General features: G+C 37.4%; 1 long non-coding RNA gene across 2 annotated transcripts; it reads right to left on the bottom strand.

Annotated features, from left to right (window-relative positions):
- Nucleotides 1-24816: 24816 nt before the first annotated feature.
- LOC309856575 lies at nucleotides 24817-55720 on the bottom strand. 2 transcript variants are annotated; one of them, XR_014307290.1, is made up of 4 exons: nucleotides 55601-55720; nucleotides 43324-43483; nucleotides 35300-35444; nucleotides 24817-27582 (listed from the first exon to the last, which is right to left on the bottom strand). It is a non-coding gene; the product is annotated as an uncharacterized lncRNA (long non-coding RNA). The 2 variants fall into 2 exon arrangements; XR_014307291.1 differs by having other exon boundaries at nucleotides 24817-27534.
- Nucleotides 55721-72089: the final 16369 nt, after the last annotated feature.

Here is a 72089-nt window from a genome sequence, read left to right as displayed (position 1 = left end):
ACAATTTGAACCATGCCATCACATCTGATCTAATAGAAATACCACACTCAGTAGGGGTAAGGCACATATTTTTTTAAAACACAAAATTTATAAAAATTGGTCTGAAGAAAATTGGTCCATAAAACAAATATCAACATACCCGCAAAATCAGTATCATGCAAGTCCTGGTTTTTGAGCAAGTGTAGTTGAGCAGGAGTTCACGTCTCCTGTCACTAAGGAGGCCCCTCAGAAAGTGACCCTTCAACAGAGCACTAAAAGCTCAGGGCAAAATTGGGGGGGGGGGGGAAAGCCTACCAAAAAGCTCCAGAGAGTGAACCAAACCAGGTATATTTTGTATGGGATTAAAACTTGGAAGAAGGAAATAGCTTTAGGTTTTTCACTTCAAACTGGTTTTTAAAAACAGCAATGCACAAAAACTTGTTTTGGGCAATGGTCCTCACTTATTCATAGATACTTTGGGGGAAATCGATTAACTTAAAGCCAAGATTTGGTGACTATTTGGCAAATGTCTTTGTGTTATGGAAGTTTATGCCTAACTTTTCCCCATCCAAATAATACATATGGTAGCCACCCCCTTTACCCCCAATTTCTTCTCCATGCCTTCTAAAATCAATCTTGACCTATGATCCTACACCTTAGCCTGTCTGAACTCCTTGGACTCATTCTATCATGATTATTACACTGAAATTAAGTATTCTTCGCGTACTGGCTTACCTTTGAGAACTGAAAGCAAAAAGGTGCTTATTGACACAGACAATGTAGACAGATGACCTGAACTTTCATGATAAAAGATAAATTTGAAAACCTTTCATATTAGACATTTAAGGGTCCAGATTAAAACCACGGTTTAAGAAGTTGCTTTGGGAGGGAAGGCTCAAAGGAAATGAAAGTCTCGAAAAAAATGGAAATGTTTAACCACAGTTCCCCATTCTTGTTCCTCTGTTCACCTACTAATTAATGCTGGGGAACAATAACAATCAGGAAGGAAGACAAGGACTTTGTGTAGTGAGGGACAAGGGAGACAGGAGAACTATATGGGTATGGATTTGGGCTTCTTTTTGATAACCTACAGAAACAGGACTAAGGAGCATAATAAAATTGGACCTGGTGGTCTCAAGGCTAATAATCAGGTCCAAGACACAAGGAAGCCCTTTGATGAACAGTTTGTCTTTTTAGTCTCTCATCTTTTCCAGTAACTTGTGGGAGCTCATTTGTTTCTTCTATTCTTGGCCAGTACCGGCCCCATCGCACTACTTATTGGGAGCAATACTTTCTGTTCCTGAACTTTTCTGTGTAATGCACTGCTGTAAAGATTGTGGAAAGGTAGGGATTTTACACTGGAGGCTAACAATTTAGCCTGCTATAGTTTTATAGATGGTGGCAGAAAACACAAGACTCCTGAGCCAGAAAGAAAGAACTGTATTATTCCTGGCCTAGCAGGAAACAGTGTAGTTAGGATGCGAGAGCTGGCAAACCTGCTTTACCTTTTCCCCAAAAGGAGGCATTATCTTGAGTAACCTAGCAGAGAAATGTATCTGCCTCTACCCTGGAAAGAGACACTGACTCTTTCTTCTAAGGCTGTTTTCTGTATGAAACTTGGAAGTGACCGTTGAGAACAAAAGCTGTCAACAGCTCTTCATGAGATGTGTAGAGTCACGGAAGACCTGTAGAGGATTGTTTCCTCACCAGCTTCTTAGCTGATCGGCAACATTACAAGTGCCAAGACTTGCATGTTACCATTGAGATTTGTAATCCTGACTACTTTTCTCTTAGCCATCATGTCTTAATTTCTGACTGCTTCCCTGATTCTATGGAGCTTTTAAATCCAGGATTCTGTATGTTATTTTATAATAAAATTTAATTAAAATTATATTAAAATACAATTGACCTGCATCTTACAGAAATTTGATGAATTGTAAGTTCGACTCAGTCAAAGCTTCTTCTGTAATATTTTGGAGTAGAATATGTTTTATCTATTTTCTTGCCTTAAGGAAGGATTGTGAAAAGTAATTTATTTTAGTGTGTTAATAATTGATAATGGATTGAATTAATTACCCCTGCAAGGACATTTGTGTTTTAACAAGTGTATAGTCATAACAAAAGGAACTGTCATTATTTATACTAGGCATAATGGTTAATGGAAAAGCTATCTTTTCAGAAAGATAAAATGGATCTATGCATCTTATGGATAAGAGGGATAGATAGATCAGAGCCTTTTGTGACCTATCTATGGGACTCCATCTAAGTTAGAAAAAGATTTCATCATGTAAGTATAGTGTGTGACCTTAACAGGCTAAAGCAGGCCCCAATGACCCAGACCTGCTTTATCCAGAGCTGCTCTGCTTTCTTATGTGGTGGATCCCCACAAAAGATTTCTTTGAATTAAGAGCTTTCCAGATCACAAAAGGACAACAGCTACAGCAACAAAAAAACAAAAACAAAAACAAAAACAAAAAAAAAACATTTGAAGGTCACTGGCCTAATTTATTGATGATTTTGAGCTCTTTATAGCTGAGTTCTTGCCTTTTCTCTTTTAAACATCCGTGAGGTGAGGAGGCAGTATTTGGAACAGATTATTTCTACCTTTGTTTCCTATTAACCACAGGACTAAGTTTTCAAATCCAAACCTATCACATTAACATCTGGAAAAAATATATTAGTTCATGGTGATGCAGTAACTCTATATTCTAAAGAACAGATATTTGATAGAATGTGTAAAAACATTTAAAAATATTCAGATCACCTGGGGAAAACATGTCTTTCAATTTACTTAAGGGGCATTTACTGCTAATTTCTACTACACATATTCAAAGAAGACATATTTTCTTTCTGTTATATTTGGTGTGACGGAATGCAGTGTCCATGAGTACTGGAAACTTTGCAACAATCTAAGAATGTGACTTTTAGGTTGTAGAGTCGAGCCAAGTAGAATGTGCATAATTGGTGGATATTTGCCTTAGGTCTTTCTAGAAAAATTGGTTCTTCCTTCTATGACTATATTCCCAGAATACCCAATTATTTCAACTCAGTGAGGTATATACCAAAGGCTCTGTTCTAGTGACTCAATTGTTAAAATTGCATGACAGAAAGAAACTTGATTATAATATCCAGTAGAGTTAAAATTAAAATTAAAATTTAACAGATGTGCTTTCTTCAGCAGCACATATACACAGGACAAAAAATATTGTCATAAAATATTAAATAACAGATATTTATACCATTAAGTTTTCCAAATGTTTTACCTGCATTTGACTCTCTGGTTGTTGGCTTCCTACAAATTCAGTGGACAGTAAATCAACAGCAGAAATCCAAGACCTTGATCCCTTATGTTACTGTTGCCTTGACAATATTAAAAGAACACTTCAACTAACAGATGATTTATTTTAATTTTATTTTTATTTATTTATTTATTTTTAATTTTAAAATTAAAATTTAATTTTAATTCTCAGAATTAAAAAAATGTTGTTTTTTTTCCTTGAGCTATTACTTCTCTTATGGAAAAAAAAGCATTAAAAAAAGAACAGGCTTTCCTTTTTCTTTTTTTCTTTTTTTTGTGTATTTTTTAAATATAAATGTTACTACAGATTAAATGGGGATATTAAAAAAAAACACCAAAACTACATATTCACAGGAATTCTTATAGATGGGCTCTATTCTCTAAAAAGTAAATAGCATTTTGTCTTTTGTCTCATTGAGTTTTCTGATAATTTAGTCTGCAAATCTCTATGATTGCTCTTCAAACACTTGTAGTGAATTTATTTCAATTTTTTATTTCCTTTTATTGCCTGTATTTCAGCCTTATAGAGTATTGAAGTTATTAACTTCGCAACTCTTCACTCAGTTTTGGCATTTATATCTATCTAAAATTGTCTTTTATATCTATACTTTCAAATTTACTAGTTTAAAATTTATATATAAACATGTTAATTAAAATATAACTTCTCAATTTAGAACGTTGTTCAGCTGGGTTTCCTGTTTTTTTATCAGCACTTTGCCAAAGAGGTAATGTTTTTCTTTTTTTAAATAGATGTTATGGTTGATTACTTTTTTCTAGTTGATTAACATATTTCTGTTTTTGTTTTTTTTTTAATTTTGCACTAAATAATTAATTTTATTTTTTAAAGATTTTATTTATTTGACAGAGAGAGAGAAATCACAAGTAGGCAGAAAGGCAGGCAGAGAGGGAGAAAGGAGGAAGCAGGCTCACTGCAGAGCAGAGAGCACGACATGGGGATAGATCCCAGGACCCTGGGATCATGACCCGAGATGAAGGCAGAGGCTTTAACCCACTGAGCCACCCAGGTGCCCCAATAATTAATGTTAAAACTGTAAAATAATCCAGACTTGGAGGGAAAATTGTAGCTTTAAATTCCTATGTTAAAAAAAAATACTGGAATTAAGATATGTATTTTATAATAAAAGAAAGCAAACTAAAAAATTAAAGAAAATCAAAGATATAGATGGTGGTTAATGATACTGAAAACAAAAAAAAAAGAATGGACAAGTCAATTAAAAGACTGATTTTTCAAAATGACTAATTGAGAAAAATAGAACTAAAATCAAAATATTTAAAAGATATTGTACTACCTATCACACATACTTAAAGAATGAGAAAATATTATGAATAACTTCCTGCCAATAATTTTAAAAAGCCAGGCCATGTACCAAAAACTCCTAGGAAAATAAAGCTCATCAAAACTACATCAATAAAATTTGAAATCTAGGGGGGAGACAAGATGGTGGGGAAGTAGGAGGAGGCGCCATTTCAACCTGTACCCTAAAGTGAGCTGATTACCTACCAAAGAACTCCGATCATCCATGAAATCAGCCTGAGATCAGAATTATACACGTCTGGATCTCTCCAGGGGCAGAAGACGCCAGTGGGCAGGTAAACCGGAGTGGGAACGCCGGACTGATATGGGAAGATAAACAAAAGAGGGGGAGGGATCCACCAGAGGCCACCCATTGGAAAGTAATACCCCAGTACAAGAGAGAGCCCTGCGACTGGGGACCAGCATTAACTTGGAGTCTGGTTGAAAGCACTCAAAAAGAGCAAAGGATTACGGGGTGGAAATTGTGGGAATCGGGGCAGTTAGGGACAGGGGCTTAAGTCCCCGTACCCAGGACAGCCACCCCTGGCGCTGAGCCAGAGAGAGTGCAGTGGAGAAACCAGGTCTTGGTCCCTGAGCCACCAGCACACCTGAGAGCGCGTGGGGTCCCGTGAGGGCCTGGGAACCTCACCAGCCGGCAGAAGCACAGCCTTTTTGCAGTCTCCACGCGTGTGCTGCACCATGCTATCAGAGCCTGAGATGCGCACACCCCACACCCTCCCCTGAGAGAGGTGCGTGCAAGCCTAGCACTCTCGGTCCCAGAAAGACCAGGCACTCCCAGCCCGGGCCAGCGGAAAAACCTCAATGTGCGATCACTACTCGGGACCTCTCTGGTTGTCCGGAGCTGCCCAGACAGCCGCTGCTCTTGTGGTTTTGGGTACAAGCAGGAGTTCCTGCGTCCCCAGGGACCGTGACTCGGTACGTGCTCTGCCAGTGGCAGAGTGGGAACTTATGTGCTCTGCAGCATGCAGAGAGGAACAGACTGAGGCTTCTCTCTGAGAGGGAGGTCTGGGTTCAGTTTGCTTTCCTCTAAACCTCCAAAAACCATCAAAAGCTGTCAAGGCAAGAGAAAACTAACAAACATAAAAACCTCCAGAGAACAAAAGCCTGAAAAACTGGTTTCCTCAGAGCCCATCCCCTTGAGTGGGATGGAAGGACTTACCTCAGGGAACACTGACTGACAACCCATGTGGCAGGCCCCTCCCCCAGAAAACCAACCAGGAAAAAAAAGAAAAAAAAAAAAAAGACAACAAGGGAACAACCACCACTACTTCATAGATACAACTTTTATTTTTTAATTTGTTCCCACTATTCTGGTTCATTTTTTTATATATACATAATTTTTGTAACCTATTTACCATCACAGTGAGATGTCCAGTACATCAAATTCCATAATAACCTTTTAAACTGAAACTTTTGATACATATACCCATGCTTTTCTTTTGCTTTTCTATTTTTTAATTTTTTTAAATTTTAGTTTAGTTTTTTTATTTTTATTTTCTAATATTCATATAGAGTTAAACTTCAAGGTAATCCCCTTTCCCCAGTCAATGCTACCCCTATAGGTAAACCAATTTTTAATCCCCGTTTATCTTAGGAAAGTTGAGTCCTTTAACAAAGAGATCAAGATACATCCAGGAAGAATCAAAATAACCTTCCTCTCACACACTGAGAATGTATAACGACTCTCCATCTTTTTCTTCCACCAGTGTGGAAGAATGTATTTGTGTATTTGTGTTTGTCCTGATAGTATATAAATCTTATACTTGGGGTTCTTTTTGATGCGGTTCTTCTTTTTTTGCTTATATATATATTTTTTTCTCTCATCATATACTTTCATCAGTCTTTTTGTTTGTCTGTTTTTGCTTGTATACTTCATAAATCTTAACTTGGGGCCCATTTGGGCTGAGCCTTCTCTTTTATCTTCCCTTTTTTTCCTGTCTCTCTCTCTCTTTTTTTCTTTTTCTTTTCTTTTTTCTTTCGTTTGGGTGGGAACTCTTGATTGCTCAGAAGCATTCCAGGGTACACCTTGTCTGCACCACAGTTGATACATCCAGCTACATCCATTCAGCCATCTCTCACCAAAATGGCTAGGAGGAGGAATGCCCAACAGAATAAAAATACAGAGGATGGACCTTCTGCAACAGAGCTAATGGCTACCAACATAGATAGTATGTCAGAAAGGGAATTCAGGCTAACAATTATCCAGGCAATAGCTAGGTTGGAGAAAGCCACGGATGACCAAATGGAATTGATTAGGGAAGAACTGAAAGCCACCAGGATTGATGTTCAAAATGCTCTCAATGAGTTCCAATCTAATCTAAACTCTCTCAAAGCTAGGGTAACTGGGACAGAAGATAGAATTAGTGATCTGGGGGACAAACAGATAGAGAGAAAGGATCAGGAGGAGGCCTGGAACAAACAGCTTAGAAGCCATGAAAACAGAATCAGGGAAATAAATGATGCCATGAAACATTCCAACATCAGAATTATTGGAATCCCTGAAAGGGAGGAGAAAGAAAGAAGTCTAGAAGATATAGTGGAACAAGTTCGCCATGAAAATTTTCCCAATCTTGCAAATGGAACCAGTGTTCATGTACTAGAGGCAGAACAGTTTCCCCCCAAAATTATAGATTCTCAAAAGCCCTCGAGACACCTAATAGCAAGAATGAATAATTATAATTGTAGGCAGACCCTCTTGAAGGCAGCTAGGACAAAGAAGCTCCTTACATATAGAGGAATGCCCATCAGAATAACATCAGACCAGTCCACAGAAACCTGGCAAGCCAGAAAGGGCTGGCAAGATATATTCAGGGCACTAAATGAGAAGAACATGCAGCCAATAATACTATATCCAGCAAGACTGACACATAAAATGGTTGGAGAGATAAAGAGTTTCCAAGACCAGCAAGGCTTAAAAGAGTATGCGACCACCAATCCGACACTGCAGGAAATATTAAGGGGGGGGTTCTATAAAAGAGGAACAATCCTAAGAATATCATTGAACAGAAATATAGAGACAATCCACAGAAAGAAAGACTCCAAAGGTAACACGATGTCAATAAAAACGTATCTATCAATAATCACTCCCAATGTGAATGGCCTAAACGCACCCATAAAATGACACAGGGTTGTAGATTGGATAAAACGACAGGACCCATCCATATGTTGTCTACAAGAGACCCATTTTGAACCTAAGGATACACCCAGACTGAAAGTGAAGGGATGGAGAAGCATCTTTCATATCAATGGGCCTCAAAAGAAGGCCGGTGTAGTGATTCTCATATCAGATAAATTAGGTTTTAAACTAAAGACTGTAGTCAGAGATACAGAAGGACACTATGTAATTCCTAAAGGGACTATCCACCAAGATGATCTAACAATTGTAAATATCTATGCCCCCAATATGGGAGCAGCCAATTACATAAGAAAACTATTAATCAAGATAAAGAGTCATATTGATACAAATACATTAATAGTAGGAGATCTTAACATGCCTGTCTCAGGAATAGATCATCCAAGCAGAAAATCAATAAAGAAACAAGAGCATTGAATGACACATTGGACCAGATGGACCTCATAGATATATACAGAACATTCCACCCTAAAACAACAGAATTCTCATTCTTCTCAAGTGCACAAGGAACCTTCTCCAGAATAGACCACATACTGGGTCACAAATCAGGACTCAACCAATACCAAAAGACTGAGATTATTCCCTGCATATTCTCAGATCACAATGCTTTGAAACTGGAGCTCAGTCACAAGGAAAAGTTCCAAAGGAACTCAAACCCCTGGAAGCTAAAGGCCACCTTGCTTAAGAATGCTTGGATCAACCAGGAGATCAAAGAAGAACTGAGACAATTCATGGAAACCAAGGAGAATGAAGACACTTCAGTCCAAAACCTATGGGATACAGCAAAGGCGGCCCTAAGGGGGAAATACATAGCCATCCAAGCCTCCCTCAAAAAAAAAGGAAAAATCCAGAATACACCAGGTATCTCTATACCTTAAAGAACTGGAGAATCAACAACAAATCAAACCAACTCCACACGTAAGAAGGGGAATAATCAAGATTAGAGCAGAGATCAATGAGGTAGAAACCAGAGATACAGTAGAATTATCAATGAAACTAGAAGTTGTTTTTTTGAAAGAATCAATAAGATCGATAAACCATTGGCCACACTAATCCAAAAGAAAAGAGAGAAAGCTCAAATTAATAAAATTATGAATAAAAAGGGAGAGATCACAACTAACACCAAGGAAGTAGAAACAATCATCAGAAGTTATTATCAACAGTTATATGCCAATAAGCTTAGCAACCTAGATGAAATGGATGCATTCCTGGAAAATTATAAACTCCAAAAATTGAACCAGGAAGAAATTGATAACCTGAATAGACTGATATCTGGTAACGAGACTAAAGCCATGATCAAAAACCTCCCCAAAAACAAGAGCCTAGGACCTGACGGGTTCCCTGGGGAATTCTACCAAACTTTCAAAGAAGAAATAACACCTATTCTCCTGAAGCTGTTTCAAAAAATTGAAGCAGAAGGAAAACTTCCAGACTCTTTATGAAGCCAGCATTACCCTGATCCCCAAACCAGGCAAAGACCTCACCAAAAAGGAGAATTTCAGACCAATATCACTGATGAATATAGATGCTAAGATTCTTAACAAGATCCAAGCAAATAGGAGCCAACAGCACATTAAAATGATTATCCACCATGACCAGGTGGGATTCATCCATGGGATGCAAGGGTGGGTCAACATTCACAAATCAATCAATGTGATAGAACAAATCAATAAGAGAAGAGAGAAGAACCACATGGTCCTCTCAATTGATGCAGAAAAAACATTTGACAAGATATACCATCCGTTCCTGATTAAAACGCTTCTAAGTATACGGATCGAGGGAACATTCCTCAACTTCATAAAATCTATCAAAAAACCCCAAAGCGAATATCATCCTCAAAGGGGAAAAGCTGACAGCCTTTCCTTTGAGATCAGGCACACTCTTGCCACTCTTGTTCAACATAGTATTAGAAGTCCTAGCAACAGCAATCAGACTTTTTACCGTCTTCAGAGTTGATAAAAAAAAAAAAGTTCTTACTTCTACTATGATCCCTTAATGGTTAACACTTTTTGCATCCAGTACAGAAATGTTGATCTTCTCTAGTGTCATCAAAGTGCAACTTTTGTCTCTGAAATTTGCATTTCATGCATGCGTGATATATATTTAAAATACATGGTTTTGACCTCAGAGTTCACTATGTTGTCTTAACGTGCCTCGGTGCACAGTTTAGGAACTACAGAGTTAGTGCAAATTCATGTTTCTTCTGTCTCCATTAGCCAGTGTTACTTTGAAGGAGTTTGCTAAGAAATCAATTAGCAAGTAAAGATATTAATAATTACTTCATATGATCTCCTCTTCAGACCTGTCATCATATTCCCTATTTAATCTTGATATTCCCTATTTAATCTTTGTTATTTTTCCTTTGCATCTTTTATTTTTCTTGAACAAATGAATAAGGGGTTTATTTAGTTATTACATTGTACTATTTAAAAAGTAAGGTTTGTTTTGTTTAAATTTCATATTATACCTTTGTTTTTTAATTTAATTTCCTAAAAATACTCAGCCTTTTATTTTTACTATGTTCAATTATCCAACATATAGGACATCATTAGTTTTTGATACAGTGTTCAATGATTGATTAGTTACGTATAACACCCAGTCCTCAACACCACATGTGACTTTTAAAATTAGGACAAAAATTTTTAAATTTCTTACTTTTAGGAATCATAAGTGGATTTAGTCACTCTAGTATTTCTTACAACTTATTTTTCATTTCTGCAGTATGTTTTTCATTTATTAACTCTTTCCTACTTATTCTCACCTCATTTCTGAGATTTTCATTTTCAAATAGTAAATAATTGCTTTTATGTGCTTTATGACCATGAACCTAAGTCAGATTTTAATTGTGTGTAAGGTGTTACTTTGCTCTTTTCTCAGTGATAACTTCACGTGGTGTTTGACCTCTATGTTGAATTGTTCATTTTGATATGATATTAGTTGTCCGAAAGCCTTAAAAATGACACAGAAATTGGGATAATTTTTGTGAGTCAACAAAGTAGTTACTCATTTTTTATATTCTTGGAATTTTAGTGGTAAGATCTTTTTACATTCTCGCTATAGCAGTTTGTCTTCTCTTTTCTTTTCTTTGTATCTGTGTTCCCCTCTCTGTTCTGCTGTTACAAGTTGTTACAATTTTCTTGATTGTTTCAAAGGACAAACTTCTGAACTTTTGGCTTTGTTAATTTACTATTTATTTGCTACATCACTGATTCCTTACTGAATTATTTCCCTTCTTCTTCATCCTTGTCATTTAATTTGATCTTCTCTAGCTTTATAAGATGAACATTTAGATAATTGATCTTAGGTTTTTCCTATTTTCTATAATAAGAATGTAAAGCTATGTTTTTTTCTCTAAGCATAATAAATGCCTTCTGAAAATATTGGTATGTTATATGTTCATCATGATTTATTTAAAATCACTTGGAATTTTCTTTTTTTTTTTTAAATCACTTGGAATTTTCTTAATTGACCTGTAAATTCTTTTTTGACCTATGTGTTATTAAAAAGCAAGTTGTTGTTGTTATTTTTAAGTACTTAGGACTCTCTTAGGTATCTAATTCTACTGATTCTAATTTGCTTCTGCTTGTGTCAGAGGACATATTCTGAAAGAGTGTTCTCCTTTGAAATTTAGGGACATTTGTTTTCTGGCCCAGCTCAGTGTCTACACTGGTAAACGCTTCATGTGTTCCGGAGAAGAACTTGTATTGTCTAGCTATAGGATGTAGTTTTCTAGGAATACCATTTGGGATACAGTAATCAATAGTGATAGTCAGATCTTCCATATCTCTATTGATATTTCACCTAGGTGGTCTGTCAATTACTGAGTAGTGTTAGAGATTGCAAATATGATAATGGATTTGCCTGGTACTTTTGCCAAATCATACTTCAGCTATTTCGCAGTTCCATTATTTCCATTATTTGGGGGAATACTGTCGCAGCCGGCTTGACCAATCAACCAGAAAACGTGAGGATAAGAGGATGGTGAAAAGAAATTAAGAGACAGAGAGATGGGGGCAGGAGGAGCACTGAGGAGGATGTCCAACAGTGCCAATTTTATTCCACATCTTACAATCATTTATAAGGCAGACCACAATAGGAGGAGTAATACATCAGTATCTAGTCAAATGACCACAAGCTCCTATAACAAGTTTACATTAACTACAAGCAAACCCTGGGGATGCCAGGTAATCACTGCTAAAGCCATTAGCAAGACAATCAACCAGGCAGTGGTTATGGGAGGTACAGGAACAACGAGGACCAACTAAGAATTTATGACCCTGACCACATTGTTCCCTTCGGTAGGGAGAGGGTGTGGGAGGTCACGTACGCCAGCACACGACACATAGCCAGACCCTTTCTCAGTGTCACTCAACTTTCCCGTCCTTAACTCCTTGTCAAGGTGTCCGGACTTTCAAAGAAACACAAGTCAGGGCCTGGTTTGGTCCTCGACTCCAACCGTGCCGTGGCCTCCAACAGAATACATAGTTATAAATGTTAAGATTTTCTGATATATTGAGCCTGTAATCATTATGAGTTGTCGCTTCTGCCCTCTGGTAATATTCCTTGTCTCACTATCTGTTTGTTCTTGTATTTAGACAATTATTCTAGTCACTCTAGCTTTATTACGATTCAAGATGCATAGTATATAATTTTGCTTCTTTTTAGTTTCAGTGTCTTTGTGCTTTTCAATTTAACATGTATCTTTACTAAAAGCATATACTTGAGTATAGATTTTTCACCTAGCCTAAAAATCTCAGTCTTCTGAGAACTTAGTCTACTTGTACTGCAGTGATTTGAATGGTTGAATTTTTATTTATTACTATTTTTATGAATAGACCATATTTTTAGAGCAGGTTTTTTAAAAACATTTTACTTACTTATTTATTTATTTATTTATTTTTTTATTTGAAGAGAGCTGGGGAGGGACAGAGGAAGAAGAAAAAGAAGAGAGAGAGAATCACCAGCAGGCTCCATGCCCTGTGCATAGCCAGATGTGGGGCTCAATCTCACAACTCAGAGACCATGACCTGAGTCGTGGTCAAGAATGTCGATATCAAGAATCTGATACTTAACAGACTGAGCCACCCAGGCACCCCTAGACCAGTTTTAATTTCACCAAAAAAGGAGCTGGAAGTACAGAGAGTTCTGATGCATGTTTCTCATTGAAAACCTATTTTTTAATATATATTGTGAATTCATTACTATAAAACACATGATAACCTTGTATGTCAAACCTGAACAAAGCTTATCTAAAGCATGTGTTTTTTTTTTTTTTTTCCATAAGGCACATCACAGTTACTTTGTGCTTAGGAAAACTAGATGGAAAACCTGGGGGTCTCATTTGGTTAAATGACCAACTCTTGATTTCAGCTCAAGTCATGGCATTTACCTAGTTAAGTTGAAAACTTGCATACAGAACAAATTTGGAAGACAAATATCCACATAAAATCTTGCATAGGAATGTTTATAGCAGCTTCATTTATAATTGCCAAAAGGTGGAAGCAACCAAGATGCCCTTCAAAAGGTAAATAAACAAACCGACACAACCTATTTGATGGTTCTCTCACTGAGTATTATCTAGGACAGTTGGGCATCAGAATAATTAAAACCATCCTAATAGAGTGCCTGGGTGGCTCATTGGGTTAAAGCCTCGGCCTTCGGCTCAGGTCATGATCCCAGGGTCCTGGGATTGAGGCCGGCATAAGACTCTCTGCTCACCAGGGAGCCTGCTTCCTCTTCTCTCTCTCTCTCTCTCTCTCTCTCTCGCTCTCTGCCTGCTTCTCTGCTTACTTGTGATCTCTGTCTGTCAAATAAATAAATAAAATCTTTTAAAAAACTAAAAAGCAATCAGATTATACCCTTTCATAAAAAAGGAACTCATGAGTCTACACTGATACAAATACATAAGGGAGAAAAGAAAGCTCTTCTTTAATAAAATAACAAAATAAGGAAGTAATGCTAGGCATTAATAACTGGGAAAATAATGCTGGTGGCTGAAGCTTTGTTAAGGAACAACATGCTGGTGTAATACTGAAAAAGCACTCTTCACAATGACGATTTTACCACGGAGAAATCTGAGTCTGTATGAGGAAACATCCTCCAGACCCAGGTGAAGGATCCTTTTATAATGTGAAAACTTGCAAAAGTTCAAGACTGTTAAGAATATAAAAGGACAGATTAAGCAACTCTTTCAGACTGAAGATTTATGAAACATGAACATCACAAGCAACTGTTTCCTGGGCAAGTAGCTGGACTAGAAATGGAGAAGGTACATTCATGTGATGGCTGCCAAATTACAGTGAGGTCTCTGAATGGGAACATACGTTGTAGGAATGTTGGTTTCCTTGTGGAAGGGTGGCTTGTGTGATGGTGATGTAGAAGACTGTCCTGATTTTTAGAAGGTGTACACTAGAGTATGTGAACAGTAGTAGGGCATTATAATAGAAAAAGATGCTTTTTCTTTTCTTTTCTTCCTTTCTTTCTTTCTTCCTTCTATCTGTATATTTGTATCTATGTAATATATCTATATAATTTATAATAAAGAACAATATTTCTTAATCATTTCATTCAGGGGAAATTTTTGGAGTAATTTTAGGTTTAGCCACACAGGCAGTTATTATATTCACAGCTTTTAGTAACTTAATGAGGTCACTAATTTGTAGATATATTGTTATTATAGTAATTTTCACTGTTATTTTAAGTAGAGAATGGCATTTTCCTGTGGCTGTGCTTATTTTAGCCAATTCATTAGCTCACTCTCTGAGTAGTTTACTATCCCCATTGTAATTATCCCTCAGAATAATATACTACTTAAAATATAACTAATGAGATGTTGTACTGGTCACGCAAGCATGCTTCAAGATGACCTTGAGAAAGACCTGTAGTAGTAGCAGCAGGCCTCTGGTGGAGACGGTGATATATGTCCTTGAAGCGAGCTCACCATGGAACACCACCTGCTTCCCTTTTTCATTGTCTCCCCTGCCTCAGAGAAAGCCTCCTGCTAGAATAATCCCTTTAAGTGTACTTGCTCAACTACAAATTCCATGCTGCTTGACCAGGCACATCCTACTCTTTTTACTTGTAAGACTTATGATCAATGTATGACTCACATTCCTTCTTGTTTACCTACAAGGCCTATGACTAATGTATATCCTTCTTTTCCTCCTTTGTTGGTTATTATCTTGTATCTAATGAACACAGGACTGAGGAGTCATTCTATAAGCCACAGTCCTTTCAGCTGTAGTCCTCTGCTTACTCTCTCTTACAGCTGACGTGTTTGTGCCTCATTCTTCTCCTGTGTGCCATTAGGAAGTGGCACCCATAAACTATATCCACTTTATGTCACGAAGGCAGGGAATTGAAATTACAGTTTTTCCATGCAAAAAAAAATGTATTCAATTAGATCTTAAATTCTTGTCACAAATTTCTCCTATACAAGTTGCTGATAAAGTAGATAAATAGTACATGATTTATTTAGCATCAGTTTCGAGGCTCCCCATTCTTAAAACTAAAGGCAAACTTCTTGGGAAGAACAAAAAAGGCTCTTAGGAAGAACTGACTTGAATTTAATTTTGTTTCTTTGTATACATTTTTTAAGTTCATAAGGTAAATATAAGTTTTTGTTAAATTACTGAAGTAAAATTGAAGTTGATTTTCATTTATGTTATTGACAGTGTTCAATAGCAAATTTTAACTCAGCCATAATCCAAAACAGTATGAAAACAAATTAGTTTAAGATACAAATTCATATGACTTTGAAAAAACATTCCTTATAGAATGATATCATGGAAGTGAACAGGTATAGTAACTACAGAATTACCTTATAAAGGCTTTATTTCCTTGAACTCCGTTTACAAGCTTGTGCTTGTAAAGAATTGTTACAAATAAAGAATTGAAATTTTTTTTAAGAATTGAAATTTCTTTAATGTGAGACCTGTGCCTAGTTTTTGCTGCACAAAATACTTAATTCTCAGGCAAAGTTGAGTTGAATGCAAAGTGATCTATTTTCAATTGAAATGAAATAAATTCTACTCTTGCTCAGGATGCTTGTTAAACACAGCAGTTTGTTCACATGTAAAAGAATGGAAAACAATAGCAAAATATTCACTGCTTTCTTATGAATGGCAAGAGAGTCTTAACAGGAACTGTGAGAGAAATACACTGCTGGCTTAGGACAGAGCAGTCATCTCAATTTGAGTGCCATCAGACTACATACTACAGCTCACTGACATTTTCTTCTCACAAAGTCCACTACTATGGTTGAGCCAAAGATTCAGAAAAAGGGTTACACTTGCTCAGTCTAGAAAGGAAGATAAATGTTCATTTTGTCCTGTAGTGCTTCCCTTCCTTCAATAAGACTTGAGATTTGATTTCCTTCCACACTCTCAAGCCTAAGCACAAAAAACAACTTTCAAATTTTTTTTCGTCAACATGATTTTCCATAATATTTCATTTCCATTTAAATCAGAGGGTTTTGCCATCTGATGCCAAAGCATTTTCTCCAAGGCCTTGCAGAGACTTGTTTAATGGCTTCTGTATTAAAAACTGTCTCCTAAGACTAATACAGAACTGAGCTCCCTTCTTGGTGGTATAGTCACTCTGTGACTATACCAGGTAGAGTTGTCATACAAAGGATGTTTTTTTGAAGCAAAGAAGATGTTGGGGAACAAGTTACAAAGCTGTGACTCCCCAGTTAGGGGTGAGTGGGTTTCCTTTATTTAGTGTTAAGATGAATGTTCACAAAGGGGAGTTTTGTCATCACATGTACAGGTGGGTATGATGTCATGCATGATTACTTAGAAAACATGCCTATACATGCATTGTATGTTATGTTCATGAGGTTTCTTTTACTCCTTGAGTGGAGATTTCAACATTATAAACAAGCAGAGGTGACTGTTGGACGAAGGGAAGGGGGCTGTGGGCATGTTCCGAGAGACTGTATAAACTAGATGGGGCACTGGTCGTAATGAGCACTGAGTGTCGTGTATAAATGATGACTAACTAAATTTTACACCAGAAACTAATATTACAGTGTATGTTCACAAACTGGAATTTAAATGAAAGGTTGACACTAAAAAAAATAAGCAAAGTAAAAAGTAAATAATTAACTAGATGGGGGGTGGGGCTCCTTAACTCAGGTAGGGAATGCAGGGCCTTGCTTACTTCTGACCCAGCACTAGGGGGGTTTTCTATTCATTTAGTGTCTCTGATAGGGCTTGGCTCTTTCCTTGTCTGATAGACTGTTCATATTTTGCAGTCACTTTTTTCGCTTAAAGTCCTTAACTACCAAGATTTTTTTTTTTTTTGTGGTAATTCTAACACTTTCTAGGAGTTCTACAAGACTTGTGCTTGGGCAAATAGAGTATAGATGGCAGAAAATAGCTGGGAGCCTAAAATGACTTTGTGTCATAGAAGCTATGTCACCGTTTTCTTTTTCTGGGGACCCTTAACTCTTTCTACTTAGTTTTTGAACTTCTTCTTTTTTATTTAAAATTTCTTTATTTTTTATTAACATATAATGTATTATTATCCCCAGGGGTACAGGTCTGTGAATCACCAGGTTTACACACTTCACAGCACTCACCATAGCACATACCCTCCCCAATGTCCATAACCCCACCCCCCTCTCCCTACCTCCCTCCTCCCAACAACCCTCAGTTTGTTTTGTGAGATTAAGAGTCACTTATGGTTTCTCTCCCTTCCGATCCCATCTTGTTTCATTTATTCCTTGCCTACCTGTCAAACCCCCCACATTGCCTCTCAACATCCTCATATCAGGGAGATCATATGATAATTCTTTCTCTGATTGACTTATTTCACTCAGCATAATACCCTTTAGTTCCATCCACGTCATTGCAAATGGCAAGATTTAATTTCTTCTGATGGCTGCATAGTATTCCACTATATATATATATATATATATATATATATATATATATATATATATACACATACATACATACATACACACACACATACATACCACATCTTCTTTATCCATTCATCTGTTGATGGACATCTAGGTTCTTTCCATAGTTTGGCTATTGTGGACATTGCTGCTATAAACATTTGGGTGCACGTGCCCCTTTGGATCACTACATTTGTATCTTTAGGGTAAATACCCAGTAGTGTGATTGCTGGGTCTTAGGGTAGCTCTATTTTCCATGTTTTGAGTAACCTCCATGCTGTTTTCCAGAGTGATTGCACCAGCTTGCATTCCCACCAACAATGTAGGAGGGTTCCCCTCCTCGCCAGCATCTGTCATTTCCTGACTTGTTATTTTTAGCCATTCTGACTGGTGTGAGGTGATACCTCACTGTGGTTTTGATTTGTATTTCCCTGATGCCAAGTGACATGGAGCAATTATTCATGTGTCTGTTGGCCAGCTGGATGTCTTCTTTGCAGAAATGTCTGTTTATGTCTTCTGCCCATTTCTTGATTGAATTATTGTTCTTTGGGTGTTGAGTTTGATAAGTTCTTTATAGATTTTGGATACTAGCCCTTTATCTGATATGTTGTTTGCAAATATCTTCCCTCCTCTGTCAGTTGTCTTTTGATTTTGTTGACTGTTTCCTTTGCTGTGCAAAAGCTTTTGATCTTGATGAAGTCCCAATAGTTCATTTTTGTCCTTGTTTCCCTTGCCTCTGGTGATGTTTCTAGGAAGAAGTTGCTGTGACTGAGGTTGAAGAGGTTGCTGCCTATATTCTCCTCAAGGATTTGTATGGATTCCTTTCTCACATTGAGGTCCTTCATCCATTTTGAGTCTGTTTTCATGTGTGGTGTAAGGAAATGGTCTAGTTTCATTTTTCTGCATGTGACTGTCCAATTTTCCCAATTCTATTTGCTGAAGAGACTGTCATTTTTCCATTGGACATTCTTACCCACTTTTTCGAAGATTTGTTGACCATAGAGTTGAGGGTCTATTTCTGAGCTTTCTATTCAGTTCCATTGATCTAGGTGTCTGTTTTTGTGCCAGTACCATACTGTCTTGATGATGACAGCTTTGTAATAGAGCTTGAAGTCTGGAATTATGACGCCACCAACTTTGGCTTTCTTTTTCAACATTCCTCTGGCTGTTTGAGGTCTTTTCTGGTTCCATATAAATTTTAGGATTATTTGTTCCATTTCTGAGAAAAAACATTGATGGTATTTGATAGAGATTGCATTAAACATGTAGATTGCTCTAGGTAGCATAGACATTTTCACAATATTTGTTCTTCCAACCCATGAGCATGGAACATTTTTCCATTTCTTTGTCTCATCCTACATTTCTTTCATGAGTACTTTATAGTTTTCTGAGTACATATTCTTTGCCTCTTTGTTAGGTTTATTCCTAGGTATCTTATGGTTTTGGGTGCAATTGTAAATAAGGATCGACTCCTTAATTTCTCTTTCTTCTGTCTTGTTGGTGTATAGAAATGCAACTGATTTCTGTGCATTGATTTTATATCCTGACACTTTGCTGAATTCCTGTACAAGTTCTGTCAGATTTGGAGTGGAGTCTTTTGGGTTTTCCACATATAGTATCATATCATCTGCAAAGAGTGAGAGTTTGACTTCTTTGCCAATTCGGATGCCTTTAATTTCTTTTTGTTGTCTGATGGCCGAGGCTAGGACTTCTAGTACTATGTTGAATAGCAGTGGTGATAATGGACATTGCTACCGTGTTGCTGACCTTGGTAGAAAAGCTCTCAGATTTTCTCCATTGAGAATGATGTTCACAATGGGTTTTTCACAGATGGCTTTGATGATACAGACGTATGTACCCTCTATCCCTACACTTTGAAGAGTTTTGTTCAAGAAACGATGCTATACTTTGTCAAATGCTTTTTCAGCATTGTTGAGAGTATCATATGGTTCTTGTTCTTTGTTTTATTAATGTATTTTATCACATTGATTTGTGGATGTTGAACCAACCCTGCAGCCCAGGAATAAATCCCACTTGGTTGTGGTGAATAATCCTTTTAATGTACTGTTGGATTCTATTGGCTAGTATTTTGGTGAGAATGTTTGCATCTGTGTTCATCAAGGTTATTGGTCTGTAATTCTTTCTTTTTTTTGATAGGACCTTTGTCTGGCTTTGGGATCAAGGTAATGCTGGCCTCATAAAATAAGTTTGGAAGTTTTCCTTCCATTTCTATTTTTTTTGAACAGTTTCAGGAGAATAGGAATTAATTCTTCTTTTTTTTTAAGATTTTATTTATTTATTTGACAGAGATCACAAGTAGGCAGAGCAGCAGGCAGAGAGAGAGGAAGGGAAGCAGGTTCCCTGCTGAGCAGAGAGCCCAATGCGGGACTCGATCCCAGGGCCCTGGGATCAGGACCTGAGCTGAAGACAGAGGCTTTAACCAGCTGAGCCACTCAGGCGCCCCAGGAATTAATTCTTCTCTAAATGCTTGGTAGAATTCCTTGGGAAGCCATCTAGCCCTGGGCTCTTCTTTGTTGGGAGATTTTTTTTTTTTTAAGATTTTACTTATTTATTTGTCAGAGAGAGCGAGCGAGAGCGAGCACAGGCAGACAGAGAGGCAGGCAGAGTCAGAGGGAGAAGCAGACTCCCTGTGGAGCAAGGAGCCCGATGTGGGACTCGATTCCAGGACAGTGGGATCATGACCTGAGCCGAAGGCAGCTGCTTAACCAACTGAGCCACCCAGGCGTCCCTGTTGGGAGATTTTTGATAACTGCTTCAATCTCCTTACTGGTTATGGGCCTCTTCAAGTTTTCTATTTCTTCCTGGTTCAGTTTTGGTATTTTCTTCTATCTCACTAATTCTCTCTTCTGCCTCATTTATCTTGGCAGTAAGAGCCTCCATTTTTTATTGTACCTCATTAATAGCTTTTTTTATTTCAACATGGTTAGATTTTAGTTCTATTATTTCTGCAGAAAGAGCTTTTATTTCTCCAGACAGGGTTTCTCTAATATCTTCCATGCCTTTTTGAGCCTAGCTAGCACCTTGAGAATCATCATTCTAAACTCTAGATCTGACATATTACCAATGTCTGTATTTATTAGGTGCCTAGCCTTTGGTACTGCCTCTTGTTCTTTTTTTTTTTTTTTTTTGGTCATTTTCTGCCTTGTCATTTTATCCAGATAAGAATATATGAAGGAGAGAATAAAATCCTAAAAGGTTGGCAAAGACCCCAGAGAAATGTGTGTTAACCAAATCAGAAGAGACCTCAAATCATGGGGAAAGAAAGGGGGTAAAAAACAAGTTCAAAAAATATTTGAGAAAAAAGAAAATATATATATTAGAATGGTGAATGGAACAGAGCCACCCACTTAATTTTGGGAGTATTTTGGTCTCTTAGAAGAAATTACCTCCCAAAATTTCAAGGAATGATAAACTTACATACATATATATATATATATATATATATATATATATGTGTGTGTGTGTGTGTGTGTGTGTGTGTGTGTACACACACACACATATATATACACACAAACACAACAATAAAGGTAAACACTGTGAAGGGATCGAATATGACTATAAAGATGAAAATTTTACAAAATTCTAAAAAAGGAGTTGATAAGATAAGTTAGTTGGGAAAAAAAGAAAAAGAAAATAGAGAGAATTTGCTCAGGCTGGAGACTATAACAAAGCCCTGTGCTAGATTTAGGGTATATTTTGATCTATTAGACAAAGTTGTATCCCCAAAATTTTTAGAACAAAAAACCCTATGTGTATACAAAAATAAAGTTAGATCCAACGAAGGATAAAATATGACTACAATAATGAAATTTCAAAGGTTTTTTAATGAAAGTTATTGTTAAGATAAACTAGTTTAAAAAGTTAAAAGAAGAACGAGTGAAAGTTAAAAAAAATAGAATAAGAAAATAAATAAAATTAAATTAATTAACTTTGCAAGACTAAGGAATCGTGGGGAGAAAGCCATGAATTCCATGCTTTGCTTTATCCTCCTCTGGAATTCCACTGTTCTCCTTGATAAGTGAGCTTGGTCTTGGCTGGTTTCTTGCTGATATTCTGGGGGAGGGTCTGTTGTAGTGATTCTCAAGTGTCTTTGTCCAAGGTGGAATTATGTTGCCCTTGCTAGGGGCTGGGCTAAGTAATCTACTCGGGTTCGTTCTGAAACCGAGGGGAGCTTTTGTTCCCTGAAAGCTTTCCATAGAGCTCTGGAGGAAATGAAAATGGTGGCCTCCCAATCTCCAGCCCAGAGTAGCTGAGGGCTTGGGGCCCCACTCCTCAGTGCACCCTCAGAGAAAAGTGCTCAATCACTCCCGTCTCCCTGGTCTCTAGCCACACTCCGAGCTCACCGTGCCTGTGACCAAGCATCTCTGTCTCTGGCACACAGCCCCGCCTGAAGTCTCCAAACCCAGTAGATCCCTACCACTCTTCCAGGGGTGGTATCCCCGGATCTGCCACTTTTGGGGGTCCCTGCTCAAAGATCAGTGGTCTGCTGTGCCATGGATCACAGTTTAAGGTAACCCCAAGTTGAGAGTTCACTCCTTGGCTCCATCTCTATAGCTGGCTTCCCCGCTCTAATACCTGTGAGCTCTATGATACTCAGATACCCCCAATCCTTCTGTGACCCCACTGGACCTGAGACCATGCTGTCCCCACGAGGGCTCCACCTCCGCTTAGCCTCTGGAGCGATGTCCCTCAATGGAGCAGACCTTTAAAAGTTCTGATTTTGTGCTCCATTGCTCCTCTGCTTGCCGGGAGCTGGCCCCTCCCCTGCCGTCTATCTTTCCATGGCTTTGGATTCACCCTTCCACAGGTCCTAGCTTTCAGAAAGTGGTCAATTTTCTGTTTCTAGATTTGCTGCTTTTCTTCTCTTTGAGCTCCTGTTGGATTTGTAGCTGTTCAGAATGGTTTGATAAACTATCTAGCTGATCTCCTGCTACCTGATATCATCTCAGCCTGCTACTCCTCTGCCATCTTGACTCCTCCTCTTGAACTGAGTCTTTATCTTCAAAGCACCAAGCAAAATCTGTCCCATTTTCTTGAAAGCATTCCCACAGTGCCCCCTTTGGGTAAAGCATCTTGCTTCAAAGTCTTCCTCTGCTACAACTTTTGATTTCTTAGCGGAGGATTTACGTTCTCTTTGTCCACATTTCACACCATGGTTAATGTGCTCAAGTGAGTTGGTTCTTGAGAAATAGCCATTTTATGGCATTACCTAGAATTGTTTTTCATTTTATCATCAAGAATTGTTGACATCAACATCTCTTTATGAAAAAAGTAGTTCTACATAGTAATGCAATGGTTCCCCTCCCAACCACTCACCACTCCGTGACCCCTTATTTTTAACAGTTGAAATATCTTGTGCCACAAACTCTGGAAAGTACAGCAGAAATACAGATATTAATATTGTCCATCCACACAGGTATTTTGTTTCTAGATATAAGGACAGAGATAGTAAGTAGATTTCTACCTTTGCTTATCCAAAGCAATGTTTTCTTTAATGTCACCATCATTTATGAATATTTTTATTGAGGTGTAATTGACATATAAGCACTATATTATTTATTTATTTTATCAAATATTGATAAATATTTATTATTAAATCATTAAATATTAAATATTTATTATTTATTATATATTAGTATATAATTACACTAATTACATCAGTTTAAGCTATACAATATAAAACTAATGATTCAGTATTTATATATGCTGTAAAACTACCATAATAAGTAGTTACTATCAGTCTTCATACAAAGATATAAAACATTTCTGTTTATGATTAGAACATTTAAGATTTGCCTTTAATAACTTTCAAATATGCAATGAAATACAAGGTTATTGACTCCAGTCATCCTTCTATAAAATTACATCCCTAGGACTTATTTCATAACTAGAATGTCATACCTCTTGACTCCATTCATTTCACTTAACCCCCCACCCTCTTCTCCTCTGGCAACCACTCTCCTGGTTCTCTGTATCCATGAGTATTTTTTTATTTTGTTCATTTTTCTTAGGTTCCACATGAAAGTAATATTATATGGATTTGTCTTTCTCTTTCTGACTTATTTCACATGGCATAATACCATCAAACTTTTTCCATGTTGTTATAAATAGTAAGATTTCACTCTTTTTATGGCTGAGTAGTATTCCTAAATGCCTACATATCTATACATAGATATATAGTGTATACATATATGTATTCCTAATATTCCTTATATATATGTATTCTTTTTTTTTTTTTAAGATTTTATTTATTTATTTGACAGAGAGAAATCACAAGTAGATGGAGAGGCAGGCAGAGAGAGAGAGGGAAGCAGGCTTCCTGCTGAGCAGAGAGCCCGATGCAGGACTCGATCCCAGGACCCTGAGATCATGACCTGAGCTGAAGGCAGCGGCTTAACCCACTGAGCCACCCAGGCGCCCTATATGTATTCTTATATATACAAAATACAGTGTTCCATTATACACACACACACACACGCATACGTACATTATCTCCATGCGTTCATCAACTGATGGAGACTTAGATAATTTCTTATCTTAGCTATTATAAATAATGCTGCAATAAGAAGAGGGGTGCTTATATATTTTTAAAATTAGTGTTTTTATTTACTTCAGATAAATACTCAGAAGTGGAATTCCTAGATCATATGGTAGTTCTATTTTTAATTTTCAGAGGAATCTTTGTAATGTTATCCATATTGGTTGTACCAATATATATTTCTAGTAACATTGCACAAAAGTTTCCTTTTCTTTATGCCAACACTTGCTATTTCTTGTCTTTTGGGAGTGGGGGGAGTGCAGAGGGTGAGAAAGAAGAAAGAGAATCTAAAGTGGGCTCCATGCCCCACACCAAGCCTGAAATGGTGTTTGATCTCACAACCCTGAGATCATGACCTGAGCTGAAATCAAGAGTCAGACATTTAATTGACTGAGCCCCACAGGTGCCCCCTTATTTCTTGTCTTTTTGATAACAGTTCTGCTAGGTATAGGATAATACGTCATTGTGGTATTGATTTGCATTTCTGGGATGATTGGTGATGTTGGCATGTTTTCATGTTGGCTATTTGTACCTCTTTTGGAAAATGTCTATTCACATCCTCTGCCTATTTTTTATCAGATTTTTTTCTATTGAATTGTATGAGTTTTAAAAATATATTTTGGATATTAGCCCCTTATTAAGATACATGATTTGAATAGGAGAAATTACTGCAATTGGTTGCCTTTTGATTTTTTGATGGTTTCCTTTGCTGTGAAGAAGCTTTTTAGTTTGATATAGTCCCATTTGTTTATTTTTGTTTTTGTTATTTTGCTTTTGAAGTCACATTAAAAAAAAAGTGACTAAGATCAGTGTTCTGGAATTCACCACCTAGGTTTTTTTGGTTTTATTTTTTAATGAGCATTTCATGGGTCCAAGTCTTAGGTTGAAGTCCTCAACCAAATTTAAGTTAATTTTTATATATGGTGTAAGAGAGTAGTGTGAGTTTTCTTTTTTTTGCATATTTTTGTCTAATTTTCCAAATGTTATGTATTAAAAAGATTATGCTTTCTCCATTTTACATTATGGTCTTCTTTAACATAAGTTCTCATACATGCATGACTGTATTTCTCTTTATTCTGTTCCATTGATCTATGTGTTTGTTTTCTTGCTAACATCATTCTGTTTTGATTACTGTAGTAATATAGTTTGAAATCAGAGAACATGATGCTTCTAGCTTTGTTCCTTCTTAAGATTGCTTTGGCTGTTTAGGATCTTTGTCATACCAGACAAATTTTAACATTGTTTGTTCTATTTCTGTTTAAAAAATTTAGTTTATAGATGGCTTAAAGTAATATAGACATTTACAAAAATCTTAGTTATTTCAATCTATGAGCACAGAGTGTCTTTCAATCTACTTCTAATTTCTTTATCCACTGTACACACATTTTAGGAGACAGATTTTTCACTTCCTTGGTTAAATTTATTCCTAGACATTTTATTTCTTTCATGCAATTGTAAGTGGAATTATTTTCTTAATATTTTTGGTAGTTTGTTAATAATGGAGAGAAATGGAACAGAATTTTGTGTATTGATTTTGTACTCTGCAATTTTACTGAATGTGTTTATAAGTTCTCACTTTTTTGGGTAAAGTCTTTAGGGTTTTCTAAATATAAAATCATAGGTTCTGCAAATAGTGACAGTTTTACTTATTGTTTTCCAATTTGGATACTTGTCATTTCTTGCACCTAATTGCTGTGGCTAAGATGTCAAATAATATGTTGAATAAAATTATCAGAAGAACCTAAAGTACTAGATACTCCAGGCTTGAAAACACACACACAGACACACACACACACACTCCTACCTTAATTTTTGAAATAACCCATTGCATGCCAGTGCCAGTCATAGTTAGGTAATTGTGTGGTTTGACATTTCTCTAAGAACTCTAAGTATCTTTAGATAAAGAAAAATAATTTGAACCATCATATTAGATCTGAAAATTCAAAAGCTATACATTCTTTCTTCGCCAAGCTGTGCATTCATTTTCCAAACAGTAACATCTATCAAAAAGAAAAACTGGTCATACATATCTTTTTCCTTTTTCTGAAGATAGATTAAATTGAAAATAAATGAAGTAAAAGAAAAAAAATGGGGTGCCAGTAGTAGACAAAACATTTCAACACAGTTGTAAGACCCAGAGTACAGATCAGAAGGCTTAACCAGTAACCGGGAGAAGAGCAAGAGGGAACCGAGGTTCTGATACAGAAGTATGGAGCCAACAGTAAGACATTGTCCCATGGATAACCTTGAGGATCAGTATTTTGAGAAGCTGGGAATAACTTGGGGCAGATGTGAGACATGAAAGGAAACCTAAATATGAGTGAAATAGTATTTCAAACAATAGACTTCTCCCCTTTAGGTCTGATAAAATGTTTTTCATATGAAAAACTGTATTCTGCTACCCAGGTAAAAAGAAAGAAATGAATGGCTCTGGGGTAGAAAGTTCTTCACATACCAGCACTTGGACAGCCCCACTCTAAAAGCCTGCCCTGGGGGCACCTGGGTAGTTCGGTGGGTTAAGCCTCTGCCTTCGGCTCAGGTCATGATCCCTGGGTCCTGGGATCGAGCCCTGCCTCCGGCTCTCTGCTCAGCAGGGAGCCTGCTTCCCTTCCTCTCTCTCTGCCTGCCTCTCTGCCTACTTGTGATCTCTGTCTGTCAAATAAATAAATAAAGTCTTTAAAAAAAAAAAAAGCCTGCCCTGTCCTCCAGTCACACACTGAAGCACTGAATCTTCATTAGTCCACCACAACAAATCACACAGTGCTCCTGGATTCTGCTTGCATTGTCTCCTCGTTAAATACGAACAGATAGTCAAGCCCAACACAGATTCGAGAAAAGCCTGAAACCTGGCAGAGGGAGAGAGGGAGAACAAGATGTATAAGCAAAGTCTTTCTTGAATGAATGTAACTTCAGAAAAAGTATGTAATGGAGTGTGATGCTGTTCAAAAGAAGTGAGAGACAGAAGGTTATTGGGAGGGGAGAAGAAATGGAAGTATCTTTGCTGAATAGCAATTAGTAGAATGGGCAATGGGTCATATTCCAAGAAAAGAGAAATGGATGACCCAGAATATGCAAGAGGAAGGTGACAACAAACTATCCATTGCAGCTTCAACATCAATCTGCCGGGGATTCTCAAAAAGGCAAAGGGAAAAAACATGTCTTCATATTGAAGAAGCATCTCCAAACCCATGAAAATATAAATCCCAGTACTGTGATGAAGAGCTGTGAAACTGCACAAAAACTAAAGAAATTTAGAAGTTTTCTTCCTTTCTTTCTTTTGCTGCTGCTGCTGCTGCTGCTTCTTCTTCTTCTTCTTCTTGGTCTGGAGGAAGGAGAGTGAGGAGGTAAAAGAGGCTGAGGAAATAGTTACCTGCAAGGAGGGATCATTTTTTAAAATTTAATTTTTTTTCAGTGTTCCAAGAGTCATTGTTTATGCACCACACCCAATGCTCCATGCAATACGTGCCCTCCTTAATACCCACCACCAGGCTCACCCAACCCTCCACCCCCTCCCCTCCAAAACCCTCCCTTTGTTTCTCACAGTCCACAGTCAGAGAAGAGAAGGGAGTTGGGGGAAATCAGAGGGGGAGACAAACCATGAGAAGGAGGCATCATTTAATTAGCACTGCTATTCTCATCAGCAACACTGGATAGCAGATGACAAAGCAGTGATTTTTGTTTGTTTTCTTTTGTGTTTAATTTTGAGAGATGATTTTAAAACAGCTGTTCACTATTCAGTATTTTCAATTAAGTTTGAGTTAGAATAAAAAGGAATTTCAGGCATCAGAAAACTTCTTTCCACCTATCTGATCCTAGGAGGTTACTTAGATGTTTTAGCATTATAAGGAAATAAACCATAAATAAAAGGTGACAAAGGAAATGACATCAGAGTTCAGTCCCCTGGAGTAGCAGATCTAGAGATGGCAGTCAGTCCAGACTAGAGAGGCCGGGCTGCAGTTTCCAGGAGAAAGGGAGGTGTTTGGTGAATAAAAAGGAATATGCAAGAAATTCATCTTTTTTTTTTTTGGAGTTTTTAGAACATTTTATGACAGGCAATGTAAGTTGGGAGTCTGGGGAGAATCACAGGGATAAAGATAAATTAAAGATAAATTAATAAATTAAAGATAAATTAAAGTTACAGAGCACTTTATGAATTGGGGGCAAAGACCAAAACATAAACTTTATCAGAGTAAAACATTGTGTCCTGATTTAATTAAAAAGGGTAACAATTAAATTTGGAAAATGAGAGAGTTAAGGATATTTAAGAAATAACCTTTTACCACAGTAGAGAAAAATCAATGAACCAAAATTAGTAATATAAGCACTCAGTTTTTAGATAAATGATTAAAGGGGAATTGATCAGGGAATTTTTTATTGTTAAAAGTCCTGCTGTGGGGCACCTGGGTGGCTCAGGTCATGATCTCAGAGTTCTAGGATTGAGCCCCGCATCAGGCTCTCTGCTCAGCAGGGAGCCTGCTTTCCCCAATCTCTCTGCCTGCCTCTCTGCCTACTTGTGATCTCTCTCTCTCTCTCTGTCAAATAAATAAATAAATAATTTTTTTATAAAAAGGCCTGCTGCTTTTATTTTAGGCATTTGCAAGTTTATTTTGATAATTCATCAAGCCATTTTTTTGCTACACCAATCACTAATATAATTGCATTTTGTCATTTCAAAAATTTGTTGACACTCCTACTTAGAGTGTCAAAGGCAGTGACACATATCATACATAATTGAAATATCAATAAATACAATACAGAATGGTTCTTTAAATTACATCTTCCTATAGTCTTTTCAAAACCCATACACTTTTGTTTGGCCATATTTACAATCTCCTTTTGCTGCTTGGTTCTATATGCCAGCTGTTGTGATGTTTTGATTTATTTTTTTAAAGAGAACTCATTATAAAACATTTATGTCTTTCTATCTTTAAGCTAGAAGGCAGTCCTCAAGGTATAGAGCCATAGCATTTCCTTCTGGAATATTGAGAATTTCCTTGGAAAATGAAGGCAACTGCTTATTGAAACAATTTTCAGAACATAATCCAACAAAAACAGTATTTCATTTACATGAGCCTCACACACTTTCTCACATCATCCTCGAGTATATCAATCAAACTCAGGCATTTGCTGATATGCCAGCAGCAAATTTAAAAATAAAACTCTAAAATCAGAGACTGAAATCAGTCTGCATTAGCTTCGAAGTCCACTATCTATGTAACTTCCAAATGTTCTTATTTTGTCCATTTCTGGTTTCATTGGGAGAAACAATGTTCCACATTTCTATCCTTTGTGTACATTGTGCAGTTAAATGCAAATGGCCTGGCACTATTCCTGGCACAGATTAAGTCTGTAATTCATGGCAGGGCAGCAGGGTGGTTGCTGCTGTTAATGGTTCCGATAAAATTTGTCATCATCGTTGCAAAACCCAACCTTCTCCACAGAACTTTGTATTTTTCGTGTTAGTTGACAGATGGGATAGCACTGATTCTCCCTTCAAGCTAAAAATATGCATGGCTGCAGAAATGTCACCGGCAGATAGATAGTTACACTGAAAGAGATGACATTATGAGAAAGTCAAGGTTTGGTCACAGAGTAACATAGCTGCTTTCCTTATGGAACTTGCAAAATGCCTTCATAGCTAATTCCAAATGAGCTGCTACCCTGAAGATCTGTCAACCATTGAGAGTAAGTGTCAGGTAACTGATGACTTGGGAAGTCAACTCAGATTTGATTATGTAAGTTCTGCTGTGTCTCAGAAAGTGTTTGTTTTATACTGCTATTTTCCTGATGACACATTACAGAGATCTATACTGAAGAGAAAATAGATAGTAATTGCAGGTTTAAAAATGTATTCATTATACTCCTTAAACATATAAAGGAAAGTTAGAATTTTTGTTTTCTATAAAAGATCTAAATTTGCTAGCAGTTTTCCATTTTGCCGTGTTTTAAAAGAAGGGGGAAAAAAGGTGACTTTTTAAAAATTTTTAAATTTTTTTTTAACAGGTGACCTTTGAGCAGCAGACTTGGACTGCATAGGTCTACTTATGTGCAAACTTTTTCAGTACAGTACAGTCCTGTAAATGTATTTTTTCTCTTCCTTGTAATTTTCTTTACCTTAATTATAAGAATGCAGTATAGAATACATATAGCCTACAAAATATGTGTTAACAGACTGTTTAAGCTATCTGTAAGACTTCTTATCAACATAGGCTTTTAGTAATTATGTTTTTAGGGAGTCAAGACTTACACTCGGATTTTCAATTTTACAGGGGTTAGTGACCTTAACCCTCACATTGTTCAAGGGTCAGTTGTGTAGTTTTTGTTGTTGTTTTTTAAATTTATTTATTTGACAGACAGAGATCACAAGTAGGCAGAGAGGCAGGCAGAGAGAGGAGGAAGCAGGCTCTCCGCTGAGCAGAGAACCCGATGTGGGGCTCGATCCCAGGACCCTGGGATCATGACCTGAGCCGAAGGCAGAGGCTTTAACCCACTGAGCCACCCAGGCGCCCCTCAGTTGTGTAGTTTAACCTGCCAAGATATGATCCCACAGTCTTCACAAATATAAAAATCTATTTTCAATGATTTAGTCACTTTCAGATAAATACTCTGCTTCTCAGGCCAGTGGGTACATGTAAAGGTGCTCAAGTTAAAACTAGAATGAACTATTACCTCAACCTGTTGGGATGGCCATTATCAGAAAGATGAGATAAGAAATGTCAGCATGAATGCAAAGAAAAGAGAACCCTAGTGCACTGTTGGTAGAATTGCAAACTGGTGCAGCCACTATGGAAAACAGTATGGAAGATTTAAAAAATTAAAACCAGAACTACCCTACGATCCAACAATTCCACTCCTGGAGATATATCCAAAGGGAATAGAAAAAAACTAACTTGAAAAGACAGCTGTACCCCCATGTTCATAGCTGCATTGTTTACAGTAGCCAAGACTTGGAAACAACCTAAGTGTTCGTTAATGGATGAATGGATAAGGAAGTTGTGGTATATACACCGACTGTGGAATATACTCCATCACACACACACAACCAGGAAATCTTGCCATTTGCAATAACATACATGGACCTTCAAGGCATTGTACTAAGTGAAATAAGCCAGACAGAGAAAGAGAAATACTGTATGACTGAAAGACAAATACTGTATGATCTCATATGTGGGATCTAAATATATATGGATCTAAATGTACAAGTAATCTAAACATACATAACGAGATCAGACTTGAACATTCCAGAGGTGGAGGTTTGAAGGGAGGAGAAATTGGAAGAAGATGTTCAAAATGCACAAATTACCAATTATAGGATAAACAAGTACTAGGGACATAACTTACAACATGATGACTATAGCTAACACTGCTGTAGGATATATAGGAAAGTTTTTGGATTAAACTGTGAGAATTCTCACTACAAGGAGCACTTTTTTTTTCTTTTTTCTTCTTGCTTTGCTTTTTCCTAGATCCATAGGAGATGATGGATGTTAACTGAATCTCTTGTAATCATTTCACTATAAAAGTGAATCACACCATCATGACGTATACACCTTAAACTTATACAATGATGGATGTCAGTTATTTCTTACTAAAACAGGGGTGGGGGGGGGAGAATTCTGCCTTTCCAATGCTTTCTTCTTGTTCTCATTTTCTGCAAGATGAGGTCATGACATCACAAGTCTTTCAATGTTCTTATAGTAACAGAGGATAAGAAGGCTTTGAATCTCCTTTTGATTTTGAGCTCCCCTCTCATCTTTGCCGCGTTGTCCCTGGTGTAGTCCAGATTCTATGCTTGTGATCAGTGAGATGTGACTTTCTGGCTAGTTTTGGGGGGACAGTGTTCAGGCATCTACATTTGGATGCCTTGGTGCAAACTATTTGTCCTCAGTCAAGAAAGCCTTCTTTGAATCTTTTTCAGCCTGACTCTAAACCCTGTAACCTCTCCATTACCTCGTTAAATCTTCTGAGTATCTTTTTTATCATCACACATATTTTTTTCTGGGATTCTTGACAGAGGCTGTCATCTTACGTATTGAGTCACCTCAGCTGGCACTGTTGGGTTTTTGTTTTACAACATGCTGGGTATCCAACTATTGTGGCAGTGCTTTCTAGCGCTTACTGAATTACATTTTCTAGGTGGAGGTACTGTGTTTATCAACCTTTGTTGTTTTTGTCTTAAATTCTTCAAATCCTAATACTCTATGGGTGCCTGGGTGGCTTAGTGGGTTAAAGCCTCTGCCTTCGGCTCAGGTCATGATCTCAGGGTCCTGGGATCAAGCCCTGCATCGGGCTCTCTGCTTGGCAGGGAGCCTGCTTCCCCCACCACCACCTCTGCCTGCCTCTCTGCCTACTTGCGATCTCTCTCTCTGTCAAATACATAAATAAAATCTTTTTAAAAACACAAATCCTAATACTCTAATACAGTACCTATCTGCAAGAATTAGTAATAATTAACTGAATTAAGCTGTTAGTCAATTAATATGGTGGCCAAGCTAATTAATTGAGGAATGGGAAAAAACATAGGATGGGAAATTGCAAAAAGGTAAAAAAGATGCACATTGAGATTGATCATCTCCAAACATGAAAAGCATGATCCATCTCTTCAAGGGTGAATTGAGAGATTATAAAAATGGCCTTGAAATATCTATATGTGATTGACATTTCAGGTGGCAGAAGGGTCATTGCTGCTGATGGTGAAATTGTAAAAATATCTGGCAAGGAAGGAGATAGTGATAAAAGCCAGGGGTTTGCTGGTGAAGTCATCAATGAAAGGGACTGCATTTTGATTGTTAGTTGTTGACACCACTTGTGAAAAAGCTAATGTCAGGGTTTGGTAATGATTTCTGAAAAGTGATTGCTGTCTAGTGGAGGCAAAAGCATGGTCTGCAATTAGCATGGAAATCTACTCAGTCTTCCAATGAATTAGAAAAGTTAGAAAATAATACTTTCCAGTGAGGAGAGCTGGAAGAAAAAGTCAAATTTCAGTTAAAGCAAATTTTTTTTTTATAATCGACAATACAAGAAAAGGGATCTTAATAGCAAACTGTTACCTTAGGCTTGTTGGAAAAGCCCAGGGTTAACTATGAAGACGGGCATCCTGAGGTGAGCAGTTTAATGACATAATGCAAAACCTAATGTGGTTAGGGAGGGGGAATTTTCCTATAATAAATGAGATGAAGAAAGCAAAATTACAGGAACAAATTCACAGTGGCATGGAATTAATGGCATGGAAAGGAAAGTGAACAATAAACGGGAATTGTATTGAGAATCTTGGAGGGGTGATCAAAATCAGACTGCAAAGGTTTCAGTTTTTGTGTGGCCAAATTGCTTAGAACTTGGGATAAGGTATCTCAAGTAAGTCAAGAAAACGGTCATATATGAAGTCTTGTTCTAGGAATAATCAGAAGCATCTATGTTGTGATTAGTGCTGCCTCATTCATTAATTTGCTTTTGTAAATGAAGAGCTAATCAATTAAATGGAGGCAGCTATTGATTTTTCCTAAACTATGCATTTTATTTTTTCGGACAGAATTTATGCTCATACTCAATAATAAATACTTTTAGTTATAGTCCTTTGATTAAACCACAAAAATCTTTATTCAACAAGTAAAAGTAAATTCAAGAATACTACATAAATGGAGCAACAGGTTGACCCCTAAAACCTGTAAAAACTGAAAAATTGGTAAAATGGCAATACACAATACCACTGAAGTATGCAAAATACAAAGTACATAATATACACAAAAGGAAATATGGCAAGCTCCATTATTTAAATTATTCTCTGGACTCTGAGGCACCAAGGTGAAATTTTGATTTCTAAAAGTTCTAAATAGAAACCTCAATAACCTAGAAGATAGTTTTTCTTTCTTTCTTTCTTTCTTTCTTTTCTTTTCTTTTCTTTTCTTTTCTTTTCTTTTCTTTTCTTTTCTTTTCATTTCTTTTCTTTTCTTTTCTTTTCTTCTTTCTTTCTTTCTCTTTCTTTCTTTCTCAGGTTAGTTCATTTTTTTAAAGATTTTATTTATTTATTTGACAGACAGAAATCACAAGTAGATGGAGAGGCAGGCAGAGAGAGAGAGAGGGAAGCAGGCTCCCCGCTGAACAGAGAGCCCGATGCGGGACTCGATCCCAGGACCCTGAGATCATGACCTGAGCCGAAGGCAGCGGCTTAACCCACTGAGCCACCCAGGTGCCCCTAGGTTAGTTCATTTAAAAAAAATTTATTTATTTGTTTGACAGAGAGAGAGACTACAAGCAGGCAGAGTAGGAGGCAGAGGGAGAGGGGAAGAGGCTCCCTGCTGAATAAGGAGCCTGACGTGGGGCTCCATCCCAGGACCCTGGGATCATGACCTGAACCAAAGACAGTTGCTTAACCAACTGAGCCACTCAGGCACCCCTAGAAGATAGTTTCTGAGATTTATAGGGAACTCTTATTTTCCTTCTCTTTCATTTTAGTCCAGATGGTGAATTCTCCTCTTCCTTGTTTTTCATTCAAGTTGTTCTCATCTCTTTCAAATTTACTACTTTATAATATTTTCTGTTTAGAAATGCTCTAAGAGATTCCTTCTTGGGTTCCACAATTTCACTATAAGTAAGAATGTCATTTTCCTCCCATTGTACAGATGAAAACAAAATATTGCATGATAAGTTTACACTGTTGGTTCATATAAATTAATGAGGTCAAAATAAGAAAATAAGCTTTCTATTTCAAGTTATGGTGTTACGTATAAACTTTTTGCTCTCTTTGATCTCTTCCACATATAAACATCATCTTCAAACTGAAATCATTCTCTACCTCATATGTAAAATACTTTTTTTTTTCAGGCCAACTTTTCACTGACTTTCTCAGTGTTGCTTTCAGTGACATCTTTTCCAATGTGAACATTGTTAGCATGTAAAATGAAATTATTCCTCAGTCTTATCTGTATATAACATGCTATAATTACTTCATCCCAGAATTATAAGATCAAATGCAAATTATAGGCTCTGCTCAGAAACTGAAGATTTTTCCCAATTCAAGGACTTGCCATGAATCTGCTTTCCCTTACAATGCAGTAAAATCCCTTTCCCAATAAAATAACTTCACTTACCACACTTAAACCACAACAGAGCAGAATGTAAGAGATTTCCTTAAGAGTGACATCACTATATTTCTTCTGTTTTTAAAATTTCCATTAAATTGTAATGGATTTTATGTACTTCATGGACAAAGAGAGATCCATTGTTTATCTTTCTCTAGAAGACAAGTGGAAAGAAGACAACATGGCACATTGATCTAAGAGCCAAGAGATAAAGATGTTAATTTCCATTCTGGCACTTGCTTTCTTAATAACCATGAGATACCATATAAGCCTCAGTTTCCTCAGCAGCAAAAGAGTGTAACTGGAACAGCATCACTTATTTCGGCGCCGTTCAAGGGGTCAAAGGACAAGACTTACTTGACAAATCTTTGAAAATTACAGAGCACTTTGGAGTAGCATCCTCTTAATAAAATCACATCTCTGCTCTATTTCCGCTCTCACTATCTGTGACCAAAAAAACTGACAAAAGAAATAACAAAGAGAAAACTCTCAAACTTGCTTCCAATCTTTCAATTCTTCACTTGCCTCTTGGTTGCCTTACACGTCATGATCTTTATCCAAGAGATTTGCCCATTCGGTGTCTTGCTCTCTGTTGCCATCCATAAATTATTTTGTGGAAGCCTCCCTTTCTGTTACCCTTCCCCACTCAGCTGAGCCCGGCTCCCGTTCCTGCTGCGGTCTCCTCTCTATTTTCCCATGCAGAACACGTAAAACTGTGGGAGATAAATATGTATTTTCTATATTCCTCAAGATTGAAAGTTCTGAGAGCTGGAAAGTTATCTTATTCGTTGTTATTTTCCCCAGCCCCATCACATGGTAAATCTTCAAAAAATGCACAAACAACTACAACAGATGATGAGTCCATAGAATTTTCTTTATCGCTTTAAATAAATTTAGAAGGTAGATCTTATGAGTCTCCTCTAATTTTTTCCAGAGCGTATATTTTTTGTCTTGAAAAGTTTTATTCATTTGAGAGAGAGAGAGAGAGAGCATGAGCTGGGGGAGGCGGGGAGGGGCAGAGGCAGAGGGAGAGGGAGAAGTGAACTCCCTGCTCCTTCCTGAGCGGGGAGCCTGAACTGGGGCTCTGTGTGGGGCTGAACCATCTGCACCACCCAGGTGCCCTCCATAGCGTATATGTTGAAAACTAGAGCTTCATTCTTCTTTTGGGGTCAACTATCTATTACTTTATTTCTTTATTTATTACTAATTATTTAATAACTTATTGAGGAATAATTTATATACAAAAAAATACTGCACATAGACATTCCCTCTTAAATGCACCACAGAAAAAAAGGACTGACCAAAAAAGGAGTCTTGAGTTCATCCCAAATATAAGACTTTATATATCACTTACTGAATAAAGTTATCAGAATTTTTTCTCGGTCTGATAAGCCACATTCAGAACATTCAGAACTTCATTTTACCTTATGATCTTTGTATAGGGAGTTCAGTACACTCCCTGTAAGTCAATCCATGTATTCCTAGAGCACTTTTAAAAAAATTTTTTATTTCTTTTCAGCGTAACAGTATTCAATTGTTTTTGCACCAAACCTAGTGCTCCATGCAATCCGTGCCCTCTCCAATACCCACCACCTGGTTCCCCCAACCTACCACCCCCCTTCAAACCCCTCAGATTGTTTTTCAGAGTCCATATTCTCTCATGGTTCACCTCCCCTTCCAATTTCCCCCAACCCCCTTCTCCTCTCTATCTCCCCATGTCCTCCATGCTATTTGTTATGCTCCACAAATAAGTGAAACCATATGATAATTGACTCTCTCTGCTTGACTTCTTTCACTCAGCATAATCTCTTCCAGTCCCATCCATGTTGCTACAAAAGTTGGGTATTCATCCTTTCTGATGGAGGCATAATACTCCATAGTGTATATGGACCACATCTTCCTTATCCATTCGTCCGTTGAAGGGCATCTTGGTTCTTTCCACAGTTTGGCGACCGTAGCCATTGCTGCTATGAACATTGGGGTACAGATGGCTCTTCTTTTCACTACATCTGTATCTTTGGGACAAATACCCAATAGTACAATTGCAGGGTCATAGGGAAGCTCTATTTTTAATTTATTGAGGAATCTCCACACTGTTTTCCAAAGTGGATGCACCAATTTGCATTCCCACCCACAGTGAGTATTTTTTTTTAAGATTTTATTTATTTATTTGACAGAGATCACAAGTAGGCAGAGAGGCAGGCAGAAAGAGGGGAAAGCAGGCTTCCTGCTGAGCAGAGAACCCAATGTGGAACTGGATCCCAGGACCCTGAGATCATGACCTGAGCCCAAGGCAGAGGCTTAACCCACTGAGCCTCCTGGGTGCCCTCTTAGAGTACATTCAAAATGCATTTCATGAGCCTCTATATACTCTATGAAATTTCTTTGTTGAGTGGGAAATAGTTATCACATCAGTGATCTAAGTTTCTCCTAGAGAACATCATTTTCTAGGTCCAGATAACAAACATTATCATATTCAAGGGTAAGACCACAAAACTTCTTTTCCTCAGTAAAATTCTAGCATTCCTGTTGCCTAGGTTCACTTGGAGGTGATACTGGTATGGTATATGGAACATACTGATCTTCACAACCACTTTATCATCTTGCCTATTTCCTGAGCCATAGTGGTGTTCTTCCTGCCGGGCAGAGTCATTCTGAATCATGTTTTTGTTGTGCTATTTTCTGCCCTGCTCTCAATTATCATGTATACAATCCCTCCTTGCTTTGTTCCCTTTAGTCTGTTTGGAAATACAGAGTCTCCTGGTGTAGGTTTCTTGTTTTTTCTCTTTTAATTTATTTCCTTCCTTCCTTTCCTTTACCCTGTGCCAAGTACTTCACCATCTGGACATCTCACACTGTTATCTACCTATCAAACTGAGGTCTCAAAAGCAACATTTATGTTCTGAGACATTCAGTGTTTTTTAGGAAAAAGTAAGAGGTAAGGCACTTTCTTAGTCCTGATCATTTGAATTCCGAATCAGCATGTTTCCCCCGATACTGAATAGTTCTCCATTTACTGATTTTTTAATTATAATTTTTTAAATATTTTATTTATTTATTTGACACAGAGAGATCACAAGTATGCAGGAGAGGCAGGTAGAGAGAGAGGCGGAAGCAGGCTCCCTGCTGAGCAGAGAGCCAGATGCAGGACTTGATCCCAGGACCCCAGGATCATGACCTGAGCCGAAGGCAGAGGCTTAACCCAATGACCCATGAAGGTGCCCCATTTACTGATTTTTGTAAGCATTGTGCAGTTCACTATTTTATGACATCAAGGCAGGAAGATTTACCATGTACTATAAGACCAGCTATCTATGCAGTGGCTAGCTTCCCTTCCTGATGGTTACATTTGTTCCTTGGCATGGGGGGAAAGTGAAAATATTAATTGTTCACTTCTGTGAACTTCCATTTTTGTCAAATTCATCTATATAATTAAAAGTTTTTACCTATTCACTTACCTTTATGACTCCACAAGAAATCAGGAATATGTTTCTCCAGTCTTTTAATAAAGCCGTAATATAATAGTGGTATTTTTAGAAGTTAAAGGAATTTGAGAATCTGGAAATGTAAACTCTCTACATGGACAGTCAAATCAATTGTCACATACACTTTTTAACTGAAAATGATTAAGTCAAGTATATTTTTGTCCTCCTCCTTTCTAGCGCCCTTGCTCTCAATATAATCTATGTGTGCGCACATGTGCAAACACGCTCTTTGTTGCTTTCATTCCTCAGTGCCCATGCGCTGTATGCTCCTGCTGTTTCAAATCCTTCTCTATGCACAGCAGATGAAAACTGCACTGAGACGGCTAACAAACCATCCTGTCATCAAATTTACACTTAATAAGTGAAATTAATCAAGGTGATTATTAGTTGGTTATCACGGTCTTTGAAAGGCAGACACAGGCCTAAACAGCGTGGGATCTATGGGATGGTTCTCACTCAACATTTCAGAAGACGTACTTAATTCTTCAGTGTGTCTCATTTCCTATGGCCCATTGTACTCTGCTATGGTGAGACAGAGCAATTGTTCTGCCTCATCGACTATACTTCCTATGCTATCATCATCTGGAGTAGGAGACAGAAAAAGGAAGCACGAACATAATTTTTTTCTTATCTAATACATGCCCTGTCTCCAGAGAACCCTAAGACTTTAAGGTATAAGGAAAACCTGTATCCTTAACCCTGTTTGAGCTGGAATCTGCTCTGACAGTGTTAACTAATCAGCTAATTTATTCACCAAGGATTTCAGCCAAACAGGATTCATGAGATTCATTCCTTTATTCATTTGTTCTTTGAAAATTTATTTCATACTTTGCTCTGAAGTTCTCAGTCAAGAAATAGCAAAAATCCCAGGTCTCGTAAATTTTACATTCTAATAGGAAAAGAAAGACAAAAACCCAAAAGTAATTAGCATGAAGCTGTGATATCAGGAATCATTAAGAGCCATTGAGGAAACAAAGGGAGATATAGGGAAAAGAATTGCTAGAGAGAATGATGGAGCTCAATTTCAAATAAGATGATTAGGAAATACCTCACTGGAGAAGTGTCTGGGGATAGATGCCTCGGGAAGTGAGCATGAGTGTTATTGATAGAAGAGCTTTCTAGGCAAAGCCAAAACCCAAACTCAAACACTTAACGGATATAAAAGCTCTTAGGTGGGCGCCTGGGTGGCTCAGTGGGTTAAGCCGCTGCCTTCGGCTCAGGTCATGATCTCAGGGTCCTGGGATCGAGTCCCGCATTGGGCTCTCTGCTCAGCAGGGAGCCTGCTTCCTCCTCTCTCTCTCTGCCTGCCTCTCTGCCTGCTTGTGATCTCTCTCTCTCTCTCTCTCTGTCAAATAAATAAATAAATAAATCTTTTAAAAAAAAAATAAAAGCTCTTAGGTGTGTATTACCTGGTGTATTTGAAAAGCAAAGCTCAAGTGTGGCTAACACACAAGAAATAAGGGAGATAATAATAGGACATGTGTCAGAGAGGTAAGATGATTAGAGGAGATTTGATGTATAGATCTCCTGAGACACTGTTGGCTACTGTAATGATTTTTGCTTTGTCTTTGACTAGTAGGACAAGTCATTAATGGGTTTTGGGGGATGGAGTGGCATAATATGATTGACATTCTAAAAGACCATATGTCTATATATTAATATATTGGTGTCAATAAAAATATAGATACGGAAAATTTGCCCCAGTTGCAGTGTGGAGAATAGATAATTGGGTCAAAATCAGAATCAGGGAACAAATTAGGAGGCCATTACAATTACCCAGACTAGAAGTACGGATGGCTTGGATCATGTCACTGTGGTGGATGTAGTAAGCTATTAAATTTTAAATATATTTTGAAAGTAGAGCTGATAGGATTTGCTGCCAAAGTGAGTGTTGGCTATAAAAGAAGAATAATTAAGGATGACACCAAGATTTTTAGCTTAGGTAGCTGAAGAACAATGTAGCTATAATCAAGATGGAGAGATGTCAGGGGAAGCAGGCTTTGGGAGACAGGACAAGTCTGCTTTGGAAATGTTGAGTTTAAGGCATCTTTGACTACTTAGGTAAATATATTAGGTGGTATTGTACAGGTCCAGAATTCAGGGATTTGGGGGGGAAATCCCAGCTGGAGAATACTTTTAGAGTTCATTCATATTTAGATAATATTTAAAGCTATGACTATCAAGGAGTGGATTTAAATAAGGGAGAAATATCCAAATATTTTGTGTAAAGGTTCTGTGATGTTAGGATAATGGAAAGCTAAAAGGAATAACCACTGATACAGAAGGGAGAACATTGGGAGGGGGAAATACCCTGGAATACCACTGAAAAAGTATTTTTAGGAAATGGCTATGCCAAAAACTACTATAGTATTATGTGTCAATTCTCTCAATTAAAAACAAAAGTGGGAGGGATTAATATGTAAAATTCTGCTGATAAGCAAAGGATGGCAAAAATGGAGGACTCCTGCATTTAGCAATGTGAAGTTTCTAGGTAATTTTGATAGAAGTAGTTGTGGCATGAAAGTCTCATTGGCATATTGTTGAAAACAGGCTGCAGAGAGTAAGTATAAGCAATTACTCTGAGAAGATTGTTAAATAGAGCAGAGAAAGAGTGATGCTTAGGGAGAAATGGAGCCTGTGTGTGTGTATTTCAAGATAGCACATATCAGGGATGCCTGGGTGGCTCAGTGGGTTCAGCCTCTGCCTTTGGCTCAGGTCGTGATCTCGGGGTCCTGGGATGGAGTCCCTCATCGGGCTCTCTGCTCAGCAGGGAGCCTGCTTCCTCCTCTCTCTCTGCCTACTTGTAACCTCTCTCTCTGTGTCAAATAAATAAATCTTTAAAAAAAAAAAGCACATATCAGCAGTGTACATAAGCAGATTTTATTCTCTGAGAATGGTACCATATGAGAATCAACTCATTACATCTTTGACCTGACTTTTACACTTTATTTTAATCATCCACTAACCTCTTTCATCACCATCTCTGTTAAAATCTTCTTGAATTAGTGACCCTACTGAGTTATTTTTAACTCATATTGCCAAACCATTAATAAAGGTTTGGGTTCCAAACTCCACTTTCATTAGAGTATGGGAGCATCTTAACGTCAATACAAATGACTTTCTCAACAGGAAATGCAGAGATCTAAACTCCGCTTTTCTACCTCTCAAAAAATAAACACTATAGGGAGTACAAGACAGGGATGTCCCTGTTTTAGTCAATAGATTTGCTTCCTTGTTACCGGTAAGTCAGACTTTTGGGGATATGGTGGGAGTGTTGCAGTTGAAGTTCCTATGACTAAAAATGTGAATCCATAATTAATTTAAAGAAGCAATTTGTAATTCTCTTTGTATTATGTCCCAGAAGAAATGTTTGTGAGATAATATGTTCTTACACTGAAGATTAGGATACACCAAGAGGTTTTCTAAAATATAGAAGGGAGGGGTGCCTGGGTGGCTTAGTCATGATGCTGGGGTCCTAGGATGCAGCCCCACAGAAGGCTCCCTGCTCAGCACAAAGCCTCCTTCTCTCTCACTCCCCCTGCTTATGTTCCCTCTCTGACTGTGTCTCTGTCAAATAAATTTTTAAAAAGTACGGAAGGGACTTGGCAGTATCTATAGTTATTTTTTTGTCAATTATTGTCACAAACAATGCTATATAACAAACAAACCACTTACTAACCGATGTCCATGAGGTGGAGAAATGCTATACACTCTTAGTAGACAGCACTGCAAAGTCACTTGGCAGACAAAAACAGGAAGGTGTGAAAAATTACGCAATTCATTTTTTACTGTGCTGTTGCAATTTGCTGTGTTTTTCTAACTGGATCAGGATATATCCTAAGTAGTGAATATTAAAGAGAAAAATGATGGTATGAGAAGCAAACTAATATAATTCTAATTATTAAATAATGTTGTGATTATTGTGAGAATAATGTGATTGTGAAAAGTTCTGAAAACAGAGTTTATTATCTCAACCCCTTCACTCAATTAACTGTGTCTCCTTAGACAAATATATCATTTTTTTCATTGAATTCATGATAAAGTTGTATATATTTATATACACTCTTTTGGTATGCTTCTCCTAGTGAACTGAAAACTCCTTGAAGACCTAAACCATATTAATTTTGATCACCAGAGTATCATTAGCCTTTAGCACATAATAGTACTCAGTAAGCACCCATTGAAGAAGGGAAGTGTTGAGTCAGCAGGAGTCAAATGAAGGGAAGAGAGAGGAGAATGGTAGGCAGAGGGGAAAAGAGAGTAGTGGGCTCTGAGGTGAAAAGGAATGTGGTGTGCAGACCTGGAAGCAGTCTGTCCAATCCAGTATGATTGGCTGACAGGAAAAGGGCAGAAAAGCTTTAGAAATAATCCATACTCTGAGGGCACAAGGTCGCAAATGTCATTTTCAATAGTTTTAATGGCAGTGAGATTCTACTAATCTATTCTACAACAGAAAGTTATGTGATGAGATTTCTTTTTAAAAAAAAATAGTACTCTGGTGTTTCCCACAGAAGTTCTGGGAAGACATGGTGCTGAACATATGCTTACCCAGTTGTACACACATTTCTCTGTCACTTCTCCTGAGCCAACCACCTCAAGGAGTGGGGCAGGCGTGGAGCTTGGAGCATGTTCCAGTGAAGAGTTGGTGCTGATCTTTCCCTCCACGCAGAGCCTGGAGAGTGCTGTTCTAGAGAGCTTGACTGGCTCCCTGGAAGATAAGTAATTAATAATTGCCTGGGCTGGGTCCTGCTGCTGCTTTTGAGTTTGGGGGAGCTCTCAGCTTCCCCGGAGGCTCCCGTTGCCCAGCCAGGACTCAGGGGAAGGTCTTTGTCTTCCTTGTAGAAAACAAAGCACATCACATCCCACCAACACGCACTACAGAACTGAAAAATGTCTTCCAGAATAATGAGTTCAAGTCCATAAATGGGACAAAACCTCTTGTCTCATAAAATCAAGTAGAAGTAGTATTTTAAAGTATCAAGAATAATATAAAAGACATGAAGGAAAATATGAGACGTGGAGAAAAAGATCCGAAAAACAAATAGGATGATACTTGGATTTTCAGAAAGAGAAAAGAATTGGGCAGGTTATCAGAGTTTGCTAAAATGCAACAGTTTCCCTGACCTCGAGAGGAAACCAAAGACACACACCCAAAGAGCAAGAATGTTCAGTCCCAAGAGAAGTCTGCCCACCGTGTTCTCTACTGAATCCCCAGAGCAAGGAAAGTACCTGGCACATAGTAGGTCCTAAGTGGATTTTTGCTTTGAGAATTAATAAACATGAAATTTGCTTCTGGCTAAATTTGAAGATCTGCTTTGAAGGCATGATGTTAAATGACATATAATCTACTTAGGGTAAAGGGGATCAAGATGGAGAAAAAAATGCAACTGTAGTTAAAAGTGAAACAAAATGGAACACTGGGGTTTTCTTCAATATGCCTCAACATTTCACTCTTAACCAAAAGATAGTAACTTATTATTGATCACTCATACGGGTCATAAATATCAGTCAGTCATGGTTATGACATGACAAACTACCAGAGTCAAAAGTGATTGAAAGGTTTATTTAGACTAAATTAAAGAAAAAAAAGGCTTAGACAAAAACTTCATAAAAACTTCAGAATAAAGCCAGAAGGAAGAGACAGCATGAGGAACCAGAGAGCTTCTTCACCTGGTTTACTGACCATTCTGAAGCAGGTGCAGATCAGTCAGGAGAGGTCATCAAAGATGATATTTGGCCAAATCCATTACAGTACTACCTGGTTCCCGATATGGATGACGAAGAAGGGGAAGAAGAGGATGATGATGATGAAGAAGAAGAAGAAGAAGAAGAAGGAGAAGAAGGAGAAGAAGAAGAAGGAGGAGGATTGGAAGATATTGATGAAGAGGGAGATGAGGATGAAGGTGAAGACAATGAAGATGTTGATGAGGGGGAGGAAGGAGAGGAAGATGAAGGAGAAGATGACTAATGGAACACTGATGGATTCCAACCTTCCTTTTTTAATTTTCTTCAGTCCCTGGGAGCAAGTTGCTGTTTTTTTTTTTTTCCTTTTTCTTCTTCTTTTCTCCTCTTGTGTTCATTTGCCCTGTTTTTTGAAGTCTCCTTTTTCTCTCCCTTTATACCATGGTTCTCAGCTTATTTTGGGGGGAAATACCTTGAGCAGAACACAGTGGGAAAAGAATCTCTACCCCTTTTTGTTCCAAATTCATTTTTGTCCCTTCCTGTCTCAACAAAAACAAAAACTTTATGGAATCAACACCACCGTGCTCTGTGGGGAAAAAAAAACAAAAACCTTCTGCTCCCTTAGCTCTGCTGGAAGCTGGAGGGTGCTAGGCCCCTGTGTAGTAGTGCATAGAATTCTAGCATTTTTCCTCCTTTCTCTGTATATTGGGCTCAGAGATTACACTGTGTCTCCATGTGAATATGGACAGTTAGTATTTACCAATATGTACCTGTCTACTTTCTCTTGTTTAAAAAAAAAAAAAGAAAAAAAAAACTTTAAAAATGGGGTTATACAAGGTCAGCAAAGGGTGGGTTTGAGATGTTTGGGTGGGTTAAGTGGGCATTTTGACAACATGGCTTCTCCTTTGGCATGTTTAATTGTGATGTTTAACAGACATCCTTGCCGTTTAAGATGACACTTAAAATAAAACTCTCTCCTAATGATGACTTGAGCCCTGCCACTCGATGGGAGACTCAGCAGAACGTGTAGGATCTTACAACGTGTAGGATCTTATTTGGAATTGACATTCTCTATTGTAATTTTGTTCCTGTTTATTTTTAAATTTTCTTTTTGTTTCACTGGAAAGGAAAGATGATGCTCAGTTTTAAACGTTTAAAGTGTACAAGTTGCTTTGTTACAATAAGACTAAATGTGTACACACACACACACACACACACACACAAAACTTCATAACACTCATATACTTGGCATGTAATTGTATGAATAAATGTGTGTTTTTTTATGCAAGGAAGTTTGTATTTAATGTAATACTTAATTTCCTTTTATAATCTCCAAATACTTGTTAAATGTAAAGTTATGGGCTTTACGTCAGCATATAGCCATTAATGCTGTGGGAGTGGAGAGGTTGTCAAGGAAAAAAAAAAAATGCATCACTATTGTTTTACCCTTAGTAGAATATCTCATATCCCTTGCTGAGTGAGAGAGGCAACATGCTAACAGGAGTTAAAAACTGAATTTCATGATCTCTGGGTGACTTTCTGTATGTATAATTGTATGATTTTCTACAGATGACTGTGGTATGTAAGGGGATGGCTACTTCTTAGATTCTTGGAAATGTTACCGAGCAGTTTCTTCTCATTCTTTGGGATTTCATAACATTTAGACTAGTGAAAAAAACTATAGATCACTATTTAAGTATTTTTTTAAATGAACTATTTTTTGGAAAATCCCCAAGCATGTACTACAACCTGTATGATTATATTTTCCTTCTCTGAATATGTTTGCCAATAATTCCAAAAAAATTTGTATGACTCCTATGCTCCTTTGGTATATAGGAAAGTGTAAAAAAAGAAATAACAGCAACTTTTCATGGGTCTCTCCAGACGATGAACATCTCCTTTATGGCTTTTATGGGACAGAATCACTGATATCATATTTTTAACATGGTTCTAATAGTAAATGTTTATTGACTTATTTACCTCCAGCCAATTTTTTCTGTATCACCCATCACGTTGTATGACGCTAATTCATTACAAATGATGAAGTGTGCCGCTGGAAGTGTAAGTGTGCAGTGCTGCCACACTCAAGAAGGCCAAAAGAACATTTTTATTGGTACCACGTACTCTGTACTCTGTACTCATCTGGTGAAGGCTTGCTAAATTGTTCTATTAAAAAAATCTCTAAGACACTTAATTTATCACACTGCTTGGAGCACAGACCGTATCTTTGAGGTTTGCCTGTAAAAACACGCCAAGCAGTATCATTAGGCAGAATGAGAGAACGATTATATGCAAAACAAAATGAAAACTTTCTTGTTTCTGACTCTTTGGAATTGTATTCCACTATAGCTGAGGGAACAGAAGGCAAGCTGAGGGCAAAGCACAAGCGGACAACCTGCCACCTTCGCCCAACACACACACCATCTGTGACACTCTTCCAGTAATCTCTCGCAACTATCTTGATGTTAACACCTTGCTAGAGGGAAAAATCTTGAAAATGGTAAGACCTCTGGTATCTGGTTTCTAGTAGGTCCTCCTTAGCATATGAAAGTTCTTTTGAAATCTCTTTTTCTTACCTTCCCCCAACCCCACAGTCTATAATCAGCCAGCCCTCAACCCCAGTTGTTGAGAACCCCAGTTCTTTCTGCCCACGGGTCCTGTCCCCCTGCCTTAATAAACCACCATTCTTCACCAAAGATGTCTCGAGAATTCTTTCTTGGTCATCAGCTATAGACTCCACCCCACTGAACCTCACTTATATTCTAAAACTTCATCACTATGACTAAATAGAAGGGCAAAAAATAATAATACCTTTGGCAAAAAATGGAGGCATATATAACATGAATTACGGGAGCATGGCAATAGAAGACACCACATGGAACTTTTGCAAAATGCTAAAGCATGTTATTCTGATTCAATATTAGGTTTTTGGGGGGAGGAGAGTGGGAAATGTTTGTTACGTGGAGAATGTTCTTTTCATAAGCATAATGACATTGAGCGCCTTTCTCCCACTCACAAGTTTATTTTTAACATTTCCATCTAGTTTCATTTTCTGGTTCAATGACAAAGAGCTCCCTAGACAGCCCCATTTCAGCGCCTAATGCCCTGCAAGCCGATCTCCAGTGGAGCTTATTTAATCCAAGCAATGTGAAACTTGAAGCTATATAGTCACATTCAGGAAGGGCTTGTAGTTTCGTGTTTTATTTACGCTTATTTCTCTCCCTTGGTAGACACACTGTACCAATTAACCGAGATTCCTATTTTTTAACCCAAACCAATGTATCCCTTCCAAAAATCAAACTCTGCACTACTTTTCTCCAAATGTTTCTAGAGAATTCCGGTTGCTATTCCTTTCATGTATCTTTTTAAATTTTCCACTTCAGGTCCTTGGGCAGATGCTAGAGCCCCAGGGTAACTTGAAATTAACCACTACTTGTTTAGATCCTTTCCTCTTGTCATATGATTTTTTTTTTAAGATTGACATTTCTGAAGACTTCTGCATACCCTTGTCCTACTTGTGCCCCAGTACCCCCAGCCTGGATGGGACACTCTCCACAACTTCCTGTACGAGCAGCAGAAAAACTAGTGATTGCCCTCCTATTATATATCCCAGATAAAATTAGACTGTTCAATTAATTCAACCTAAGAATCAACCTAAGAAAGCAATTGTTTGCATTTGGGATGATGTGATGTGTCTAAGGGACCTCTGTGTGCCTTCCTAAAATGGGTGTACCCTTTAATACCATTTGTTTCTTAAGATGTGAACTTGGATAGGACTAGTTAGAGCCAGATAATTTAAAAGCATTTAGACTTTGTGCCATAATTTAGATCACAATATGGATGTAGCCACCATCTCTGCCTCATTATGGTAAGGGAATTTCTGGTATTTTTGCCTTCTATCCAAAAGGCGAATAAAAAGGCCAATCAACAAGCGTGGAGGAAAGGTGACAATGGAGTAGAGAGTAGTGGTCTGAGTCTTACTAAAAATTCTTACCTTTCTTGGTGCCACAGTAAGGCCCCACCATAAAGCAGTGCCAGGTACCGTTGGGGTTAATGGAGAACAGGAAATTGGCCACAATACCTGGCTTGCTAAAATGTAACACAGAGGGTGCTAGGGGTGATGGGAGGTTTCAGAGAAGGGCATCTAGGCCTTCGGAATGCTGGGGCCTGCATCACCACTCTGCTGTTAGAATGCCCTGGAGAGTTGCCTTCCCCAAAGCTTTCTTAGCCCAAACAGCTGCCCTGTGATCTAAATGCATGTGTTGTCACCCAGGCTATGTTTAGCAGAACTTGCAGACCAAGCAGATTAGCATAGTGTATCTTTCCCGTAGACAGCTCCTCCTAGTTTCAGTAAGACCCCCAGTGGAGAAACAGGGATGAGGATTTGTGATTATTCGGAAGGATGCATGAAGTGGGAGCTAAGAAGGGCAAAAGGTCTCCTCGCACTGACCCCCTTGTCTTGCCTCTCTTTGACAGCAAAGTATGGAGTACCCTTTCATCTGCGGGTACAGGGATTGCTGTCCATTCCTGGCAAGGTACTACTTTTCTGAAATCATGTGTTCTCATGAGTCTTTTGAAGTATGGTTCATATACGTATATTAGTTTCAGGTATACAATATAATGGTTCATCTATTCTGTACATTACTCAGGGCTCATGAAGGGGCTCTACTCTTCACCTCTTTTATCTGTTTCAGACCCCCCTTCCCTCTGGGAACCACCAGTCTTTTCCATTTAAGAGTCTTTTTTGTCCATTTTTCTTTGTTTGCTTCTTAAATTCTACATATGAATAAAATCATATATTTGTCTTTCTCTGACTACCTTATTTCACCTAGGCTTATTCCCTCTGGGTCCGCCCATGTTTCTGCAAATGGGAAGACCTCATTCCTTTTTATCAAGGTCCCATCTTCTTGATTCATTCATCTAGCAGTGGACACTTGGGTCACTCATCAACAAAACAAAAAGGCAGCTTCCTAAATGGGAAAATATATTTGCAAATGATATAGCCGATAAGGGGTTAATATGAAGAGGAAAATTACCCAGAGCAGGCTCAGGCTCAGAGGCCCCAGGAGAGGGAAAGTTACTGACAATAAGCTAGAGATAAGCAGAAGCCCTACTGGCAGCAAGAGATAACCAGCCCTTTCTGCTTCTGTAAACAGGCTTCCTGCCACAGGCTCCCTGCACTTCTGTCCCCCCAGTTTAAACCTACCTCCCAGCAGTCAGCATAGCCCTGGGAACCTGACTGCCTGCGGTCGCATATGAAAGCCTTGTAACCCCTGGGTCCACCTACTTCTCTGAGTGTCACTTGATCTCTTGCTGGTCTGATTTTCATTTTTCTGCAACAAATATCCAAAATGTATAAAGAACGGATAAAACTCAACACCAAATTTAAAAAAAAAATCCAATTACAAATGGACAGAGGAGCTGAATAGACATTTTTCCAAAGGCACCATACATGTGGCCAACAGAGACATGAAAAGATGCTCAACATCACTCATCAGGGAATGCAAATAAAACCATAGTCAACTGTCTCCTCACACCTGTCAAAATGCATAAAACTAAAAACATAAGATGTAACAAGTGTTGGCAAGGATGTGAAGAAAAAGGAATTCTTATGCACTATGTGGGAATGCAAACTGGTGCAGTGACTAGGAAAACCAGTATGGAGGTTCCTCAAAAAAATTAAAAATTGAAGTACCCTAGGATCTAGGTCTTCTATTAGTATTTACCCAAAGTGTGTGTGTGTGGGGGGGGACCACTTATTGGAAAAGATACAAGTTCTCATGACTTTTTGACTAAGAAGTTATTCTCTAAGTGTTGTGGAAAATCTGAGGTGACGGAGGAAACCCAAGGGCACACGGAGAGACGGGAGAACACAGCTTTATTAACGCCAGCGGGCTCAGTGGGATCGCTCCCAGACTGAGCACCCGACAGGGTTAGGAGTGAGTTGTTATGGTTCCGGGCAACGGGGGATGGTAACAGGATGTTTTCTAGGTCTCTCGTGGCTGGGGCGCTTTCCCAGTCTCTCAAGGCCCAATAGCCCTTTCATGTGGCAGTATAATCTCTGTGGAGGTATCTCAGGAGAGTGCTAAATCACCCCAGGGACTGTTTCTCTTTCTTTTCTTATTCAAACAGGACCGGGCCTCTCTGGTCTTTTTCTTCTGTCTCAGCAGGAGCAGTGACCTGTTATCTTATCTTAGTCAAAGGGGATGGCTCTTTGGTCTTCTCCAGGCCTTAGCAGGAGCCAAGGGGAGCCAGGGACAGAGAGAGGCTGGAGCTGGGAGTCTCTATCCACCTCATAAGAAGGATTCCGTTTTATTAGGATTCATCAAGCTAAAAATCCACAGTTGTCAATGAATGAGGAGATTCATTGATCCCACAAAACTTTGGATTTCCTATATATTTACTGATGAATAAGACATTGGGGAGGGTATGTGCTTTGGTGAGTGCTGTGAAGTATGTAAACCTGGCGATTCACAGACCTGTACCCCTGGGGATAAAAATATATGTTTATAAAAAAATCAAAAATTAAATAAATAAATAAATAAATAAATAAATAAAGATGGTTACTAAGTGTTGCGTATGTACATACGTGCATTTGCTTATGATTTAGGATACAGAAATTTTCAGTGACATGGTTTTCTTCTATTAACACATTTTTATTAGTAAATATTAATTGTAATAAAAGGACTTTTGTTTCTAAAATTTATTTTATAATCCATGAAAAATAAGGTACATAGTAAACACAGATACTATCTACAAAGTCAAATAATTGTAACTCTCTTAGATTATTTGACTTTTTTTCTTGACAGTCATCAGCATGTCTGAAAATAATGTTTATACTTCTAATTCTTGATTTTTCAACTGGAATGTCTTTTCTTGCATTTCTTAGGCTGGATCCACTGTTTGCTTATTACTTCTTGGTTTACCTTTTGAATTTGCCAGAGCACAGCTTGAAGCAACCTTCTTAAGAAAAGAGTGTAAAAGGTAAATTTTCTGAGTTTTTCTGTTTGAAAATATTTTTTATTCTATACCTGTCTGGTTAACAGTTTGGGAGCTGATGAAAGTACATATTGAGTCTTTTTTTTGATTGATTTCTAGGCAATTGATAGTACTTTTTGAATATTATTTATATTATATTGAAAATGTCTTTTATTATCTCCACTTTTACATTCTTTGTTTTATTTCAATCCTTCTGAAATTTCATGACGATGTGCCTGTGTATGAGTCTCTCTAGAAAGTGTTAGATTCTCCATTGAGCCTTTTTCTTTTTTGTTGTTACTCTCTCTTATATATCTATATTCTGAAATATTTAGGTAACTCTTCAACCTTATATTTGATTTGAATTTTGAAGATAATTTTGTTAATCATCTTTAAAAACATGATCCAGTGCATTCAAGAAAAGAAATCTATGTCGGTCTTTGAATTGCTGAATTTTGGAGGCAAAAACTTTTTTTCAGGGGACATAGAGCCTTATCCATGACCCGAATTAAAAAGTAGTAGTCGTCGTCGTCGTAGTAGTCTTTGCCTTTCCTCTCTACCTCCTCTTCTTCTTCCTTTTCCTCCTCATTCTACTGTTGGTGAGTATGTAATGCTGTTGGCTACATAAATTAATACAACCTTCCTGGAGGGCACTTGCTTCGTAGACACTGAAGCTTTAACAGTATGACTATTACCTAACCACTAATACATACAAAGTCTACCTCTAAAAATTTATAACTAAGAAATTATAAGAATACCATAAAAATGTATTCAAGAATAGGATAATTAATGGTCAATATTGAGAAAATATATCAAGGAAGTTGCAAGTAATCAGTGAAAAGTTCCTGAATTAATAGAGTGACTTATTTAAGATTAAATATATTAAAATGGGTAGATTTGGCTTCAGTTAATTCAGTGGCTTATACATACCATTAAAGAGGTTGGATTCTTTTCTCATATTGGCCTATGGTAACTGTCTACAAACAAACTGGCAAGAATTATGCTATTATAGTAATTGATTAGACTAAAGAAGATTTAGACTAATTTCTGAAAAACTTGTTGAGATTATGTTTATAATTAGCATGGTGGTCAAGCTTGTCATTGGAATTGATTAATTAAAGTTTCAGAATTTCGAATGGCTGTATAGGAATGGATCTCACAAAGGTCTGAAGCTAGGACCTACTGACCTTTGTTTCTGGGTCACTAACTTTAACTTCACTGAATCGCAAAAAGAGTTCATAATAGTTGGTTTGTGCTTAGAACCTAGTGCAATAGACAGAACGATATTCAAGTCTCCAGAGTAGCTAAGACAGAGTCAGGCAGAGGTTTTGGGGGATGGGTGGCAGAACACAGGAGTACAAAACAGTAGAGGCAAGCTTCTAAAATCTGTCCACATTCTCACCATGCATAAGTGGAATGAATCCCTTATACCTCACAAACCGCTTACACCTCACATAACTGAAGTGAGCTATTTTGGGGGTCTAGAAGTTGACCCCTGGACAAATTCCTCTTCTGTTCAGGCATCCCCATAAGCTTACATAACTTTTGTCACATTGACAAAATCCCATCCTGTGTCCTTCAGTGTTTTTTCATCACTGATAAAATTATCCTTGCTAATAACCACATGGATGGTATTCTGTGCAAGTCTCACAATTTTAAGAGAACTGGAAGATACTGAGGACAAACGTTTAAGGATAGAAACTTCTATCTTATTAGGACATTGTGCCTATAGAATAAAATAAATTTAAAAAAAACTTCCGATGAGCAGTAATCTGTGTTTATCAGAGACACAAATGCTTATGTCTGTATAATTCACTGGGAGTTTCTAAGATTTATGTGATTTTGAGAAACTCTTTGGAAAATTCTGCAGGATAGAAGAAAAACATAGAGACGATATCAACGTTTAAAGAAAATAATTTGAGCTTTGCCTTTTGGTATAGCAATAGGATGATGATGATGATAATGTATCAATGACATGTATCTTCTTAACCTCATTCATGGAGCAAGTGATGCTTTTGCTGTTGAAAGAAGAAATTCCTCAGAACTTTAAGTGTTCGCCTTTTTAAATGCAAATGATAGTAGTGCTGAAATAGCAAACTGAATTGAGAACAATACATCACTAAGTTCACTAATTCAAGATAAATAGATAAAGCACAACTAATATCAAGGACTGATCATGAGTAACTTGAGATAGTCTGATTTTAGCACATCACAAAGGAAACTCAGAATTTTTGTGAGAGGAAGGTATCCAGTAGCCATCTATAGAATTTGAAATATTATAACTTTTCAGCAAAGGAAAAGACATAAGCTCAATCCACCTGCCAGTGTCTAATATTATAATGTTATTTTCCCCTATTTTCTTGCCTTTTTCTCCAGTTCCAGTAATTTGAACAGATTCACCAGATAGCAAAGAACATAGGATATACTCATACTCAACTGTCAAGTACAGGTCAAATAACAGAGGTCCTTTCTCCTTTTAGAAAAATACATCTATAAGATGTCACGAAGTCCTGTCTCTTTAAAGTTAGGTTATAGAGGTTAATGACTAAGTGCATAACCATGAGATGTCATGACCTGGATTTGAATCATAGTCAAAATGTTTACTAATCATGTAATACTAATCATGCAATCATGTAATACATGTAATAATTACATGTATACTAATCATGTAATACATGTAATACCAGTAGTACATGTATTTAGCTAATTACAGTATTTAGCTAAGGCTAAAAAGGCTTAGCATTTTTTTTTTTTTTTTTTGGTCTCTATCAACCGGTATTCATTGGGTCACTATGAGGAAAAAATTAAATAATGTATATTAAAAGTTACATAAAGTTTTCTGACAATCTTAGCAAATGGGTCTAGTGTGGATCACTATCCAGGCAAAACTTCATAAAAACTATTGATAAACCATGACCAAAAAGTCATTATATTTCAAATTTTTTTCAAAAAATGTAAAAAGGAAGTTCTGTCTCAAAGTAAAGGAAGAAGAATCACAGAGTAAAGAAATCAAGTTGACATTGGTGATCCTTGCCTGGCCCTGAGGACTTGGTTTCCATGTGGACTGTGGTGAATAGTGACGCGGCCTTACTTGAAGGCAAGCTTGAAGCTATAAAGAAGACCACTCATAAAGTCGGGGTACGTAAAGTGACAGATAATCTCTAAAAATGAAGGAGACAAGCAACACAATGGAAATTTTCTTTCCTTTAGGCTAGGTATGGGAAAAATAAAAAGGTGTTTGAGAACTTGAATCCCCAGTCCCGGACCACAGATGAGAAGAGATCAGAATTCCATAAGACAACACAACTTTAAAATATAACCTACGAGAGCAAAATCAATATCTAAACATGAAAAATAAAGTCATTTTTAATATGATAAATAGCCTAAAAATTACTTAAATTAAGAGATTAAAGAACCACGAGTCATAGGAATACACACACCTAAGAACAGAAAGATAAACATGAGAAATGGAAAGAAAAGAAAGTTCTAGTACATTTATAATGGTAGTTTCCAGATGGAAGAATACACAGAATATGGGACAGATTACAGCAGTAGAGCATGGACTAGAAATTTATGGGTTTAAAGAACTAAAATACAGACCTGAATAGATAATTGAAGAATAACAAATGAAGCAAATAAAACACTCAGAAATATAATGGTTAAAACCAAAAGGAATGACACGTAGATGCAATAGGCCAATACATCAAAGGTCAAGACTCCATGTAAATACATCTTTGGTTTTTAAACAGTAAAAAAGAATACATAATTTTCTATATTTACTTTGGGAAAACATCAAACATGAGAGCAAAATGAAGACTTTTTTGTCATGAATAAGACATAATATTGCTTATAATCTGACACTAACAGAATGAAAATGTCTTCAATAAGAAATAAATGAGTAATCAGTAAGAAGCAAGACAGTCAGTACAGAAATTCTGCTTCTGGCCAGGATGGAATAACAGGAACCAGATCTATGCTTCCAAGTGAAAGTATTAAAAAAAAATGAACAAGATTATGAAAAAGTTGCCTTCAAGACACTGAACATCACAAAATGAAGAAAAGAGATCTGTTAGAAATGGGGTGGGGAAGAACATGAGCTCTAGGCAGACCCCTGCTTCCTGCATGAAGAGTTTTCAGTCTGGGGCATTACAGAGGACAAACCCACCTCTAGATCTTTAGGTTCCGCGTTAGCAATCGCTGGGAATCTGGAAGATCAAAGCAGCAGGGATTCGCAGTACAGAATCGTGTGAGGAAACAGTCCCAGAGAGAGAATTTCAGAGATCAGTAGAAGGTTCCCTTGAATATTCAGCTGAGTACTTACCAGGGCATGCGTGTGAGGAAACTACTCAAGGCCAGGAAAAAAAGCACCTGGAAGAATTAGAAGTAACAGTGATTAATGTTTACCCAGAGCTAAGAATAGTTCCCACTCTCCTCAGTGATACTAGAAAAAACCTGGTGATTCATAGAACGTGATGCAAAGTGTTTCTTTGAGCTTATGTACTAAAGGTAGAAAAGTTCATTTAATGTTCTGTTTCCTCATATCCAATATCTATCAGTTATGGGTCATTTTTGCTTAAATGATATTTGCCCTCACCAAAGGTTGTCTTTTCCTGCATTCTTTCAACTTTTTTCAGCTTTCTCAATTCAGTCTATGAAGCTAGCATTACCTTTATATAAGGGTATATAAATTTAGCATAAACATTATTTTATAGCCCACTTGTGGTACATTATAGATTGATTGATCTGCCCATGAGCACTTCCTAAACTTAGAGAAATTATTAGGGTATGTTAAATATATTAATGTTTTTTGCTCTGAATTCTGATAAGCAGAATAAGGTAATTAGCTGTCAAAGAAATTACCTCAGAAGTCCTCTAATAAATTTGCTTTCTTTAGTCTTCCAGTTACATTGCTAACAGTAGTCTTCCAAAATACTTCAGAATTTGTTCATTTCTCCAGGGCTTAAGCACCTTGACTATAGGTGCCTATATATGTGTGGATGGGGTGTTCTTGGATGCTTATATATGTTAATACACTTATAGAAAAATAGGCCTTCTGCAGTTTGTACCTGCACAAAATAGGCACTAGAGTTTGAGAAAGCATTCTTACTTTTCCTATTACAGAGTTCTTTAAGCATGAATTATTCTCAGTGTTAAACAACAAAATAAACAGTATTCATTATTTTTGCACCACACCCAGTGCTCCATGCAATCCATGCCCTCTGTAATACCCACCAACTGGTACCTCCCACCCCCCCACTTCAAAAATATCATCCTCAATGGGAAAAATCTTGCAGCCTTCCCATTGAGATCAGGAACACGACAAGGATGCCCACTCTCACCACTCTTGTTCAACATAGTTTTAGAAGTCCTAGCAACAGCAATTAGACAACAAAGAGAAATAAAAGGTATCCACATTGGCAATGAAGAAGTCAAACTCTCTCTTCACAGATGACATGATTCTCTATATGGAAAACCCAAAAGACTCCACCCCCAAACTACTAGAACAAATACAGCAATTCAGCAACGTGGCAGGATACAAAGTCAATATACAGAAATCAGTGGCTTTCTTATACACTAACAATGAAAATACAGAAAGGGAAATTAGAGAATCGATTCCATTTACTATAGCACCAAGAACCATAAGATACCTGGGGATAAACCTAACCAAAGAGGAATACTTCCTGTATTCGAGGAACTACAGAACACTCATGAAAGAAATTGAAGAAGACACAAAAAGATGGAAGACCATTCCATGCTCTTGGAATGGAAGAATAAACATCATTAAGATGTCTATACTGCCTAGAGCAATCTATACTTTTAATGCCATTCCGATCAAAATTCCACCGGTATTCTTCAAAGAGCTGGAGCAAATAATCCAAAAATTTGTATGGAATCAGAAAATACTTTCTTAATATAGAAAAAAAAAAAACCCCACAGATTAGCATATGTGTTTGAAGACATAAATCCTTTCTCCAATCTAACAAATTCACAGAAAGAAAAATTCTATGTGGGCTATACCAGTAACTTTTTCATGTATTCATGTACTAAAGACAACAACACTGTAAGTGGAGCACTGAATTTACCAGAATAGCATTCCTGTTATGAACCAGTCTGCCTTAGACTGTACTGAGAAAAAACTGCTCCAACTTCTCCCTCTCTGTTAGCTCTCAGTTGCACTGACAGAAAGTCCTTTCCTTTGATTTTTCGCCCGAGTTCCCTTTTCTCAGTAGAGCCAGAATGCTTACATGGAAAGACTTTGGAAAAGCTGTGGGAGCAGCAGGGAGTAGGGCAGCATTGGAGTCCACTGGGGGTGGTGGATGAACAGAACCGTGAGGAATGGAAAGATTCTCCTGCCTGCCTTTCCTCTCAGCAGCCTCAGGAAATAATTCAAGCAGAGAGAGTCAATTATCATATGGTTTCACTTACTTGTGGAGCATAAGGAATAACGCGGAGGACATTGGGAGATGGAGAGGAGAAGGGAGTTGGGGGAAATCGGAGGGGGAGGTGAACCGTGAGACTCTGAGAAACAAACTGAGGGTTATGGAGGGGAGGAGGGTGGGGGTTGGGTGAGCCTGGTGCTGGGTATTATGGAGGGCACATATTGCATGGAGCACTGGGTGTGGTGCATAAACAATGAATTCTGGAACACTTAAAAGAAATTAAAAAATAATAAAAAAAAAGACAACATTGCACAAAGTCACAGGTCCTCAAACCCACAATGATTCTTTGAGATTTCTTGGAAACTCCTCTAATGAAGTGCTTTTGACAGGGACAAGGGGAAATTTAAAGGCAGGTGAGACTTGTATTTTAATAGAGCAGCTTTGCTTTTAGCTTTTTAAAAAATATTTGGACTTTATTTTGATTTGAATTGAAAAGAAAAAGTTTTGAGAACTACTAATCCGAGTGACTGCCATGGTCCTTTCTCTCCCTGTCATGCTGATGAAGTTTTAGAATATGAGTGAGGTTTGGTGGGGTGAAGCCTGGAGCCAATGACCAGGAAAGAATTCTTGAGACATCTTTGGTGCAAAATGGTGGTTTATTAAAGCAGGGGGGACAGGACCCAGGGGCAGAAAGAGCCTGAGTTTTGAGGGGTGGCTCAACTCAGTGTTTACATTCACTCAGTAAAATCAATATAAACTGCTTATCATTGCACTGTTACTATAGTAGAATTGGAAATGAGCCTAGTGTTCATTAATAATAAAATGGATAGCTCTATTTTTTATGTTTATAAAAAGAATACTGTAGTGAATATATTAATGAAGGAATGTTGCTACATTCTATTTTTTATAAATATAAAAAATCCTATAGTAAGTATATTAATGAAGGAACATTGTTATATACAATGGAATGGTTAAATTTCACAGGCATAATGTTGAAGAAACAAAAGAGAGTGGACATATTTGAAGCTAAAGACCAGGCAAAACTAGAAGTCACAAACAAGGTTACTTTGGGGAAGTGAACCTTTCTTCTACACTCCAGTGTTATGTTTCTGGAGCTGTAGTCTTGTAATGGAAGTGTTCACTTTGTAAACAATGATTATTTTACTGGTGATGTGTTTAATTTTCTGTATCCTTCAACAATTTAGGAATGGTGTCTGATTCTCGACCTTCATTAATAAAAAGTTAAATTTGTTAATGAAAAATCATATACGTTTATAACTATAATAAATTAGTACTTCTAAGTATCTCACAGGCAAAATTATTACAGGAAATATGGGAAATCCTACCTTCTCTTTCCTCCCCAGGGACAAAAAAAAATATATCCATATAATCCATACAAGCCCTATCATTAATTTGGAGACAGACAGACTTTGGGCAGCTAGCTACTTTCTACATACTCAGCGACAGCACTTGTTTTCAGGAAAGGCACTTAAAGGATATCTTTTGAGTGCCAAATTAGCATATAAAATCACATGTATATTTTGTAAAATATAAGGGTACAAGATAAAAGAATGTAACTATCCCAATTACCTACTAACAGTTCACTTAAGAAGTGAAATTAGGTTTATTATTGTGCAAGACACCCATCATTTAAATGTTGGAATTGTAACACACAGGTGCTATTTTCTGTACTAGTATTTTTTAAAAGATTTTATTTATTTATTTGACAGACAGAGATCACAAGTAGGCAGAGAGGCAGGCAGAGAGAGAGGAGGAAGCAGACTCCCTGCTGAGCAGAGAGCCTGACGCAGGGCTCGATCCCAGGACCCTGGGATCATGACCTGAGCTGAAGGCAGAGGCTTTAACCGACTGAGCCACCCAGGCACCCTCTGTACTAGTATTTTTAAGAAGATACATAAATACTTGTGTTTTTAGTGTTTGTTTCTATTTTTTTCTTTATTTAAAAAGTACTTATTTTAGAAAGAGCAATTGTGCAGGGAGCAAGGGCAGAGGGAAAGGAGAAGAGAACCTCAAACAGACTCTTTGTAGAGCTTGGAGCTCCTACCCGGACCTTGATCTAAGGATTCTGAGATCATGACTTGAGCCAAAACCAAGAGTCTGGTGCTTAAGCAACTGTGCCACCCAGATGCCCCTGGTGTTTATATATATATACTAAAACCAAAGTCTTTATATATATATATATATATATATATATATATATATATATATATATATATATATATATGACAGGTAATATATATAACTCATGAAAGACTTTGGGCTTAGTATTACCTGTTTTCTAATATTACAAATACTAATGAAAACCTGCTGGTGCCTTTTTTGTGATTTTTTTTTAAGATTTTATTTATTTATTTGACAGAGAGATCACAAGTAGGCAGAGAGAGAGGGAAGCAGGCTCCCCACTGAGCAGAGAACTCAATGCACGGCTCGATCCCAGGACGCTGAGATCATAACCTGAGCTGAAGGCAGAGGCTTAACCCACTGAGTCACCCAGGCACCCCATTTTGTGTGATCTTTAGCGATGTCTTTAATCTTTGGAAATTTAACTTTTGTCTACCTCTATTCATTCTGTGCCTATAGAGAGAGACTCAGAGGTAGATGGCCCAGTTTCACAATATTTTTTGACACAAATTACATTTTAACAGTCATGTATCAAAAGAAGGTGATGCTAAAACTTAAGGCTTCAGGAGAAATAGATTTGTATAGGAAAAACATAGCAAGAGGTTGAAAAAAGTACAAAGAATCAAATGAATAGGGCAAGATACTTGGTCAACATATAAACTGAGAATACCACATTTATAATCATTTTGCAGGAATAACATGGGCTTGCAGGGCAAATATGACTTATGCATGCTATACTGAAACACTGTGCCAAAGGAAACCACATCTATCATTGTAAAGAAAGTGCATTTGGGGGGCTGGCTATTTAATAGCCGTGAAATGATATTTTTAGCCCAGTCAAAGACCAAATCAAGACCTTAAAAACTGACATCTTGCCATTTATCTTCTTTAAAAAATAAAATGTCTTACTTTATCTGTCTCTGCTCAAGACCACAGCCCAGCCCTCTGCCTTCTTAGAATTCTGGAAGAAAAATCACCACCACAGTAAAAACATTCTCTTTCTCTATGTATTTAACTTTTTCATATGCAGTGTTTATAAAATGCAATGTCTTTGAAAGCGTTTCTTTTGCCTAAAGGAAAAGAGAATAAATTAAAATCGCAACTGATTTTTAGCCTAAAAGCAAAGTAAGATTTTCCCAATTGGTACTTTTATTCAAGATTGAATATTAAAATCAAATAGCTCCTGGCAAAGACAGTGGTGTTCAAAGGTAAAGATTATGAAAATGAAGGATTTGTTTAAAAAGGAAAAGGAAGGGTACCTGGGTGGCTCAGTGGGTTAAGCCTCTGCCTTTGACTCAGGTCTTGATCCCAGGGTCATGGAATCGAGCCCCACATCGGGCTCCCTACTCCATGGGAAACCGGCTTCTCCCTCCCCCTCCCCCTTCTTGTGTTCCTGCTCTCACTATCTCTCTCTGACAAATGAATGAATAAAATATTTTTTAAAAGATAAGGAAACCACTTTGCCTTGTCATTAAAAGTGAAAATGATATTAATATATTAGTCTCAAATATGGACTGACGGATATGGCAGAGACCAACTGATCTGTTTGGCAAATGCCTAGTGGAAATCAGAAATTATTGTATAAGGAGATAATGAAGTTACAGTGAATATAAGCAAGATGCTCTCTCAAAACATGTCCTCTCTCTATTAACATCTAAATCCTGCTGGCTATAAATGTGTATCTGAAGTTGAGAGTAATGATTCTTTAATTATTTTATTACTCATAAATAAGTTACTTAGCTCCTAGTAGATGGCAGGCACTGGTCCCAGTCTTTTTGTTTTTTTAAAGATTTATTTATTTATTTATTTGACAGACAGAGATCACAAGTAGGCAGAGAGGCAGACAGAGAGAGAGGAGGAAGCAGGCTCCCTGCTGAGCAGAGAGCCCGATGTGGTACTCGATCCAGGACCCTGAGATCCTGACCTGAGCCGAAAGCAGAGGCTTTAACCCACTGAGCCACCCAGGTACCCCTGGTCCCAGTCTTAAAAATGCAAAGATAAGTAAGACTTCACCACATGTTGCTAGGAATCAATTTTATTTATTTATTTATTTAAAAGATTTTATTTATTTATTTGACAGAGGGAGATCACAAGTAGACAGAGAGGCAGGCAGAGAGAGAGGGGGAAGCAGGCTCCCTGCTGAGCAGAGATCCCCCCCAATGCGGGGCTCGATCCCAGGACCCTGGGATCATGACCTGAGCCAAAAGCAGAGCCTTTAACCCACTGAACCACCCAGGCGCCCCAGAATCAGTTATATTTAAAGGAAAAAAAAAAAAACAATATAAGTGCTCCACCTGCTGAGAGTTTGAGTGTCTGTTTTTTGTAAGAATAAAGGAGAAATTAATACTTCTGGTCAACAGATGTAATAAATTTTTATTAAGAGCTTCTTGTGCTCAGCATTGTCCAGGACATGGCATTATAGTAATCAAGACTTAAAGCACAATTTTAATACTTAGTAAGTTTTAAAACTTGCTAAGATTCCCCACATAAGGAATATAAAGGTTAAGTACAATATCAAGAACCCATATTTTGTGAAACAAAATAGTAGCATTATGAGCACAGAAGTGCTAGCTAAAATTTCTATAACATGGACCAAAACAAGGGTGCCTACTCTTGCGCTCATATTTAATATGCTACTGGAAGTCCTTGCCATAGCAGTCCAGCAACGAAAACAAGTAAAAGGTATTAGAATTTGAAAGGTAGAAGTAAAATTGTCTTTATTTGCAAATGATATGATTTTATAGATAGAATCTCAAGATTCAACCAGAAACCATTAATCAATGAATTTAGTAAGTTTCAGGATACAAAATTAGCATAAAAATCAGTAGCTTTTCAATACACTAACAATGGATTTTCTGGAAAATGAAAAAAAAAACAAATTACAATAGCATCAAAAACAATAAAGTGCATAGGAATCAGTTTAATTAAGGAAATAAAAGGTCTTTACTCAGAAAACTATAAAACAAAGTTTTTTAAAAAATTTTGAAGGAGACTCAAATAAATGGGAAGTTATCCCATGTTCATGTGTTGGAAGAATTAATGCTGTTAAAATGTCAGTACTTGGGGCACCTGGGTGGCTCTGTGGGTTAAAGCCTCTGCCTTCGGCTCAGATCATGATCTCAGGGTCCTGGATCGAGTACCACATCCGGCTCTCTGCTCAGCAGGGAGCCTGCTTCCCCCTCTCTCTCTGCCTGCCTCTCAGCCTACTTGTGGTCTCTGTCTGTGAAATAAATAAATAAAATCTAAAAAAAAAAAGTCAGTACTACCAAAAGCCATCTATAGGTTCAGCACAAATTCTATCAGGATTTGAATGGTATTTTTTACAGTAGTAGAAAAAGACTCCTAAAATTTATATGGAACCATGAAAGACTCCTAATATCCAATGAAATTCTGAGGAAGAAGCATAAAGCAGGAAGAATCACATTTCCTAATTTCAGGCTATACTACAAAGCTATCATCATCAAAAACAGTATGGTACTGGCATACAAACAAACAAATGGGCCAAAGGAACAGTATCAAAAGCCCAGAAATAAAGCCAAGCAAGCATGTATGGTGAACTAATATTTGACAGGGGAAACAAGAATACTCAGTGGAAAAAAGGCATCTCTTCGATAAATGGTACTGGAAAATTGAACAATCACATGCAAAACAATGAAACTGGATTCAGATCCTACACCGCTCACAAAAATTAACTTAAAATGGACTAAAGACTTAAACATAAGACCTGAAACTGTGAAATTCTTAGAAGAAAATAGAGTAAAACTCCTTGATGTGGATTTTGGTAATGATTTTTTAGAGATGATACAAAAAACACAAGCAACAAAGTTGAGAATAAACAAGTAGGGCTACATCAAATAGAGAACATCAATATGATGGAAAGACAACCTATGGAAAGGGAAAAAAAATGTTTGCAAACCATGTTGAGGGGTTGGTATCATAAATATATTTTAAAAATACTATTACAAATGAACAGCAAACACACACACACACACACACACACACAGAACACACAAAATACAAAACACATGCAAAAAACAAACAACCCAATTAAAAATGGCCAAAGGACCTGAATAGGTATTTCTTCAAAGAAGATCAACAAAATGCCAGCAGGTGCATGAAAAAGTATTCACCCTCAGTAGTAATTAGGGAAATGCAAGTTAAAATCATAATGAGATATTACCTCACTTCTATTACAATGGCCATCTTCAAAAGAAAAGAGATGAGAAGTAATGACATGGAGAAAAGGGAACCCTTGTGCACTGTTGGTGGGATTGTAAGTCAGTATGACCACTATATAAAATAATATGGAGGATCCAGAAAATTAAAAAAAGAGCTATGATATGATCCAACAGTTCCCCTTCAGGAGATACTCACTTCTAGGATATATCCACTAACTCAAAAAGATATCTGCATTTCCATGCTCATAGCAGTGTTATTTACAATAGCCAAGAGATGGAAACAACCAAAATGACTATCACACACACAGGAATATTTTCAGCCATAAAAAGTAAAATCCTGGGGCACCTGGGTGGCTCAGTCAGTTAAGCCTCTGCCTTCGGCTCAGATTATAATCTCAGAGTCTTAGGGGTCAAGCCCTAGCATTGGGTTCCCTGCTCAGCAGAGAGTCTGCTTCTCCCTCTTCTTCTGCTCCCCCCCCCACTTGTGTGCACGCTCTCTCTCTCTCTCAAATAAATAAATAAATAAAATCTTTAAAACATAAAAAAAAAATCTCTTCCAGTCCCGTCCATGTTGTTACAAAAGTTGGGTGTTCATCCTTTCTGATGGAGACATAATACTCCAGAGTGTATATGGACCACATCGTCCTTATCCATTTGTCCGTTGAAGGGCATCTTGGTTCTTTCCACAGTTTGGTGACTGTGGCCATTGCTGCTATAAACATTGGGGTACAGATGGCCCTTCTTTTCACGACATCTGTATCTTTGGGGTAAATACCCAGTAGTGCAATTGCAGGGTGATAGGGAAGCTCTATTTTTAATTTCTTGAGGAATCTCCACACTATTTTTCAAAGTGGCTGCACCAACTTGCATTCCCACCAACAGTGTAAGAGGGTTCCCCTTTCTCCACATCCTCTCCAATACACATTGTTTCCTGCCTTGCTAATTTTGGCTATTCTAACTGGTGTAAGGTGGTATCTCAATGTGGTTTTAATTTGAATCTCCCTGAGGGCTAGTAATGATGAACATTTTTTCATGTGTCTGATAGCCATTTGTATGTCTTCATTGGAGAAGTGTCTGTTCTATCTTCTGCCCATTTTTTGATATGATTGTCTGTTTTGTGTGTGTTGTGCTTGAGGAGTTCTTTATAGATCCTGGATATCAACCTTTATCTGTACTGTCATTTCCAAATATCTTCTCCAATTCCGTGGGTTGCCTCTTTGTTTTGTTGACTGTTTTCTTTGCTGTGCAGAAGCTTTTGATCTTGATGACGTCCTAAAAGTTCATCTTCGCTTTTATTTCCTTTGCCTTTGGAGACATATCTTGAAAGAAGTTACTGTGGCTGATATCGAAGAGGTTACTGCCTATGTTCTCCTCTAGGATTCTGATGGATTCCTGTCTCACGTTGAGGTCTTTTATGCATTTTGAGTTTATCTTTGTGTATGGTGTAAGAGAATGGTCAAGTTTCATTCTTCTACATATAGCTGTCCAGTTTTCCCAGCACCATTTATTGAAGAGAGTGTCTTTTTTCCACTGTATATTTTTTCCTGCTTTGTTGAAGATTATTTGCCCATAGAGTTGAGGGTCCATATCTGGGCTCCCTACTCTGTTCCACTGTTCTATGTGTCTGTTTTTATGCCAGTACCATGCTGTCTTGGTGATCACAGCTTTGTAGTAAAGCTTGAAATCAGGTAACGTGATGCTGCCAGTTTTATTTTTGTTTTTCAACATTTCCTTGGCAGTTTAGGGTCTCTTCTGATTCCATACAAATTTTTGGATTATTTGCTCCAGCTCTTTGAAAAATACCAGTAGAATTTTGATCAGAATGGCATTAAAAGTATAGATTGCTCTAGGCAGTATAGATGTTTTAACAATGTTTATTCTTCTGATCCAAGAGCATGGAATGGTCTTCCATCTTTTTGTGTCTTCTTCAATTTCTTTCATGAGTGTTCTGCAGTTCCTTGAGTACAGTCCCTTTACCTCTTTGGTTAGGTTTATTCCCAGGTATCTTATGGTTCTTGGTGCTATAGTAAATGGCATCGATTCTCTAATTTCCCTTTCTGTATTTTCATTGTTAGTGTATAAGAAAGCCACTGATTTCTGTACATTGACTTTGTATCCTGCCACGTTGCTGAATTGCTGTGTGAGTTCTAGTAGTTTGGGGGTGGAGTCTTTTGAGTTTTCCATATAAAGACTCATGTCATCTGCGAAGAGAGAGAGTTTGACTTCTTCATCGTCAATTTGGATACCTTTTATTTCTCTTTGTTGTCTAATTGCTGTTGCTAGGACTTCTAATACTATGTTGAACAAGAGTGGTGAGAGTGGGCATCCTTGTCATGTTCCTGATCTCAACAGAAGGCTGCAAGCTTTTTCCCGTTGAGGATGATATTTACTGTGGGTGTTTCATAGATACATTTTATGGAGTTCAGGAATGTTCCCTCTATCCCTATACTTTGAAGCATTTTAATCAGGAACGGACATGGACAGGACTGGAAGAGATTATGTTGAGTGAAATAAGTCAAGCAGAGAGAGTCAATTATCATATGGTTTCACTTATTTGTGGAGCATAACAAAGAGAATGGAGGACAAGGGGAGATGGAGAGGAGAAGTGAGCTGAGGGAAATTGGAAGGGTAGGTGAACCATGAGAGACTATGGAGTCTGAAAAACAATCTGAGGGGTTTGAAGGGGCGGGGGTGGGAGGTTGGGGGAACCAGGTGGTGGGTATTGGAGAGGGCACGGATTGCGTGGAGCACTGGGTGTGGTGTAAAAACAATGAATACTGTTACACTGAAAAGAAATTTTTAAAAAAGATAAATTTAAAAAGAAAATTAAAAGAAATAAAAAAAAATAAAATCTTACTACTGGAAATGATTGTGGCTAAAACCAAATGTATTAGGTTAAGTGAAATAAGTCAGAGAAAGACAAGTAATGTATGCGCTCCACATGTACATGGTATCTTAAAACAAACATTAAAAAGAGATCAGAGCCCTTGTTACCAAAGAGAGGGTACAGGGAGGGGTAATTAGAGGAAGAAGGTAAAAAGGTATGAATTTCAGTTAGGAGATAAATAAGTACTAGGAAGTATTGTACAGCATGATGATTGTAGCTAACACTGATGTATAACATATAGGAAAGTTGTTAGGAGTAAATCCTAAAAGTTCTCATCACAAGGAGAATTTTTTCCCCTTTTCTCTATTATTTTATCTGCAGAAGAAGATGGATGTTAGCTGAACTTATCCTGGCAATCATTTCATAATTCATGTAAATCGAACCATTGTGCTGTATGCTTTAAACTTATACAGTGATGTATGTCAATTCTTAATACAACTGGAGAATGATTTCATAATATTGAGGCATCATTAAAGATGGACATAGGAACAACAATTAATTTGGAAAGTATAAAGTTAGAAGCTAGGAAAATTATTATTGACATTTAGGTACATATATTATTTATCTAGTTATTGGAAATTTAGAATTTGAAAAACATTGTTCTAGGTTCTGGGGAAAAAAACACAAGGAACCATAAAAAATAGTCTTTCTATATGGATCTTACATTCTAAACAAATAATTTTTAAAAAGAAAAATGTGTAAAAACATAGCATGTCAGATTGCATTAAGTTCCACAAAAAAAAAAAAACAATATTGATAAAAGGGTAAGTAGTTTATGTGCATTATGGAGGGCCTTCTTTCGTATTAGGTGGTCAGAACACCTGACTTTTAGTTTGGTGACATTTAACCAGACATAAATAAAGAAAATACACTGAATTTTTTTTAACCACTGAAAGTGAAGTTTACTGTATATATAATTAAAATTGAGTTTTAAGAATTAAGAAAATGAGCCATAGTCTGGTTCAAAAGTACACCTGATAGCTTGGACATAAAGTAATATAGCTAAAATACAGGCATATGTTTGATTTTTCTTTTAAGAATGATCAAGGACCGCAGTGTATGGGTTAAGAGTAAATTAAGAAAAGTTAGTAGAAATGAAGACAGAGAACTCATAGGAAGGCAGATCATGCAAGGCTAATGTATGCAATTGAAAGGACTTTTCATTTTACTCAGAGTTGTGTAGGAAAGCCTTGAGAATTTTTAACTAAGGGATGATACTATTTGAACTATTAAATTCTAATTAATGTAATATTGGTTTCAGAAATAGAATTTAGTGATTCACCACTTAAATATAATACCCAGTGTTTATTCCAACAAGTGCCCTCCTTAATGCCCATCACCCTCCTAGCCCATCCCCTACACAACCTCTCCTCCATCAACCCTCAGTTTGTTCTCTATATGGTTTACTTCCCTCCCTTTATTTTTCCTTCCCCTATCTTCATCTGTTTTATTTCTTCAATTCCATATATAAGTGAAATCATAGGTGTTTGTCTTTCTCTGAATGACTTAGTTCACTTAGCATAATACACTCCAAATATCCATCACCTAATGAAGGGATAAAGAAGATATGGTGTATATATTATACACACACACACACACACACACTGGAGTGAAATCTTCCCATTTGCAGCAACATGAATGGAGCTTGAGTTATGTTTTAAAGGGTTCACCCTGGTTACTAAGCTGTATATAGACCAAAGAAAAGAGCAAGGCCAGAAGAACCAAGATAAATGAGTAATTAGATAAGGCAAATCTAAATCAAAATGTGATGTCTCAGAGCTGGGGTTTGGCCTAGAAGGTAGCATGAGAAGGGCAGATTGCAGATGTACTTCGAAGACAGAGCAAGTGGAAGAGATAGAGTGAGTTTGAGGAGAAAGATCAAGTTTTTTATTTTGGATATATGGGCTTGAGTCCTCTGTTGGACCCCCAAGACATGGTTCATAGATCAAGTATGCAAGTCAGTAGATGATTCTGGCTAAAAAGAGAGAACATAGTTTCTCTGGGGTGATGTAACAGTTCCGTATCCCTATTACAGTGGTTATATGAATCTATACATAGAATAAAATGTCACGGCATTATGCACCAAAGAATGTTTTGAATGAGTGCATGTAAAAACTGACGAAACCCAAATAAGACCTGTAGTTTCACTAGTAGGATTGCTGTCATGTGAAAACCCTGGTTTTGTGAATTGTACTCCATGTAGATGACATTATTGGGGAAGCCAGTTGAAGAATATAGGAGAACTGTCTGTACTAGTTTTGTACCTGCTAAGTGAGTCTAAAGTAACTACAAAATAAAAACCCTGAAAATATAAACTAAGATGAAAATGGGCAACTGAGTATGACTTCTAGCAGCACACCAGCTTTACAGGTGCTCCTTGGATGGAGAGGCTCTTTCAATGCCTCCGTGACAAGTGAGGATGTTTAGTGGGTCCGGAAGGAAAGCCCAGCTTGAACCAGTTTAAGAGAAACTGTGAGGAGGAAAACTGGAAACAACTAAGTAAACACAAGAAATTTCAGGAATTTTTCTATGCAGGCAAAATTCGTGTTAACTGAAGAATTAAGGACCCGGTGACTTTTTAAGATAGAAAAAAATATATAGCTTTATATTCTCATGGGAATGATCTGGTAGAAGGTTTAGAAATTTAGATTCAGGAAAGAGAGCATAATTGCTGGGACTTTAAGGAGGAGAGAAGGAAGGGGATGTAATGCACAGGTGTTGGGTTTGGATTCTGGTAGGATCACAGGCAAGTATATCTCTACAATCTATCTCTTTTTTTGAGAGTGAGGGTTGAAAAAGTGAATAATCTTGTAGAATTGTAAGAGAATGAAGTTCTCATCTGAAACTAGCGATCATGAATTTTCAGAGCAGTAGTTCTTAGTTGTGACTTCCTGTAGTCAGTCATTCAGAAATGAGAATTTACTGTGACTGAGGCTTTCCTCAAGGAGTAGACAAAAACAGGAGGAGTGGTTGAGGTAGGTAAGGGTATTTTTCCAGAGCGAATCTGATGATAGATGTTGGCGTCTAAGCTGGACAGAAGGAAATCAGGGACTTTTGGGCAACTCTTCCATGATAAAGCGGTGTCACTGTTTGCATGGAGGTGTCTTTTCTACTGTATATATGTGTGTGTATCCATAGATATATGTACACACGTATGTGTCACTTACATTCAGAACTTTGAAAAAAATACTTTGTTATATATGTAAACTAATAGTCTGATAAACAGCACTTTTTACTGCCTCTATGACAAGTGAAAATTTCTAATGGTACAAGAGTAAATTTGTACTTGGTATTAATCTATACCCTGCAGAAGAATAAATTAATTTTTAAATATGTATGAGCAATGTTAAATACATTTTTTATTATTTAAAATATATGAGCATTTTTTCTTATTGGAATTATGTTCTCAACTTCTCTATTTCACACAGTTCCAGTGATCTTTTTTTAAGCTTTGTCAATTGGTCAGTAGGAATTTGTTGTGTCTCTTACATGTTCCAACATCACATTTATGTACTGGAAAGAAAATGGAGCTAATAGCAAATAACATTTATTTAACAGTTATTAATAATTAACAGTTATTAATATTAAGTTATTAATAATTTCAATGGCACATATTTGGTCCATTATCAGTCCCTAGTATTATTAAGATATATCATATGCATTAATATCTTTCTTTTTAATTAGAGTTTGTTTCATGGAGCCAAAGACAATTGCTTTCCTTATTGATCAAATAAAGCTTTAGTGTCAAAATAACCTCTGCAGTTTCTTGGTGCATTGATATTGTGTTATGTCTTTACTTTCCACTGAGTAAATGCTGCCTTAGAATTTGCAACCTGGTCATAAAGAGTCTAAACATAGTCATCAAATTTGTGCTTGCCATATCCTCATGTTTACAAATTCCATTTATGCTGTCAAAGTTTAGCGATGATACGGTATTTGCTACCTCACCAGAGACCAAAGAACAATCCTTATCTGAGAAGCACAGTAAATCATATTTTGATATAAGTAGCTCTTAACACAGTCAGATCTCTAGTTATTGTCTGCCAATCTGCCTACCTACAGAGACAACTTTTATCTAGGTCGGTATGAACTGTTTTTAGTAGAAGATAAAACTACAATGCAAAAACCACCACCAGAAAACAAAGCCAGAAAAGAAATAAAAAAATAAAAAGGGGAAATAACACAAACAGCTTACATCTCAAAATTCAAGCTTAGAAAATTTCTTTTTTTTTCTTTGAAAACTTCCCTAACTCAGGGGCACCAAGAATTGGCCCATTATTAAAATAAGTGGTTTGGCTAATTATACTTTCAATGAAAGAAAAATGATATAGACAAATGAATGTCTTGAATTTAAAACCAAGCACTTCATGTCTTACTACATTCCTGGGAACACTGACCATGGATTCCTAGAACACCAGAAAAAAAAATTAACATCTCCATAAAAGACATTTCTTATTTCTTCACACCATTTATATCTGAGGCTGGGACACAGAGCTGACACTCAGTCTCTGTGATCTTGATTGGTTATTTGATTTATTTGAACCTGATTTTACACAGTTACAGGAATAAGGCATGTTAACAAGTAATAAAATGTGCTAACTCCTTGAAAATGTGCAGGCACTGTTATGAGGCCCAGTTTTCAGATAAGAAAACTGAGTTCCAGGTGGCGCCTGGGTGGCTCAGTGGGTTAAGCCGCTGCCTTCGGCTCAGGTCATGATCTCAGAGTTCTGGGATCGAGCCCCGCATCGGGCTCTCTGCTCAGCAGGGAGCCTGCTTCCTCCTTTCTCTCTGCCTGCCTCTCTGCCTGCTTGTGATCTCTCTCTGTCAAATAAATAAATAAAATCTTTAAAAAAAAAAAAAAAGAAAACTGAGTTCCAGAAAGAGAAAATAACTTGACTGAAATAATTAGCAGAGTTGACTTTCAGTCCTGTGTTCATCTGGCTTCAGAATTACAGAAATTACTTTATACATCAAAAAGATCTATGCAACTGCCCTCTATTTTTTAATTGCATAAGGTTACAGCAATTGTGCTTTTGACCAAAATGATATCAACCACAAAGACCACCT

This window comes from Mustela nivalis, assembly GCF_964662115.1.
Source record: "Mustela nivalis genome assembly, chromosome: X".
Taxonomy (NCBI): domain Eukaryota; kingdom Metazoa; phylum Chordata; class Mammalia; order Carnivora; family Mustelidae; genus Mustela; species Mustela nivalis.
The sequence above is the reverse complement of the archived record's forward strand: the minus strand, read 5'-3'. Positions and strand labels throughout refer to the sequence as shown.